We start from the raw sequence: 60,948 nt of genomic DNA, 5'->3' as shown, positions 1-60,948 counted from the left end.
GTGGTTTTGGATCTTTCATGTTTCATTTGTTTGGGATTCCTTGTGCCTCCTTGTTTTTTTCCCTGAAATTTTGAATTATGTATGTACAGACTTTTGAGGAGGTCCAAATTTTGAGTTGAGATGCTGCTTTGGTTGTCTTTCAGTGCTTATTTTTATTTTATATTCCATATTTGGTCATCCAACCAGCCCTGCATTGCATTGATGATTCTTAACTGTAGATGCATGAAGATCGACTTATAATAAAATGCATCACTGGCCAGTTAGATACTAGTCACGCGCCTGAGCCATGCAAGCCTGAACCCTTCGAGTGATCATTTAGTCCCATTAGGTGTGGGGTTTCGTTTACTCGTGGATTTTCTCTCTTATATTTTCTCGTGACACTAATAGTGGATCTTTGCGTGAAGCTCACGACGATGTAATACTAAGTTATTTCGCATAATATAGACATACCGTGTCCGGTAGGTTCATACATGAAGCAACACAACACATTATAAGCACATAACTATGTAAGCTTAGCCTATGTGTCTCTCATAGTTAAACAAGGAACTTAGTCAGGCCTATATAAACCTCTTCCTTCATCTGTGTGAGCAAGCAACCCACGTTTCATCGCTCATGGGCAACACAGTGGTACCTTCAGGATATTCCATATTTGACTTGCGTGGGTAAACGGAGACCTTGTTATACATACTCCTTCCAGCTGGTGGCTCAAGAGAAGAGTCCATAATGCAATTAGTGGAGCCGTTTAGGGACACAGGGCTAGCACCGTTGTTCATCTCCTGCGCACGGCCATGTACAACATAAGAGGAAGAGAATCCTTCCCCACCTGCCGTAGGGGTGAAAGGTCCAGAAGATACAGTGATAGAGTGTTGACTTTTTCCTTGTGCAGTTACTGTAATCAAAGAAGATAAGCCCGGTGATTTGAAAACTTCAGTTACCATGTAAGATTGTGATATTTATGGAGTTTATGAAGACAAAATCATACAAAAATATAAGAAATAGAGAGAAGGATGTTTGAATATCAACATCTCTTATGCGTCTTCATAGTTCATACCCTATTTAAATTCTGAGTTAATCCTGTGATGCCATGAATTTCTGTCATACTTGGGGTCTGGGTTTGTTTTCTTTACTTGTTTTCGTCTCCTTTGTATCAATCGGAGTTGTAAGCATGATTGTTTGTATTAATAAAATGAATTATTAGAAGTAGTTAACTACAAAGTCAACAGAGGGTATGTACTTCATCAGACATCTAAATTACAGATTGAGATGACGTTACGTTTCTTTACCCTATGTTTGGATGAGAAACTTAAGTTCCAAGGATGCATGCACTAAATTTATTAAGAATGCATGCACTACAAAGATTAGATAAAGAGGAATTTCAAAATTACTAGATGCATTAAATTTGAGAGAACTCTTAAATGACACTTCAATTTTGAAAGTCCTTTGTTAAATGTCTTTGTAGCACATTTGTAGTGCTTCCGTAGTAGCTTTCATGTACATGTTAATTAATGTATGCAGGAAAAACAAGTTATAAACTCAATACAGAATTTGCTTTTCTAATGAATTATACTCTAATAGCTTTCCAGTAGATGCTTATTTGCATCTGAACCTTTCAAGATGCAGCAATTGTGAAGTATTCACATATGCAAGACCATGAGTTCTCTCACAAATCTTGAATCTTGGCACAAGAGCTCAATTTTTTGGCATACTCTTTATAGCATATACCCACAATTATATTGACAAAAACATAAATGGTAAAACAACATTTCAAAAGAATTAGAGAGAGAGAGAGAGACTGGAAACGTCTTTGTTTCATTCCAGACATCATGGGGATTTTCTGAAAGCTACCCACTGAGTGACATCTAGAATTCTAAGAGAACCCTCCAAAATCTAACAATTGATTGAGTGAAGAAACATGAACAAATACCCCTTGAGGGAAGGGATCCCCATTTTTGCCAAAAAACGGGACTACACTCTCAGCCTTCTGATTTGTTTTAATGAAATCGTGCGGCTAGAAATATAACATGCCTTAATACCTCATCTGAATAGTAAAAGACACCAGAAAGTTCTCTGCCTCCTCCATTGACAAAACCTATTGGGTTCTGAATGGGTTGAAGGATCTGGTTCTGGGTCGCAATTTTATTTATTTTTAAGCTTAAGGTAACTATTAGTATTTTCACAATTAAAAAGAATTTGAGCTGTCCAACACAAATGCAATTTGTGGCAAATAGAGAATAGTTGCTGCTACTCTCCTTAAAACCAGAGCTCCTTTCAGAGAGCTGAGAGTTTAGTTAAAAAAACATCATAGCTGTTTAATCAGACCTTTATAGCTAACCAGCACAATCTAATTTGATGTACTTATTTTGTCCCAACAAAAAAAAAATGAAACATATGAAAGCAATGATAGTACAGCAGTAGGGTATAAAAATAGAAGAGAGTTTTCGGGAAAAACAATACCATTATTCTCCTTTTTCTTCTCTTTAGTATTGGTATTCGGAGACAAGATCGCAGGTGCATTACGCCTGACTTGTTGATGTTGATCAGAAGCTGGATTTGACTGGAAACTTGAAGATAAGATCTGTGAAGCTTCTTGCCCTTTCCGAGAGGACATGACCAAAGGTAGCTGACTTGATTTACCTGAAGAGGAAGGTTCAGAATGTTGTGAAGCATACAATAGATCTATTCGAAGTGTGAGGATGCGTAATCTTTTGCTTCTCCATCTCATCAGATATTATTTCTAATGGAAAAGTTCATGCAAAGCACATTCTTGTAGATATGAAACTGAATAAAGTCCATAAAAACTATATAAAAAAAAAACATATTTCATGGAATTTGATGTAAAAATGCATTGAAAAAAACAAACACAACTTGAATAAATAAAAGAATAGAAATAATATAACTGTTTTAAGCACTCAACTTCCATGGAGAAACATTGTAATAAATTACAAAGAATATAAATACCTAGCAGCTGACACTAATTTGAAGTTAAAAAGATACTCTTACGCTCTCTCAAGGTATGGTAAGCGACCTTTGCTGCACTCAACTCTGCCTGCTTTTTGCTTCTTGCTTCTTGACCTATAAAAGTTTCTCCTTCTATCTCCACAGACGAAACAAAAACTGGAATGTGAGGTTCACCAGACATCCTTGAGCTATAGATTGGTATAGAAAAACCTTCCTTCTGAATCAGTTCTTGTAAAAGGTTTTTGAACAAACCAGAATCATCCTACGGAAAGAAAAAGAGAAAAACACGCAACGAAAAAAGATATTTAGAGATGCTCTAAACTACCACATTTAACAAGAAGACAAAGAGCACATAATACATAATTTTCCACCTCTTGAACTCCATTTGGAAGAAGGGACATTAAAGCAGCTTTTGCAACTGCATGTTCAGCATCCTTGAGTGTGGGAAGAAACTCTTGACCCTCATATGTCTGTCCATCAATAGTTACCCTACACTTGAAACGACAGTTATGTGGTGGACCTTCCCGCTCACAAGAGTAGACAGGTAGAAGCAGATTTCTCTTTTGTGCATAAGTTTGCAGTTGATTCTTGTACAAATGTTGCATATCTATACCCCATATTAGAAGAGTATAAGTTGTAAATCGACTTAATGATAATCAAGACAAAGTTCAGACAATTCACAGACGCTAAAGAATTTAAGGCATTATATGCTCGTCCCATTTATGTTTTGCATATCCGTTTAAATTAGAGTTTAACATTCAACAGTCTCTAGCAAAGCTATCTTCAAATTTGAGATAAAAAAAAAAGTTATTTCTAGGCTCGGTTCCCTCCAATAATTAAATTCAAAGATCATTTTTTTTATTTGCGAAATAATCTTCAAAACGTTAAGTCTCAGTGAAAAGATTATAAAACATTAAGGCTCAGTGCCAATCACCAGAGAATATACCCATCTTGCCCGACAAGGCGGCATTCGCCTGAGAAGCAGCACCTGATACGTTACCACTAAACTGAAGTGGCACCTGAGGAATCTGATGCGTTTCTTGAGTCTTCGGCTCCACTATCTCTATCTCTCGTGCTTCATGTGTAGTATCGGAATCAGTGGCCGGTTCCACTATCTCTATCTCTCGTGCTTCATCTGTAGTATCGGAATCAGTGGCCGCAGTCCAAGGAACAGAACCCATATGTGAAAACGAATTTCGGCATTCAATTCAGGATATGCAATCAGGTTAGGAAAATAGAAAAAACCAAAATACATGTAAATAAAGATTTCCTTCCATAGGCAGAATTATCAAGTAAATAACGGCGTCGTTTTGGGATCGAGCGCATACCTGAGAACGAGGAAGCGGAGGAGGAAGAGGGAGGACATGGTTGAGGGAAAGAGGAGGGGCTGGGAATGGGATTCCTGGGTTTGGGTTGGGGATTATCAGAGAGGTGGTCGAAGGCGAGCTTAGCAGCGTCGTTTTGGGCTTCTTTGGAGGACCTGAAGATATCGACAGTGTGGAAGTCGAGGCCGTTGATTGTGACGGTGGCGGAGAAGCTAGGGTTATGGTCGAGGCCAACTTTGGTGGTGTTGTACTCCGGCAACCGCCATTTCCTCTGCTGGCAGAGCTCCTGCAGCCTGGATTTGTACATCCTCCTTTTTCCTTTTAGCAAATAGCAATGCAAGCTCTGTCGTTTCTTGCGATGGGAAATGGAATATATATGGGAAAAGCCTTGTTGATGCAGTTTAAAAAAGCCTTGTTGATGCAGTTTACTCGACTTGTCCTTTTCTATTTGTTTGGTTACGAATAATTGTGAATTTTAATTTCTGCGTTTGCTGCTTGCTACCCTTTGTTATTTTTTTTCGGCTTCTTGTTCAAGTTTACTAATTTGGGCTTGGGTTGTGTTCATTTGTCTTTATTGGGCCTTGTGATTGGTATTTCATTCACAAGATTGTTTTAGTTTTTTTATTGTTCGAACATTGTTAAATGTCATTTCTCCCTCTTCAGTAATACGATGTTGCCACTATTTAGTACTATAATTAAGTGATATTTTGTTATTGTTTGTAACTAAGAAATTCTTGAATCGAATTTGTGAATGATGAGTTCGATACCAATTTATTCCCTCCATCTGTATTGTAAATATACCCTTGTACCAAAAAAAAAAATTTCTGGTAAAATTAGTTTAACTCGCAAGCGTAGCATGGGCGTGAAGGACATATCTATGTCTTGTAAAATTAGTTTCTGGTAAAATTAGTTTCTGTCAACAATTAGTATTTTGTATTTGTTTGGCTTATAGTGGATTTGTTTCTGACTAGCAAAGTGCCCGAAAATTTTCTCCAGAGGAGGGGTTTAGTTTTAGGGAGTTTTAACGAAAAACTCACGGTACTGTTCACTTTAACAAAAAATCACATTTTTACACTAAAAAGTCAAACCTGGTACTATTCATTTTACCCTTTATTTTGCCCTTATCATTGAAACTCAACGTTTCAAGCCATTTTCATTAGTTTTCCTTTAGTTTTACATCGTGAAAATTATCGTACACTGTGCGTTGGTATTTTTTTAATGTTCAGCTATAGCGTCATGATTATAAGACTGGTTTAATCCTGCATTGATTCTCATTTGAACGAATTTGTATGTAGGGTTTCTTTGTAAGTCCTTTTAAAATGGTTAAAAAAAAATTTGATAAAAATGTTTTTGAAATCAATTATTAGCAAAAATGTCAAGTAAAGTCTAGAAAAATACTTAATGTGCTTTCTGTAAGAAGCACCAGCAATATAATAATGATATGTCAGCCGAGTCATCTAATGTGACATGTACGGCTGAACCTATAGCTCATCAAGTATACCTGCACACGAGTTGGACCACCTATTGTGGTCTATACAACAGGGCTGGGTGCAAATAAGTACGCTCAAGTGTTACTATGCGAATAATCGCAGGTCACCTACAAGTCGGAACCACCTAATGTGGTTTGTACGACAGGGCTATGCACCTAACTTGGATCCAAGGTGAGCGTACAGTGTGGGAGGTGAACATCACGTGAAGAACTGTGCCCTGGCCACAGGCAGGAGCACTAGCACCTAGGTGCAGGATAATGAGCTCTAAATGCATCTACGTATAACCACAAACAATGCATCCACTATCATCAATATATACTCACTTGAAGCTTACCTGGGCGTCCACAACATCAAGCAACAATATGCATATCTATACTAATGCATACTTTAAAGCATAATGAATTTGACATGGCATTTAAAGTCATAACTCCTTTTAAAACAAATTTCTGGGAAAACACAAAGCATATATACGTATATATAGAAAATCAAAAGCCCACTCACAGGTATGTAGCTAGATCGTAACCCCCGAGTCTCGCCTGGCTGCGCTCGTCTTCCGGAAACGTCTCACCTATATGTGAAACCATTATTTTAACGTTAATTTTAAGTATATAACCAAAACTGTGTAATAACTTCTCATACGTTGCTCAATTGGGGTGTTTGAAATACCATTGTGGCCTACTCAACACTACGAGCATCCCTATATTTTTAGAATAATTTTTCGATGTCCCACGTGCCCTCACGCGCCGGCCAAGGCACGGCCGCATGCGACGGCCACACACAGACACAGGCCTGGCACACTGACGGAATCTTTATCGCCGTTAACGGAATATTCCTCTTCCTTCTCTGGTGGTTCACCGGATTCCATTGCCGATTGCCGGTGCGTCGCAGAAAACTGGAAAAATTGTAAAACTTCAATATCTTCTATGTTTTTCAACCAAATTCCACAAATTTTACATGGATTTGAAGCCTTGAAAGTGTAGAACATGTTCTTACCTTTTAGAGGTCCTAAAACCGACGAGAAGTTGTCGGAAAATTCCTCAAAATTCCGGCTAAACCTGGAAACCCACAGTCGAGCTTATTTCGATATCCAAACTTAACCAAAATTAGTCTAAAACACTAAAGGAGTTGTATTAATACCTTTCTAAGTTTCAAAAACAAGTAAAACCTCGATGATCACGTCGGGGAAACAGGGTACTCCGCCAGAGCTTCTAAGTTCTTGGGTTCCCGTGAACTGTTCTTCATCCCAAAAGTGTCACTAGACTCATGGAGTCACAAGGAAGATGATGGTGACCTCCACTCACTCGATTCGTGGGTGTTTGATGGTGTTTGAAGGCTGGAAGAATCGGATCGTACGGACGGAAAGAATTTTTGAGAGAGAGATAGAAAGAAAGAAAGAACAAGGTTGCACGTGTGTGTGTGTGAGAGTAGCTTACGGGGTTGGCCACCTAAAACAACGTCAAGCCTTGATTGGGCCACCAAACCCAAGATCCATGCAATTGGATCAAACTAAAAGAACCAATCCATTTTCCCTTATTTCATCATAACATTTTCTCTACATACCCGACTCGGCCCTAACTTGCATCCACGATCTCGTTACGCCGAATACAACTTAATCACGTCAATGGAAAAATAATTAAAGACTATATACATACATCCACGTCACAAGACCCACGAGGGCAAAATAGTTATTTTCACGGACTCGAGGATAAAATATATTTTAATTCGAGACGGGTCGTCACAGTTTTTAAGAAATAATATACAACTTTAACACCTATTTATGTGCATGTAATGTAATAGGTTTAGGCTTCTGAAACCAAATCTAAAAGAGTAATGCTATTCTTACCACAATTTTATACCACATTTATTTATCATTTTAGGTGGCAGGTGAATTGGACAAGCCACATCATTTAATTTCAATTTCAATTTCAATTTTCTTATTAATTAAAATATTAAAATAAGGAAAATTGCAGACTTCAACTCTCCCACTAGCATTAATAACTTAATTGGGTATGAACCCTAATCCGATAAATAAATTTGATTTTGACTCCTAATTCTCATGAAATAATATGCGTTATTCAATAATAATCAAATGAAATCCTTCTTTTAAACCACAATTTTTTTTTTTTGAAAAGAAGACAAAAAAAATCATGAGATGAATAGCCATGGTGGACCAATGAAGATTGGAGACTGAAATACTTGAAGTGGAATGAGGTGGAGATAGAAATCAATATATGGTAATTGTGATATATGAGTGAATTCTATAAAACTTGATCATAATCATGGAAATCAACAGAAATTAATAAATAAACTGGCGTGAGAAAGAAATGGAAAGGAAGAAGAAGAATTGAAAGGGGAAGGAAAAATGAGACTTCTCGTATACTACAATCATTATTTAATTAACGAGAGATTTTTTCAGTGTGACTGTCCATGGGATAGTACATCACGTGTTGTTATATAAATGGTGAGATATGTGTGTGTTAAAAAGTTAGTAACTTAAAAATAAAATTTCCCACCATTTACATAAAACACGTGGTATACCACTCGTGTTCTCATCACAACTAAAAATTTCTCTTAATTAACCATGTTTTTATTAGTTCTTGATTAATTAAATAGTTTTTTAATGGAAATTAAATGTTAATTAATTTAAATGACGTGGTTATCCACATCAGATGTCACCTAAAATGATATAAAATTGTGGTAAAAAACATTGTAAGAATAGCATTATTGAATCCAAAAACATGTTGTGAGAAAACGGAGATGCTCCACTAAGCAAACACATAGCCAAGTTATTGCGTGCCAAGTGAATTGTGAAGCTGCCACATACCCTTTTTGCATGCCCAACCCTAATGCTATGCAGCCACGCATCTCTCTGCCCATCCCCCTTTCTCTGTCCTCGTCATCGATCATCCCTCTCTCTCTCTCACTAAGCTTCTCTCCCTCAACCACCTATATAATCCACCCTCTTGTTCCCCTCTCATCAACACCACCACCACTCTCTCTATAGCTAGTGAATCAATTTGGTTTATACACACGTTAATATTGTTATCATTGTTAATTAGTTAGGGTTTGCATCCATCATATCAATCAGAGATGAGTAGTGTTTGCGACGAGCAGCACAATTTCCACCCCTCCCACCAGCTCCAATCATTCAAGAAAACCCTCCTCAGGGACAGCAACACTGACATCCCACCGAGGAAGCTCCTCACCCGCCGCAGCCCCCAAGAATTTCCCTCTTCTGACATGTACGCCGCAGCTGACTGCGGATCCCCGCGCTTCTCCTCCGCTGACGAGGCCCTCGTCCGCAAATTCCTCCCCTGCAACACCGGCTCTGATGACGACGAGGTCGATCCCTACTCCTCCGACCACTTCCGCATGTTTGAGTTCAAGGTCCGCCGGTGCACCCGCAGCCGCAGCCACGACTGGACTGACTGCCCTTTCGCCCACCCCGGAGAGAAGGCTCGCCGGCGGGACCCGCGCCGCCATCACTACTCAGGCACCGTGTGCGCGGACTATCGGCGTGGATCATGCAGCCGCGGCGACAGCTGTGAATTTTCGCACGGAGTCTTTGAGTGCTGGCTGCACCCGGCGAGGTATAGAACTGAGGCTTGCAAAGACGGGAAGAACTGCAAGAGGAAGGTGTGCTTCTTTGCGCACACGCCACGTCAGCTTAGGGTTTTGCCGGCGGATCAGGTGCTTTCCCCCATGGCTGGTTCCAAGAAGTACCACCTGAACAACTCATCGGTGGGGTCGCCCCGTTCCTGTTCGAACAACAATAAACAGTACTGCTGTTTGTTCTGTCATTCAGCGGCGGCGACGTCGTCTCCAACTTCGACTCTGTTGGACGGTATGTCTCATCATTTGTCGCCGCCTGTGTCGCCAGCAGCTAAACACTGCTCGTCGGTGGACGAGTTTCATAATTCGCCAGTTATGTCTCCCTGTGGTGGGTTAGGGTTGGGGTGTTTGGATCAGGTGCATGCAAGCACAGGTGGGTTGATGAGCTACAACGAAGTGGTTGCTGAGCTCATGAGCTCCTTGGAGGCCATGAAATTCCATGAAGCTGCCGCTGCCGCTGCTGCTTCTCAGAAGAGGTGGGTCGACATTTCATTTGATGTGAATATGAATTATGCTGCTGCTGATGACGATCTGCAGCAGCAGCAACAACAGTTTATTCTTTCACCGTCCACTCCGAGCCCAAGCCAACCATTTGGAGGCGGAAAAGGACGCGGGATCAATTTTTTTGACGGGGATGAAAATTGGTCATCAAGAAATGGAAGCTTGTTGGGTTTTGATCGTGATACCAATATGCCCATAAAAAATAACGAGATCATTAACGGAGGAGGGTTTACCTCAGCCGCTGACTCGGACCCGGATCTTGGCTGGGTTAATGACCTCTTGATGTAAAGGACTTTGGTAACTCTCTGACTGCCATGATTTGGAAGCTAGATGATCATCATCGTGTGATGTGAAGGACGGACGGACGGACGAGATCCAACTTAATAAAAGATGGATGGATGGATGGCCATCGTATCTGTCCATCCCATTCCCAGGCCAACTGTATATATTGCATGCTTCACCAGCCGTACGTACGTACGTACGCGTATGCATACGGGATTGAGCCGTACATTATTAATTGTTGTCATTATTTTCTGTTTATTTTTTTCAATTATCAATTGTTGTTAATTTCTTTGTTGGAGATGTTTTTTCTTTTCTGAAGTCGGAGGCCGAGTGTATTTATAATTAGCTGATGAGTTGATGACGTTGTTAATTTCATGTATCTATTTGATATTGAAATGCTTTGGAGAAGAATTATCAATCAATATATTCATATACATCTATATATTATGCAGTTCTATTTCACAAGTTCTATTTAATTAAATTTGATTAATCTTCTGCCTACAATTGATATTTGCGTGTCAAAACCTAATCAGCCAAGACGATAGGGTTTGAAAATCATGTTTGTGATACTATTGTCTCGTGAGAACTTTCTGCCCATAGGTGGCATGGAAAATCTTGATTAGCTACGTGGCAGACATGCAGCAGTGTTCGTTTCTGGCTTGATTTTGGATTTTCATTCATCCAAATAATACAAACACGTTGATTTGTTAGTCACCTGATAAGATAACATTGATGGGAACAAGGGGTTGCAAGCACAGCACAAGGCATACACCCTTAATTTCCCTTTTGATCCAAAACTACGTACTACTCATACCAACCAACGACGACTTGCATATATATTCTCAAAGTCAAGAAGTTAATAAAATAGTGATTTATTTTATGGTATCCGAAGAAGTTGAAGTTCGATCATAAATAAATTGGAAATACAAGAAGCAATATGATTACTTATTATAAGCACATGCAAGGTCCTTTATTTTCTCAATGTACTCTCAAGTCTCTCAACATTCAAACTGAATTGAGATTTTTCAATGTGACCGGAACACAGAGCGGTACATTACGTGTTACTATACAAATGGGTGGGATATGTGTGTTAAATAGTTAATAACTTAAAAAATAAAATTTCTCACCACTTATATAAAAATACGTGATGTACCAAACTATGTTCTGGTCATAATGAAATTTTTTTCCAAACTGAACTTCTTTGTACCAAATTAACAATTTCATATCTATACCATCTCTTTCTTTTCTTGGAGAGTCCTTCAAATAAACTAATTCGAGGAACACTTCGTAGGGTTCTACGTAACTTCTTTTAATGATTCAAATTATCTATATTTTGCCATCATGCATAAGTCATCCTTAAAAAAATGGGACAAATTCTTTTTCATTAACACATCCAATTACTGGTAAAGAAAAAATAGCCGAACACGATAAGATAACCATTTAATGTAACCACTTAATGTAATTAAGGGGAAGGGGGATGAGCTTAGTCTCTCCATGGGTTAACAATAATGTGGTTCAAATTAGTTTTTAGCGAGATTTGAACCTAAGACCTCTCACTTACAAGTAAAGAGAAATACCACTAGATCATAGTATTAAGTAGCTACAAGTGTCATTTAAATAAGCTTACTTTGAAACAAATGTTGTCCTTCGATATTTGAATACATATGATCCCTTCTACTATTAACTTGTGTTCCACTTCCACGTTAATATTATTTATTTTACAAGTGTTTGACAAAGTTTGAATTATACCACCATTTACATACTAACTAGAAGAACAATTAACAAAGGAAAGTAAAACAAAATTAACTACAACTTTTTTGGGATAAGATTTATAGTTTCTATTGTGCATTTATTCAACGGATCACATATCACAACGAAACGGCCATGAATATTGTGAGTAGCATGGAAGTCAATTACTAAATCGTCACATAAAACATATAAAGCTTTATCGCTGTGGCAGAAAGTAATCATGCTTATGCACTATGGTGCGAGTTCAATCTTCATAGATTCTCCTCCTCCCTAACAATTAACTATTTAATTCAGTAACGCCATTGTGTGTAAAAAAAAAATGATCACTTAGAGCATGAGAATCTTAATAACGTTATTCATCAAAAGTAGATCGAGGGAACGATGGATGTACTAGCACACTCTATTCTATATGCTCCCTAGGAGGGATACTTATCTGAAAGACAGCTGGGATATATGGTAATGGTAGGGAAATCCCCTATGAGTCTCTGTAGTCTGTACCTAAAAGAAAACGAAATGCAAAGGAAAACAAATGCAACGCCCTTTTCTTGGCTGCGTACTGACTAGGTGCGATGCAAATTATGCAATGCGTGATTTAGGTGATGATTTGTCAGATACGACTTAAAAATAATACAAATGGTGTGGGGCGGGTGGGGGAGCAGCCCATGCTGCAATCAAATGACGATATCTGCATTACATAAAACGAATTCATCGTTGTTGTAGCACTTTGGTCTAGTCTCATATGCAATGTTATGTGTAAAACTTTTTTAGCATAGCGTTGTATTATTGAGTTGAAAGTCAACATTACGTGATAGAGTAATGTCGTTTTATCTAAGTTTTTTACATGTGTTGATGCCCCAATCTCAATTTTCATTTGATCTATCTATTTATATAGATGAAGCCAGAAGGCAAGAAGGTGAATTATTCATATAATTCTAAAAATACTCATTTCTAATTAGGATTTTAAAATAAAGCTATTCTATTTAAAAAAAAAAAACTATCAAAGCAAAACTATAATTTTTCTTCTTTATTTCTTTTAAATAAAAAAAATTCTTTCAGAACAAAAAAAAAAAAGAATAAAAATTGCAAGTGAAGGAGCAAATTGTCATACAAATGGAAAGAGGATAGTTTTTTTTTTTTTTTTTTTTTTTTGTTAAATTTAGGTTTGGGGACAAAAGCCCGTGCCATGCCCATCAGGCATGAGGAATGCTCGTGACAGAATTTATTAGGTAATACGTATGGCTGACACCTGTAAATGGGTACATTTTTGTATAGGCCCCTTGTGGTGTTTATCGATTAATTTGTCTACAGAGGCAGAAACTTTTATGGTGAATCTTCTGACGTTCATGCAGATGATATGGACAGATTAAAATTTAAAATATCGATGATATCGGAAATATCGGTAATTTAAAAATACAAAAATTTTGATGAAAATATCAGGATATTATCGATATCAATAAAAATTGAATAAAAACCAAGGAAATTGTAAGAAAAACTTAGAAATTTTTATTAAAACTTTGTAGGATGTTTATTTAGTTAATTATCTATTAGTTTATCACAAAAAAATTGGAAGGAATGCATTGCATGATGGATTTAACTGATTTAAGTTGATTATATAGCGAGCTGTCAAACATTGTAAGTGTAGAAAATATGTAGTAATTAATGAAATAAGTTTAAACACACCATAATCATTTATATATAATGAATTAGTACAATATTTTACACTTTATACATTGCATGGAAAGATATATGAGTGACTTAGTACCACATAGAGTTCCTATTAAAGTCTAAAATATCGATGATATCAGAAATATCGGCAGTCTAAAAACACGGAAATTAAGATGAAAATATTGGGATAATATCGATATTTTAGACCTTGGGATAGATCAAACTTTGTGAACTCATGCATTGCATTTTGCAAGTAAATAAGGATGTCTTTTTCTTTTCTTTTTTTTCTTTTCTTTTTTTTCTTTTTTTTTCTTCTTTTTTTTTTGTTTTTTTCCTTCTTTCAAACTGAGGAAACATTAGAAAAGAGATCAGTCGTAGTTTCTAAAATAAGATAACATCTGGAAAATTATTAAAACAAATACGTGAATGATTGTAGATCTTCTTTCACCTTGTATTTTTTGAGTGGTGCTAAACTCACCCCATTATATTATCGCTCCATCCACTTTAAAATATAAATGTAATTGGCAATTGTGTTTTCTCTGATTTCTGGTCAAATGATAAATTTTTATGAATTTTCTTTGTTTCTCTTGAAATTCATAAAATTGTTGCAGTTACAACCAGAGATGAAGTTAGAGATGTGTATGGATGGAGGCATCCTCAAACAACAAAGTCACGAATTAAAAAGCTCAAGAATGTACTAAAAAACAAACTTAATCCATAAGGTTTTTCATACAACATATTACAATATTTATTGATGCGTTTTTATGTTTCAAGCATTAAACGACAACCTTATTACCAATACCATCAAATATTGCTCTCTATAACAGTAACCATATTATCATTCATCCATTGATCTTCCTTACATTTTCATAATCTATCTTTATAAATTTCTTGGCCGAAAATGCTCTTTCAACAATGGAAGTAGCATATGGAAGAGTTAATGCTACTATCACAAACAACTGAAAGAGTACATTTTTCACAAACACAACCACAACCAAAACTTAAAACAAAAACAAAAGAGTGGGGGCATCCGCCCTATGAGCCCAAGGTGGCTTTGTCCATTGTAACATTGTTAATTTCGGAATAAGATCCCGTGATCTCATCCATTTATTGTATATCGTGTGGTCAGTTTTCGTTAAATACTATTCATATTTAATTTTAAATTTTAAAATAATTTTTGACTGTATGATATATGCTGAAATGGTGAGATCACAGAAACACTAGGAAAAGGATCTGACAATGATCATTTTCTGTTAATATCCTTCCAATTGCATGTGGTTCAATATCCTAATAGATAAGATATTGAGCTTCTATTCATACATTCTTGATTTGAAATTCCCCGATTTCCCTAAATTAATGTGATAGTTTCAAACTCTCTCCTCCCCTTAATAATAGTTAATTTGTTTTTTAAATTAATATTTTTCAAATACAAGGAAATGCGTTTGCCTTGCCGACAAAGTTAAAACAAAACAATCCTAGCTCAAAGTACCAAACACTTCTAGCATCTGCAATTATATTTATTCACATGGAATTTTTGGCACTCATGATTTGCAGTAATTGAATTATCATTTTCTTTACCATTAAAAAGGAAAACGCATACGATGATTGAATTTAAGCCATGTATACCGACAGCCTATACCTGCTACATACAATGACAGTTCAACCACGGCACCGTCGGCACGTACAATGGGTTCAGTTGGTTAAATGCTGCTAGAGAATTGTACGACTCAGTTGTCCTTACAATTTCTTGCGTAATTCGATGTAGACAACCTCGACTGGGACTGAAAGAAATCGAAAGGTGCGCCTGAACCGAAAGACCTTCTAGTTGAATTTGGTGTATCTGATAGTAGAGGCTCAAAAATTGGATTTCTGTTCTTGGGTTGAGTTATTGATAATGGAGAAACATCTTTTTCAATGGTTCTGGGTTGTGGCTCAATGCTCCCAATAGACAGGATAGGACCACCCAATCGTTCCGCCTGCTGAAGCGTATTGATTTTGCTTGGCCTGTACGTATACCTGAAGTACTTCAGAGCAAGAATCGGACCCATCCCGGCTCCAACTATGAGCTGCAATGCACAAAAAGTTCCCATCAGTATCACCAAGTGTACATATCGTCTCGTTCCTCTCCAGTGCCATATTCTGGCCCTCCATTCTTGATTTAGAAAAGAACATGAACGGAAAAATTAAATCATCCGTTGGATAATACAAGATTACTGAGCGACGAATGTTTCATCTCTCAGTAGACCATTTGGTGATTCTGTATAACCCAAAAGAAACCACTAAACTAATACAACATCATGTACTGTTCTGCGAACCATTTGGTGGTTCGTAGCGGTGCGTAACACCTATTCAACATGATTTCCCTACCGAGAAATCAATGATGATGATATTTAGAAGGAAGCCACACTGAAAAAATAACTGCAAAGAATGGAGAACGGAAATTTACCAATATTGTCATCCAATAAGATGGCTGTCTACACAAGCGAAACATTATTGTATACATTCCCGATGATGGAATGGCACTGAAGATCCAGTTGATGATATAGAAGGCAGCTAAATTTCCCCATATAGCAAGATGTTGCAATAGTGTAAAGGAACTGCACAAAGCAAACAAAAACAGGTAGTCAGAAAAAAATCAAAAACATTTTTTCTCTCGAGTTTTATTTAATTCTATTAAACAAGGGATGAGAACACTTATATAATAATTACCAAGCAAGTCACACCGTGATTGCAAAGGAAGTGTATATTTTTCTCTAGTAATTACTTGGAAACAGTAAAAGCTATACGAAAGCCAAGTATGATAACACTTACTTTGTCTCTAATGCCATAACAAAAGCTTGCAACCAAATACATCCGGAGAGAGCAACCATTGAAATCTCCTCCATTTCACTTTTTTCATAGGCATAGGCATGTATGCTAATCACAAACACAATAATTGCCTGGAAACCAAACCTGGTATTAGAATTGATGGAGAGAAGTAACAGGGAGAAAATCTAGACCAGAGCAGAACTAAAGTTGTTTTGAGAAATAAAAAGCCCTTTCATTCATGCGCCCCCGTAATCTATGAGATAACTTGAATAACCAATTAGAAAATGCATCTTAACCAGTGCATCCCCACCATCACTTACCACATGCACGCAGTCATCAAGATGGAAAATCTAAAAAGTGTTTGCCAACAAAACTATTCAGACCAAAAGGGACCACGACCAGTTCTATAGAAGAATCTCTTGAGATTCACTTCTCAGACGATAAATTGGCTTTGGAGTCTAACTGGTACATCTAACATTTTTGGTCGCACTTGGTGCGATGGCAAGTGCCTTCGCCCATGAGCGGTAGGTCTCGGGTTCGAGACTTGGGAGCAGCCTCTCCATAAATGGGGGTAAGGCTAGCCGACATTCACCTCTCCCAGACCCTGCGTAAAGCGGGAGCCTTGTGCACTGGGTACGACCTTTTTTTTTATTAAACAAGGAAAGTCTGATGGTTTTCCATGAACTTTAACAAGTAACAGCGAGCTTCATCTATCTATTACTAACACCCACATTTAGGGCCTGTTTGTGACTCCTCCATGAAGGGCTTAAAGTGTATTTTGAGAACCAAAAGCGCTTTTGACCATGTTTGGCATAAAAACTTAAAAGTGCTTTTGGGTCATCAAAGAAATTTCCAGGTGCTTTTGCAGGAAGCACTTTGATTTTCAATAAAACTCAACGTGTTTCTAATAAAAGGCACTTCTAGCTGAACCGATTATGAGAAGTGCTTTCTAGAGAAGCAGACCCAAATGGGTGCTTAGTTGAGATTACTAAAGAGATTGAAAGGATGAGCACTCACATGAAAAAGGGATCGTCCAAACCATCCTGCAAATGTGCTAGGATTCAGAAGCCTGTTTCAAGAACATCAAAAAGTTCATTTTAAATGACCAATAGAAAGTATAACTTAGCTCAGACAGCAGATGCCCGCTGCAGTTTAAAGTGAAAAAAGTCTTGCACATATGGACTGTAAAACAGAACAAGGATAATGCAGCTTAAAATCAAACCTCCCCGCTTGGCAGTAAAACAAAATTTGTGGATGCTGCATCACAGTATCCTCACTGAGATCTTTATCAAGAACACTGACTAAAACAGGGACACTAGTGTAGAAAACATTATAAGCCATCAAGCTAACCGAATTGAAAAGACTGGTTCCAGAGACCCCTGAAACAAAAGAGAAACTGGCAGCGTTCCAATGTCAGAATAACAGAAAATAGTGATGATGCTGATGGTGAAGAAAAGGTATCAAGAAAAGATCAAACAACAAATGTTACCAGAAATAACTGAAACTAAGAATCAGCTATAAAATGAGAAACGTTGCCCATGGAATTGGAAACTCACAAAATTTGGATGAAACATATCACCAGGGATTTATAAAAGGAGTACTGGGACAAAAATGCTGTACGATTGTATGAGTAACGCCCATGCACAAGTATTAGTCTTTTCAGAAACCTAAACTCTGCAAGCCAGGAGAAGCAGTCATAGAGTCAGGGAGTTGAAAATACATACATACAATTACAACATTGATAAATGCATTAAAAAAGGACAAGAATATGATCTCCTTTGTAGGTTATGCTCATCCTAGAACTTACCAGGCATGCATGTACCTTAGCATTTCTTTTGTAAGAAACAAGAAATTTATTGAAGATGAAAAGAGAAGTATATAACGAAATGGCCAAAAGAGTCCATCAGAATCATACACCTAAAGATAACCCAAAGACTCACGCGAAATTAAATGCAAACTAAACCACTTAGTAACAGCAGAACAATCCAAATGAACCAAACTAAAAGGAACATCCTTAAAGTGCTTTGTCAAGGAAGCTAAAAGAGAAGCCAGAAATCTCTTCCTGTCCCACAGAGATACCCTTGAAGATTTTTCCGCTTTCATCCCATACAAACCAAATTAACAAGACAGCAAAGAAACTGCACTTTGGTGGGCACCCTCACTTTCCAAATTTACTTCTAAAGACCAGAAAAAGAGGCTTGAATTTTCAACCAGGGAAACAAAAAAAAGATTTGCAAGAAAATACCTTTGAACAACCCAACATCTCCTATGATCAGAAAACAAGAGTGGACCACAAATACAGGACAACAGGGTTACAAGAAGTTATTTCTAGGTGCATAAATATTTAACGTCATGGAAAAGTTGGCCAAATAAAATAAGATAACTCATATTCTAGCAATATAAGCATAACAAAATACATCTGATAATTTTTAGACTGCAGAGACATGCACACTGCAACCGACAACCACACACACAGAGCTATCATTAACTTACTCCCAATACTATAATCAGCTGCCCTCGCTGCTTGCAGTCCTTCTCTACCACTGATGCCAACCCCAATGTCAGCTTGTTGTATCATCCTCACATCATTTCCACCATCCCCAATAGCCAATGTTCTATAGTCACATGATTTTAGAATCTCTACAAGCTGCAATATATAGCATCACATAAATCAAATTGTCTTCCAATATTTCCTACCATGGCACAGAACCGCCCAGATATATATGATATGCCAGACAGTCACAACATATGATTAAAGAACATGAATTACTCAAGTGACACATATTGCTCCATATTAAATACACAACCTCTACAAATGTGGAAAAACAATGATAAAGGTCGTACCCAGTGCACAAGGCTCCCGCTTTACGCAGGGTCTGGGAGAGGTGAATGTCGGCTAGCCTTACCCCCATTTATGGAGAGGCTGCTCCCAAGTCTCGAACCCGAAAAACAATGATAATTTCAAAAAAAATTATTCATTCAGTTAGCATCTCTACCAAGTAGGAATGTATGAAACCAGCACTATAGATGCCCCGTAAGACCATTTAAAGAAATGGATGCATACTGCCGATGCTATATCAAGAAAATCAAAGTATGATGGCAAATAAATCATAGAATTCATCATAAAAACTGGTCATTGCAATGTATGTAACAGTTAATTTGCAGCAACTTACTTTAGACATAAGTTAGAAGGAAGCATACGGTATCACCTACAGTTTTTTTTTTTTTTAACAAAGAGAAGTTTACTAGCTCACTATAATGAAAATTGGATAATCCAGGGCTTATTGCATATTTTTCTTGCATGGGAGCCTTCCCTGTCATAACTGAGGAAAAAGCACGTAGCTAACTAAGCAAAGCATAACTAATGAACACTCTTAAAATTCTGCATTTAGATTGGAGGGATCAAGCTTGAAGGAAAAATTGGTACAAGAAAAACTGAAATTAATATAATTAAATAAATCTAAAGAACACCTGTGCTTTTTGTGATGGTGTCACACGACAACATATAGCAGTCCTTGACAATATTGCTAATTCAGTAAAAGCTTTCCGATAATGCTTAAGTGCAATTTCAAGGGACCAGCCATCGATGGCAAATGCCACGTCCTGTTGAAGGAAAATGTAAAGAATTACAAGTGAGAGAGCAGAAGAGCAGAATAATCACCACAAATCTATTATGGTTTGAGAATACATAACAATGTATTTGAAAAAACAGGATCACACAATATTCATATAATTATTAGAGGCAAATCCCATTCAAGTTTTTTTTTTTTTTTTCTTGGAGAAAATGTTTTATTAAGAAACCACAAAAGGAACTACAAGAAACATGACAGGCAGTCTATCAGACCCTAAAACAACAGAGAATAACTCTGTACTCAATTATAATAGTTTAATACGACCACAAACCTTTCTCAATACTTTGATATAAAGTTGCATTAGAAATTCACAAAGAAGCAGGGGAACCCATCAATAAATTGAATTTGTGATAAGTGTACAAGCTGTACCTTAGGTTCTGAAGTTGTTATCCTCATTGTAAGTAAAACTCTCTCTAGACTTCTACGAACTTCATCTTCAGTTTTGCCATCAATTAACAAAAGCTGACCTTTCGGCTCTGTCAATTGAGAGAGAGAGAGGGAGAGAGATATTAATGGTGGAAAGAATATGGAGAAACAGAAAACCACATTTATTAAGAAGCAATATAATGAAGGTCCATTAAATTATATATTTATATACATATATTTTCTCAATTATTTATTCATACAAATTAAGAACTCATACATATGGTATTTTCTTGTCAGTGACAACCTGAGTCTCAACATTTAAGTACAATCAGTCTTTATAGACAAGCAAAAAGAGAATATTACTGAGGGTGCACAAATTTTCTTGACCATGTGACAAAGTAGATGCGAAATAATCGAAATATTAAATATGAGTCGCAGGCAAAGCAGTAAAACAAGATAGTTATACACCTCTCTTACTGCTCTAACTCAGCTAAAAATAGCCTTGCTCATACAGGGACAGGTTTGTCACATGTATGTAACTAAGCTGGACAAAGTGCACAAAACATATACAAAAACTGATACAAGAGATGTAATTGTAACTACCAGGGGAAATTAAATTGCATGAAAGAGCAATCTGTATGGCAGTGTTCTGCTTGTCCCCAGTCAGCATCCAAAAATTTATGCCAGCTTTTCTCAATGCCTCAATCGTCTCTGGTACACCATCCTGAAATTTACATACCAACGACAACATTACAAGTTAAGTATCGAGAAACTACCCAGAATTCAACACTCCAGAACATTAGACATTAAGTAGAAATTAACAAAACCTACATCTAAGAAATAACTTTCAAGGGTCTACGGAGAGATTCACCTGCAGGCGATCCTCTATTGCAGTAACTCCAAGAACTTCAAAGTCATGCTCTAATCTTTGGCAGACCTCAGCAATTCTCCACTGCAAAAATAGTTAAATTAAATAAGCAAATGTATAGTATAGATGCACATAATTTCCATGTCTACGTATCAGTGTATGTACGTACCGATTACCAATGTAATGGACGTATGTATATCTGAGCAATCAATAAAAAGGTCGTACCCAGTGCACAAGGCTCCTGCTTTACGCAGGGTCTGGGAGAGGTGAATGTCGGCTAGCCTTACCCCCATTTATGGAGAGGCTGCTCCCAAGTCTCGAACCCGAGACCTACCGCTCATGGGAGAAGGCACTTGCCATCGCACCAAGTGCGACCTCTTTATGTCTGAGCAATCAATGTTAGGAAAAAATTTCAGACATTTTCTTTACCTCCCTATCAACTAATGTGCTGCTAGCCTCTTTGAACATCAAAGACCATTCTTGATATTCCTCTTCTTTTAGTTCACGCCAAGCCAGACACAGAGTACGTAGTCCCAATTGAGCATATTGGTCAACCGCTTCAACAAATGTCCTTGTTTGCTGTCCTGAGGTATATAATTGGATTATTGAATGACAATGTAACTGGTATATGACAAACGCTAACAGAAAATTTCAAGTAGATGCAATGTGACTATTCTCTTTCGTTTATTGAGAGGAGACAAACTTTAGTAAAGCAAAAGCAACGTTCATAATCATGGATCATGAGAGTCATGCGACAACTGCGGACCACTTTCAATACAACAAAATAACACCGTAAAATTCGAAACTGACAGCAGATTACACATTATCAAAGAAACAACTAAACCACAATAAACAAATTACAAGAAATATCACGTCACCGCAGCTTGCAAACCCAGCGTAATAGATGAATAAGGAATCCCCCAAAATCAATGACCACAATGCTGATGAAAATCAGACATGATCCCAAACATCTCCCACACCTGCCCTATTGTAATCCTCAAAACTATCATATTCCCTCCATCAAATTTATCCAGAGATTGCATACACCAAACAACCCCACTTCCTTTCTTTCCTCAAAGCCTTTAACAGAATGCTCAACTATTTGAACACCAATTTGGAATGACCTAGAACTCATAAATTCCCTTAAACAGCTTCAATAAAAACTAAAAATGAATAATGAGCCAGTCAACAAACACTTGATCCGCACTCTCCTCGCCCTTTTTACAAAAGATGTACCCGTGACGATAAAGAAATGTAGGGCCTTCGCTTCTGGACATGATACAGCAGGTGCTCACATTCCCACAAAGCCAGAGTTTCAAGGGAACATTTTGATTTCCAAAGCTGACTATAAGGTGGAAAGGAGATGAAACATAATAAACTAATGTGCGATTTTAAGGCAAACTGATGTAGGACAAAAGAGATAACATGTAAAAATTATTGATGTTTCTTAAAATAATAATAATTATTATTATTTTTATGGCTATAAGCTTGTGGAGAGGTTGTGAAGTAGGAGAGTGTTAACTAAATAAATCTAGAATTGATTTGAAGTGAGTGTTGCCAAGTAGAAAAGTGTGGGCTAAATACATCTAGAGTTGATATTGATCCAGAGATTTAGTAGGTGATGGGATTATGAATCAATTAGCCTTCTGATTAATTATTTTAACACTTATTTCTGAAAATAGGAGTAAATTTGGGTGTTATGTTTTATTCCCTATGTTATCTCCTAAGTCAGCTTTACATTTCTTGTATATATTTATTATTCTTACAAGATGGAGAAGAATAATAACAAAGAAAAATGGATTTTCTTCTATTTTCCAACATTGAGGAAGACCAATCGGGAAATTTTATGGAATGATGAAATAAAAACCAAATAGCCCATCGGCACCACTTTTAGTTCAACGGTAACCCTGTCTAACTTTTGCATTCCTTTTCGTTGAAGTGTTCTTGTAGCTGGACACGGATTGAGTGTAATGGGTGCAGATTCTTGTGTACTTGTAAAGCAGCAATCGTGATGCAGATACTATATAATGTGCTTTCTTTGTGGCTTAGTTATAGTAATTGTATAGTTCATAACCGTATCGTATCAAAGTTGCATAACTTGTGGTTGTGGTTGGGGACAAGGGGGTAAAATAGTAATTCAATTAATGGTCCGAAAAAGTTGTTAGAGAAGTTTTTTACTTTTTAGCCAAAAGGATAAGACTACAAACATCACACCAGTAGGGTTCTGAATCACACCTAAGGCTAGGATGTAGCACACAAACCCAGAGAGAAGCAAAGCTTCTCCACCCCCCAACTTTTTATTTTGGTACAACAATATTCTACTCTAAAAGGAGGGGACTAAGCCACACAACGGGCCGCCCATAATTATTACGTATCAAACTCACATGGATGTGAGTCGAACTTGAGACCTTCCACTTACGAGTGGAGAAAAATACCACTAGCCCGCAGTGCTAATGGCCGAAATTACCCCCAACTTATATATAATTAATGGTGTGTTTGGATGAGGGACTTTAAAGTTCCGAGGAACATAGGCCAAATTTGTTACAAACGCACTGCAAAAAAGGACTAGATGCAATACATTTGAGGACTTTCTAATGACACCTTCAAACGTGTCATTTGAAAGTCCTTTGTTTAGAGTCTTTGTAGTACATTTGTAGTGTTTGAGTACTAGCTTTCTAGTGCTTGACTAATTCATTTAAAGTGCTCTTCCAGTGTAATTTTAAATATTGAGAAAAGAGTCCAACAGAAAACATAACAAAAGAGTCCCACAGAAACCCTAGATAGCAAAAGTACGTAGTACCATAACATAGGTCCAGCATCATCCAACATGTGCCAAATTACGGCACGAGACCTAGAACCACCTTTAGTTTGTGGCGGATAGCCTTTTAAGGCATGCTGTCGCTTATATTATCAGGAACCTCGCTCACCCATCTAACTTCCAACTCCAAAAATTTGCCCTTGAAGGAAACGAAGGAAAGGAGCCCCTTCCAACCTCCAAATCACTGACATTCCTCCTAAAGCTGAAATTCCAATTGTAAGGAAAACAAATAGTATCTAAACTGACACACTCTCATGGTGTTTTAAAGATAGCAACTGCATAGAAAGTTCTTCCAGCAAACAACTCTGAAACTTTTACCCTTTCACCATTACCCATTACAAACTAGCAGCAACTTAAAATTGATGCGTAGACTTCAGACATATCCTTCCCCTTTACTAACCACAATAGCAGACTATTCTAAGCACTATTCCTAACAAAAGACATTTAAACACCACCATGAAAACCCTGACACTAGGAAAACATATAATCCACATATAGTCTGGAAGAGGGCAAGTCCAATTATAAGAATCAACACCTAATGTGAAGGACGTATCAGTTTTCAAATCTGAAACCTGAGTCTTGGATGGCATCCTATACATTTTTATCTATTGCACCCTTTTTGGAAAAGCAATCAGCAGCAGCAGTAAGCAGGGTTTTCTTATATATACATACTATTAAAAAGATAACTATTACCAGCACATGCATAAGGGAGAATTGCTTCATCTGCCCCTTTTGACAAAAGGATAATCCTTCCATTTTGGCAATCCTTCACCACTACTGACATTCTTTTCCTATCAGAAGTGAACTCCAGAATTTCCAAAGCTTCATATTGAATTGTAGAAGCATTAAATTTGATCTCTGCAATTTATTAGAGGAAAATATATCATCTTTTCTGCAATTAGGACCAATCTATTCTATAATAGCCAAAGCAATTTACCAAGAATATTTGAATTTTTATTGACAAAAACCATATGTAGCTGAGCAGCAGCATGAACAAGAGCATCTTCATCTTGAGATTGTGCCTTGTACAAGATACTTCCACTTTTGCTACAAACAACAGAAAAAACAGACTAAAGATTTTCAGGCTCTCGCAGGGTGCACACTTAAGTGCATTTTTTATAATTATCTGATGCTTTTGCTTCAGGCATAAAGATCTCCTTATGGGAAGGTTACCTTTGAATAGGTATCACTGTATTACATATTGCCATAACTGTAAGGAAACGAATAACATCAGAAGAGCCACCGGCAACAGCATTTATGAGCTCCTCATCTGCATTTCAAAGGATTGAATACATCAGAAAATGAAGTTCATTAAATGTCTGCAAATCCCAAAGAGATAGTAAAAGTCTGTCACAAAAACAAGTCCATCTCTACCAATAAGCTCACGCCTAACATAACCATAAATCAGCAATAAAATCTCCCATATTTGTAACAGAATATGCTTCATTGCACTTAATATTTGTTTAGAAAGGTTGATACTGGCCTAACAAAGCAACAATTTCAAAATCCAGCTACAAGAACACTTCAACCAAAAGGAAAGAAAATAGTGGAAATAATCTTAGTGGCCTAATGATTTATATATACGATAATTTTAGGGGAAGCAGTATTAGTCTTAGTTATTTTTTGTCAATCTCATGAGCAGTGTAGAGGGTTAATATACAAAAAACTGGGCATAAAAGAATATACAGCAAAAGTTGCATAAGTAGAAAGAACCAAACCTTTTAAGGCATTCCCATTTTCATTGCCATAGAAAATTCCATTGATACAGCATCTTCTAAATATCATTCTATTTTCGGTTAAGGTACCAGTTTTGTCAGTCAAAATGTACTCTACTTGTCCCAGGTCTTCACTTATTGCTGTGCTGCCACATACAGCATAGACATCTTATATACAATAATCAATATTACACGATTCTTTCAGGAAAAAAATGGATGTCTTTCCTTCTTTTAATACCACTTCAACTTACTTTGTTGCATGGGCTGGAGTACTCGTTTCTCTGTCAATCATTTCATTATCCCAATCAATAAACTTCGCATACAAGCTCTTCACAAGGTCCAGAGATACCTTTGAGAAAGAAAAAATGGCATTTCATTATTTTAAACATTAGAATGCAGTCCTCAAAACTGACAAGCAAAAATACATGACTAATTTGGAGTTCTTATATAAGGAACAAAGATTTAAATGCTGCTAGTGCCACAATAGTATCATGACCACCTTAATGGTTAATGCATCCTGACTAAGACATAACAGGCGGCCTGCCTCTTCTTCAAACTTAATGCAGGAATTCAATTAACTTTGTTTTTGCCATAATAAATTCAAACTAACAGCTCTCTAGAGTTGATATATTTTTCAGTTCTGATATGCTCCGATTGTTTAAAAAATTAAGTTGCATTTGATCAATATAAACTCTTAAAAGATTGGATCTCCATATATTTAAAATGACAAACAAAAAAAAATTCACATAAATATTTGTTGGATAAGAAATTGATCTTGGGTGTCATAGCAGCCATTCTTATAAGCAGTGCAGTATGGGCATTTCCTATGTAATATGTGGGATTTGAATTTCGCAAATTTCATAAAGACAGGGATGTCCACAGGAATTGTAATTCTGACCAGTTTGTCCATAAAAAAACAATATACAAAAAACAAAAAAAAAAAACAAAAATCATTAATCGTTAAAAATTAACAGTACTTCCTGGATAAAAGTGCAGAGAAAGCGTATCTTTATAAAATCATTTACTTCCTTCATTTTGTGTGTTAAAAGTTGGAGTTGACAAAATTCTTCTAAAAACAGTTCCTCTTCGCTAATATCATGTGTGAAATTGATGGTACTTTATCTACTCTTTTGAAGACTTTATTTCCAAACATGAGAGAAGAGACCATTTTTAATATATCATAACATGATGATTCTAAAGATAGTTTACTTGTAAGGTTGAGGAAAAAAAACAGGGAGACTCACAGAGAGGATCTGTGTCCAAGTTAAAAAACATTTTTAGCAATAAGAGAGCAGAGCTATGGTAACGGAACTCTTTCCTAAGAAATAATTACAATCCAGAGTCCTTTTAGAACAGATTTCAAGTGGTAGACCTTGATTTGTTTAGAGCAGATCTCTAGTGGTACTTATTATGAAATTCTTAAGATCTTTTTTAATGATGAAAGAAAATCTCAAGATCTTAAAAAACATTCTCTTCCAAAATAGGCCTTGGCTGAATATCAAAAAACAAAAAATGAGAATTGTGCAAAACCATGGGACGACAATGTAGTCAACAAAAACTATCAGCATAATATTCACAAGCATACCTTAATTGATATGGGTATCATGATGGAACAAAGTAGTTCAAATCGAAGAGGAATTACTAATAGTTCGTACCACGGACCTTCCTCTGGATATAGAACATACCATTGCTGCAAAAAGAACAATAAAATAAAATAAATTGGGATGCTTGATAGTAAGGTTCAATAATTAAAAAGGCAAACAAAACTTTTTAAAAACAAATTCACATTTACATTACAAGTATGAGAAGATCAATGTGCTTTAAAGAAAAATAATAAAATCCGAGTAGAGTCAAACTGTCAAATAGATGGAAAAGAAAACTATCAAACTGTCAAATAGATGGAAAAAAAAAACTATGGAAAAGATAGACATCAGCTTAAGAAACCAATGCACACAGATAAGTCATATGTTCACTGTTTAATTGCCACCATGACTTATGGATAACTATCTCACAAGTTTGAAGTAATTTTTCATATTGAAAATATGCAAATACTAGTTTTTTTATTAGAAACAACTATTTATTTGAAAGCTACTGACAAGAGTACAGAAAAATGCGGACAAGATGTCAACTGATGAAATACATACAACATCCATAACCTGGCAAGGGGATTGTAGCTCAAGTGGTTACGAGCATTTACCCCTGCAACCAAGGTCCTATGTTCAATTCCCCCCCCCCCTCTTCCCCCTTCCCCCTTCCCCCACCATCGCTTGTATTAAAAAAGAAAACACTGATAATGCGACAGCTTCCAAGAGCATCAAAACCAGTTAATCTGAAAACTAAAACCAAACAGCTAAAACGACTATTAATCTTAAGATACCAAAGCCCTCCAATCCGTGTGAACAAAATGACCCGACAATGATGCCCCGAAACAAACTTCCCATTATCCTCCACTTTCATAATCCCTATGGTTAAGTTGCTTTCAGTGGCCTTAAAGTCCTCGCTATCATTATAGTCTTTATTAGCATGATATTATGCACCTCAGGAAAACTGTAAACTCAATACCAATGTCAAAAACAATTTGAATAGATGAACAGTTGAAGAAAAATGCAAGCTTTCACGCTTTGACATACCTTCCTTGCTTCTGTATCCTTCCACACATTACCAGCAACGCCTAGAACTATCACCACCACTATTTGGAAAACAAATATAGCTCCAGTCAACTTGTCAATCATGGCATCAACAGCTGTAAGCTTTGGCTCAGGTATGCCCCTGCTCATACCTAGCTTGGTTTCATTGCCTAAAAAGTAAAAAAGGAATTATAGAAGAGACAAAAATGAACAATTACTTTTTACTGATGGCGATATCATCACAGGCACAAACTATATATAACTGTGGTGTACCTACAGTTTACCTACATCAAGAATATAGATCCAAACTTCTCCCAAGAGAGAAAAAGAGAGTGCACCCAAATAAATTAGCACTTGGTTTTCAGGAAAGAAATTCTTGAACTATTAAATTATGGTATTTTGGCTGAAAATGTTACAAAACGAGTTTTATAACATTTCTTCTCTTTTCTCAAAAATCCAATCAAATATTCATCATATATTGTGGAAAAACTAGGTCCTGTGGTTAAACCCTATTGCATACTGCTCACAACTTTCCCACTAAATTGTTAAATAACTTCAAATCCAACAGGATCAACATGCAACCTAAATCCCATTCTTTATTTCACAGTGCCAACCAACAAAACATTAGACAACTTGTAACCACGGAAACTTATATCACCTCAAAAAGGTCAAGAATAGAAAAATTGGCCCGATAACAGAAAAATCAACACCAAGAATGAATATTCCCACAACCAAGAAATGAAATACTTAAATGTCAAGAATGAATGAAACGCTTGTCAATGGCTTCACCAACTTCAATTTTTGAGTAAATTTTACAAGAAGAAAAAAACAATATAAAGGACACAAATAAAACAAACTAGTGTATCATTAACTACAACTTGACATTTTGTCTACTTACCAGTGTACACTGCTACTCCACAGGCCCACTCTGTATTCCGCAAGTAACAAGACTGAAGTAGTGTGTTTTTTATCGTTAATGGGCACATGTCATTATCAATAAATGGGGGAAACAACCGCAGATTTGCATCAAATCTTCTGATGTCCTTATCGGGATTGGGACACTCAATTAAACCCTGCAGAGCAAAAGTTTTAATAAATAAATAATCACAAAAATGATAATATGATATGATATACGAACAGAAAAATTTTCTTTTAATCTTGCCAAGAAATGTTGAACTTTTGATCCTGTTTAGCAATGAAAATTCTTGCCTTAATTTTGTGCAACAATTCAAGATCTATCCCCATGCAAGTTGGGGGTATAACCCTTGTCTTCAGATCAGTTTCGCCATCTAGTGCTGAAGTCTGCAAAAACGTGTCACCTTATTAGGTCCTTCAAATTCTTAAGGGCATCATATCCGTAACATAGAAAAAGAAAATGAAAACAAGTTAATAACTGAAACTGTAGAATTGCTACCACACTTGAGACTTAAATCGTAATGCAGCAAAAGTCTAAACAAATAGACTGCAACATCAGGTCTTTTAAAATTTCTTCCAATCATATTTTTCATGCATTGAATGTTTGGTATCTTTATGAAATAGTGTCCTCTTGGCTTTTTACTATAGTGTTTAACATAATTTCATCTATATATATAGGAACATGTTCTAAATGTGGACCAATCAGGTTGCATTTTGCCAAATTGTGAGATCCAGGATTCCAGATTCAGTCTGAAAACATGTGCACAAAAATCTGCCCAGAAAAACATTACTCTCTCTATCTCTCTGTGTCCACACACACATATAATTATATATAAGAGATTCTCTGCGCAGAAAAACCTGTCATTTCTAAAGACAACTCGAGATGAGAAAACCTCACTTCTACTCAATTTTCTTCAACTTTGATCCCAATTATTGACAAAGTTGATCATTTAGGGTATCAAAGGATCCTGTAAGGCTACAATTACATACATAAATACATAATATATATATATATAGAGAGAGAGAGAGAGTCGCCAATTCAGAATCAAAATCAAAGAAGAGATTGAAATATTACCTCTACATAACACAAGCCTTGTGCTTCAGAGGTACCAATCAAAACAAGATCACATGGCACCTCATCATTCTCTCGGAGCCAGACTATGTTACCAACATGAATATCTTGTGCTTTTATCTAAGAGTGGGGAAACCAATGCACAAAAAGATTAAGATGTTAGTCCAGTAAAGCCTGAGGAAAGGAAGATGACAAATATCTATCCAAGAAGACGTTGAATCAGACAAGCCTGAAAACCAAAGAACTAACATAACAACACAAATGTAATTATCGTATCTAAATCCTTTTTCTTATAAGTTGTAAATAAATCCTATTTAGTTTTTTTATATAGCAAAATTGGGTTTTCCTAATGAAAGAGACACTCCCCCCCCCCCCCCCGGCCCCCAACCACCACAAAAAAAAAAAAAATATATATATATATATATATATATATATATATATTCATCCCAATTGTAAAATCAGACATCAGAAGGTAATATAAAAAATATAGATAAAAGCACTTTCTTTTTCATTCATTTATTCTTGTTTTGGAAAATTGTACCAATACCAACTGGAGTAGAACCCCTGCTGCAAATTGCTACCTCAAAACAAAAAAATGAAGAACATTTCCACATCAATTTGTTGCAATGTCTCACCTACTACTAACTCCCTCCATTTTTATCTCCAACAAGTTTCACTCGCTTTGCATGTGACCCTTTAAAGAAGTGTGCAATGTCAAAATAGGTTGTGCAATTTTTGGACGAAAAAGTTGAGGCAGGTGGCAAAGCGATTCAATCATTCGGTGTCAATTTGCAACAATGCCTATTGTTATAGTGGCATTAGTATAACCTTCCCCTTTTCCTTTTATTGTCCATAAGAGTTATTGTTGGTTGTTCCCACTTTAACACCTAAAAGAGATACACACTACATAACAATTCATCAATCAATTAAGTTCATGAACCAGTTTAAGGGCTGGTTTGGTATTGCTGTGCTTTGAAAAAAAGCTGTTGTGAGAATAAGCGGCTGTGCTGTGAGAATAAGCGGCTGTGAAATAAATCAGCAGAGTGTTTGGTAAACTTTTTTGTAAAAGTGCTTTTGAAAAAAAAAAACAATCTGATAGTGAGTCTTTTCATTAAAGGAGCATTGTAGCTCCGTGTGCTTTGAAAAAAAGCCAGTTTTCCAAAGCTACAAATAGCAGCTTCAGCTTTTTCCTTTGATTTCAGCTTATTCTCACAGCAGCTTCCAAAATAAGCCCTTTTTTTCAGTTTACCAAAAACCTAAAACCCTCACAGCTTTTTTTCATGGGTGCTTTTTTTTTAAGCACCTCACTCCCAAACCACCCCTAAATGGTCTCATACGTCATAAGACTCCCAATATAGCATGTGCACAAGTTTTAGTGCATGTAGATGCACATATTCAACCAAAGAAAAAAAAAACAAGATACACATACAATAAGACAATCATATAAACAGGAAGTCCATGCACACATGAAAGAAGACAATTGTTTAGATATAATCAGACATGATTCTTTCTATCATCCTTTAGGTCAGAATCATCCATCAAGTTAACTATAACAAAATGTTCGTTCAAAAATCTCATAAACCAGCCAACCAACATTAGCTAATGCATGAAGCAGAGTAAAGAATGCTGGTTGATGCCAAGCTAGTTAACCCACTTTATTGATTGACAACAACTGTAAATTAACTTTGTTATTCTATTTAACTTCAAAAGGTAAACAAAATCAACCACAGAAAAAGAAAAGAGGATCAAGAAGAAGGTCTAATACATGTTTCTTGATGCCCTGCCTAACAACCCAAACTTCTTTCCCATTTGCCTTCTTGTCTGAGAGGTATCGGTTGTAATCATCCCATGCCTCTTTTGTCGCAGAGACTGCAAAAATGAAGATAAGTGGACCCCATGTACTAGCAGGATTCACTGGAGTAATAAGTGACCACAGCTGAAGGCATGCAATCAGCAGAAAGTACTGATTCATGAAGCGGCTGAAAATAGAGATAATATTTGTTAGAGAAAAGGATGGGTGGGGGACAAAAAAGGAGTGTTCAAAACATAAGACAAAACAAAACAAATTAGCTGAAGAAATTGTAGGCAAAACAGCTTTTTGTTGAACCACAACAATTTAAATCAAGATGATTAATTAGACAGATTTATGCGGTCTCTATAACACGAGACTAATTAATGCACCACAAAAGTACAAATTATCAGTGGCAAAATAGAAAACACCACATTTTTTTTTAAATAAAAGAAACATCACATTATCCCAATAATCTTCATGAATGTTATGATGGATTCAAGAAAAACTTAAATATGGTAGATTCTAACAAATTGAGAGAGAGCATGTATGTTAATAGAATGGAGGTTTTATCTGTCTGAATCTCAACACAATGGAAATGAAGTGACTGAAGTCCACCGAACATCATATTCCAATTAAAATGTTTAAACATATACCCAACCAGCAGCTTATTGAATGAATATAAAAACAAAATTATCAATTCCTGAATCACCTGAATTGTTCCCATAAATTCTTTGGGAGAAAGTTCAACAGAGTATACTTTCTATTTGATATGCGATTGTCACAGTAAAGATACTGGGATGACTCATTGTCATTGATGTAGATGTAGCGCTTCATTGTTGAACTACAAGCATATGACGAGGTTCAAATGTTATTTCCAAGTTACCCACAGTGATCAGCATGTAGAACCTTCATACAAGACACAAGAGGCTGAAAAAAAAAAAATTAATGAATCAGACGGTGAACTAGAACAAGAAATACATTATATAAGGAACAAATACCATGGCTGAATCTAAGTAGGACACAAAACAAAGTAACCCAACATGACATGATTTAGGCAACCTAATGCAGTAATATTTCCAAGAACACCGAAATTCACACAATGCCGATGTTTCATCTTACAAACTTCAAAGTTGCTAATCTCAAGTAAACACTAACAAATAGCTGAACCATGCTGTTCAAAAACTTAAATACAAACAAGGATTCGAAAGTATTGGACATTAAAGCAAGCGACCTCGAAAGGGGAATGAAACCGGACTTTCACCCCGAATCACCAAAATTTCAGGAAATCGGCTAATTATCACCGTACAAATGACCCTATCAAAACAATGAAACGAACAAAGAGATGGAAATTTCCGAAATTTTGAAGGAAATTCATAAATTTCACTTTAAATTCACGAAATTGAATACGAAAAAAGGGAGACGGAAGACATCTCGAAAACCCAACCCCAATTAGAGTTGTAAATTCCAAATGAAGCAAAATCTAAATAACAAAAATTAAGATGGCAATCCAATCCACTAACCCAGCAAATGAACACTAAGAAATCAATATCATGTAGAAAAGGGAAGGCAGAGTTGAGTCACCTCTGGCGAGTTATACAGGTACTCTGAGCCCATCAAGCATCTCTACCCAACTACCATTCAACACAGATCGGCATGAAAGACCAGAAAACCCTAGCGAATTCAGAATTCAGAAAGCTAGGGCACCTAAATCCGACGCGGACTTGTTCGTCTTCAGATCACATTTTGACTGTATTGGCAGAAAGCACTAAACGAAAAATGTAACTTTTTTCTGCTGTCAGGAATCGAACCTGGGTTAAGTTGCTAACCCACTGGGGGCCCGTTGGAACCATCAGGTCCTGGGCTGGGTGGGTATGGGCAGTTGGGCACACTCATACGCGAACCGCGTAAATGAGTGTTGATTAAAATTAGCGTCGCGTGCTCAATGTCCGCGCCCTCATAATTCATTGTACCACTCATGCTTTCTTAAACACTAGCCTTCATTTCATGTGAGCATGATATTTTTTTGAATGTGATATGCGTAACTTACATGTTTAAAATATATTTATATGCGTAAATTAATAAAAGAAAAATCAAATATTTGAAATAAATGAATAATCTTAGATCATGCTAAAAGAAACCCCTTATAAACTAATTAAAGCAGGTGAATCCACATAATAAAATCGGTCTCTATTGAATTTATATTAAAAATAGAGAAAATAATATCTAATAAACAACTAATTGAATCACACTATTATTAGCTCATTATGAGGCTAAGCCCACCCCTCCCCCTTAGTGTATATAATATCATTTGTTCAAAAAAAAAATTCATTTGACAACTAATTTAATCACATTATTATCCACGTGCGAAAGACTTTTTTTATAACCGGCATTACAAGCCTCTTAAGATGTTTTGAACGTGTTTAAAAATAGAGAAAATAATATTTAATGAACAACTGATTGAATTACATTATTGGTAGCTTATTGTGAGGTACTAATTATTATAAAAAAAATTAATTATTAAAAAACATTGTTAAAATGATGAAATTACCCCTATCACATTTGATGCATTATTTTGGGTTCCTTTTGAAGTTTTTTGTTTGAGAGGCATATTTGTCCTTTTATTTATTTTATTTTTTTGATGAAGCTTGTGACACCAAAAAGTACTATTCATTGGGCCTTGGCTCACACATGATTATCTTCTTCCCCTAAACAATCTTCTTGTCACAAAAATCTATGCTAAACTTTATATTTGACAATTTGTCAAAAGTGCATGTTCAGTGCGCTTTCATCATACTCGTTAAGTATTTTTCTCTAGTAATTTATTGAAATTGTGTTTTAATATGTATTTTTGGTCAACATGGCTTAGTTGATTAATTTATTTAGGAGTAAATTACAAAAAATTAAATCAACTAGAGGTTGAACCATAATCTCATATTTCATGTTCTAAAAATTACAATGTCATACTTCATCCCACGAATTTGTTGCAATGTCAAACATCCATCAGTTTTTCTGTTAATTTCTCTTTTAAGTGTTGATGTAGCTTGAGGCAAGGCCCACTCTTTAGCCCAACTGAATTAAAAAATTAATTAAATATTAAAAATAAAAATAAAATCATTTAAATATTATTATTTTTTAAATATGGCCTCCACCCCTGCAAACCCATCACCCCTTTTCACCATATACCCGTGTGCCCCCAAACCAAAACCAGAAACCCACCGTCGCCCTCTCCTCCTCCACCTCCATCTCCTCCACCACATTTCGTTCTAATCTCTACCGTTACACCCTCACCGTCCTCTCCAAATGCGTCAAAGACTCAAAATCCATAACAAAAAACTCTGAATTTAGAAAAACCCAATTGCCAACACTAGCAAGTAATTAATGACACAAAGCTCAAATCTGGAAAAAAAAAAAAAAAGTAGCAAAAAATGGTAGACTTGGAAGAGAGAGGTGAACTTGGCTGCCATGGATTACGTCACCCTGCCCATACACTCTCTTTTTCTCTACGTTGGCCACTCACTCACACACGGGAAGTGAGTCCATATTGACATCCCGACCCGTTTTTTGGGCGAGCTTCCCATGTGAGTTTACGGCGAACTTCGGCGACAAGCACCGTCGCCGCCACCACCTTTGTTCCACTGCTCTTGGTGCCACGAACAGGAACCACTCTTAGTTTTTTTGTTTGGCCGTTGTTCATGGCAGATCGAACTATGATTTACAAGATTTTGACGCGGGCAACGAGGGTGCAGCATTAGGGATTAGAGTGGAATGTGGTGGAGGAGGAGGGGAGGAGCGCCATGAGAGGGAGATGGAGATAGAGAATGAGAGGATGGTGGTGGGGTTCTAGTTTTGGAGTGAAGGAAGGTAGGTTGGGGGACACGGGTGGATGGGGAAAAAAGATGATGAATTTTTTGGGGTGCATGGGTCCCACATTTAAAAAAATATATTTAACTAAATATATTTTTGTTTTTAAATATTTAATTATTGTTGAATCCAATTGAGCTAGGGAGTAGGCTCTGGTTCAAATCATGTTAACATTTAATAGAGAAATTAATAGAAAACTGACGGATGTCTAACATTGCAACAAATTCGTAAGATGAGGTATGACTTTATAATTTTAAAAACATAAGGTATGAGATTATGATAGTTGAGGTAATTTTGTGTAATTTACCCTTTATTTAGCTTTGATGTAGATATTGTGGATCTTTATGTGCATGAACATAAGTGTGGTGCAAAGAAATTAAAAGATGAAGAAATTGTTTTGTGAGGTCTCAGCAAAGAGAAGAAAGAATTGGGTTTTTTGTTCAATCCTAATTCCATGATTTTGGCTGCACGTGGGAAGGCTTGATAGAGAACAACTTTATCATTACCCTTTCCCTTACAAACCAACTAAGATATTCAAAAACCAACCAAACCCAAAGCTAAGTTGACCAAATAAGAATCAAATCACATGTCGCATGCCCCTTTGTAGCAAACGAAAGTATATTTCCCTTACAAGCTTACGAAGGAAAACAAGGAGGAGTGATGCTAAAAACAAACAGAGTCTGTGGAAATTGGCACTGGAAGATGATGCTCTAGGCAGTGTGCTCAACCCATGCTTTACGAGGCTAGTAACACCCTTCAATGTTATACCAAAAAGGAACCTATAGCTGCAACTAAGAAAGGGAAAGGGAAAATTTAGCAGATTTGGAGAAGGAGAAGAAACTAAGGGATTCCCCTATTTGGAAATTTAGGGGATCCATGCATTTATAAATTAATGTTAGCACGATGAAAAGAAGAGGACAACAATGGGAAGGAAAAACAAGGGCAAAAACGCACCAAGTGGAGCAAGCTTTCTCTAAGTGCAGGAAACCATAGTTCTTGAAGGATAAGCTTTCCTTTCATTCTGAGTTTTCCTAGAAGTTTCCCTAGTATCTGCAAAACTACCAAACTATTAGAAATTTTAAATTAGCCACTTCAAAACCATACAACTTAGAACAACCCCCATCTCTCTCTCTCTCTCTCTCTCTCTCTCTCTCTCTCTCTCTCTCTCTCTCTCTCTCTCTCTCTCTCTCTCTCTCTCTCTCTCTCTCTCTCTCTCTCTCTCTCTCGCCAAACTAGTAGGTTGTTAGCTTCTACACCATGTATCATTAAGGCAAGTTATGATTTATTATAATTTTGCTTCTTCTTCTTTCTTTTGATTTTAATTTTTTTTCAAAGTTGTTTTCTCTATTCATTTGGGAAATAGCTTATGTTTTAGGAGAACTTTGTTCTAGATTTTAATTGTTATTCTCTATTCAGTTTACGATTTTCTTTTTTTGTAGTTTTCTCTATTCATTTGACAAATAGCTCATCATTAATATTGACTTACTTTGTTTTACGAAATTGAACATTTTTTTTGTTGACAATTGATTTTCTCCTTGCCTTAGTTCAAATGTGACATTTGTAATGCTGATCCACTGTCTTCGTTCAAATATGCTAAGAATGTCATTGGAATTTACAAGAAATTGGTCTATTCGACATGCTTGAAATGGTTTAAGAAAAAGAAATGACTTGAAGAATGATTATGATAGGTTGAACAATGTCAATGTGGATAATGTGGCAAGGAGAAATGTCTAAATCCCATGAAGACTAATGGCCAACATGAATGTCTAAAAGATGTAAGTTGAACCTAGTGGACAACAGTCTCACTCCATCATCCACCATTGGTATGGATACTCCTATTAGTATGGATACTCCTAGAGGTTTAACATTGAGGGAGCTTAACGTGATCAACCATAAAGAAGAACACAAGCATAATGATATTCCTACGAAGTGACATACACATGACTAAGGAATCTTGTAAGTAATTCTCTGTCATCTTTCTTTGTTGCTTTATTGATTACAATCAATGAGTTATATAATGAATAACATATTGTATGTTATTTATTAATTTTCAGATTGTATTTAATTATTCAAATCAAACTTATCCCTATAATATGCTCGAAACCTAACACTCAAACCATGCTTAGGAGAGTTGGGTTGGGCAGGTTTCACAAGTTGGGCTTGTTTGGTTTGTTTTCTTATTCCTATTATGAGTACTAGCAACAGGCACACACGCTATGTGTGTGCAATCAAATTTACTTTTGATTTCTACTTTTTTATTGTTTTGGCATAATTGAAACATCGAAAAGTTAGAGTATATGATGTGGCAGTTGTGTATATGCTGCTCAATCTAACCATAAAAAACCAATGAAATTACAATTCTAGATAACTTCCAGATTGTAGATAAACATACAATAGACATAATACATAAACACTCCAAATTTGAAGAAATTAGAAGTTACTAAGTACACATGAATTGGACTACAACACATTTTGAAATAATTTCCAATGATGATTTGACATGGGACTTTACTAATTTCAAAATTTTGGTATCACTTCCAACTTCCAAGCAATGGTTGAATTTTGAACATTACTAAAGATGAGAGCAAGGCCTGCAACGAAGAGAAGACAAAACCTTATATATATATATATATATATATATATATATATATATATATAATGAATAACTGAGCTCCCCAGTATTACATAATAGTTTCCAGATTGCATTTTCAAAGATTAGCATATCCTAGATAACAGCCCCTATGCATTCAAAATTAAAGAAAAGAATTAGGGGCCTCAACTATTGTATCAATCTTTAGAAATAGACTAAGTAGTTCTTTCATTCACAAATAGATTAAAAAGAACCAAATTTAATACTCAAGTCTAAATGAAAAATAGCAATTTGTAATATTTGTTTCATTTTGGCAAAAAAATGAAGAAAATAATGTTAAAGGGAGAAGTAAGTAAACCTTACATTTTATTCATTGTTCTAAAAAATCCCCGCCTAGCGCCGCTTAGGCGCTAGGCCCCAGCCTGCCGCCTAGACCTGCGGAGACCGCCTAGGTACCCGCCTAGACCGCCTAGGCACCCTCCTAGACCCGCCTAGGTTGCAACTCACTTAGACAAAAAAATAGATAACTTTCATTTTGCATTTTGTTTTTTTTTTCCAATAAATTGTAAGAGACTTGTTGCATACTTAAATGAATACACATTGTATCCTTATTTCACATGTTTTCATTATGTTTCGATACTTCATGATATATATGCATTCTATTTTGTAATTTATGATGAAATTATATATATTTCAAGTATAAGCAGACACTTATTTACACGAAATATGATAGATTTACTTAAATCCGCCTAGTCCGCCTAGGCGCCCGCCTAGCTGCCTAGGCACTAGGTCCCAGCCTGCCGCCCGACTAGCGCCTAGCAACTTTTAGAACCTTGGTTTTATTCATCTTGTTGCATATGGCATGATGTTAGAACATCTTTATATACAACATTCCTTGTATAAACTCCAGATTGTCCTGCAATGACACCATTTCTTATAAGGACCTTGGTTGTCTGTGTGGAAACTCCTCTTGGCAAAGCTACATAAAGCTGGCCATGGCTGAACACATGATTAGGGAGATAAACACCCACATATGGAATTGTTTGGCCTTGAGATTTTTTTATGGTCAGCGCAAAACTTAATCTTACAGGAAATTATCGACGTATAAAAGAGAACGGAAGCTTTACATTTTCCGAAGGCTTCAAAGGAATGCGTGGCAGGCAAGGTATAAAATATCGATGATATCTGAAATATCGGTAGTCCAAAAACACGGAAATTTCAATGGAAATATCGGGATATTATCGATATCGATAAAAATTGAATAAAAACCACGGAAATTGTAAGAAAAACTTGGAAATTTTTATTAAAACTTTGCAGGATGTTTATTTAGTCAATTATCTATTAGTTTATCATAAAAAATTGGAAGGAAATGTATTGCATGATAGATATAACTGATTTAAGTTGATTATATATCGAGCTGGCAAACATTGTGAGTGTAGAAAATATGTAGTAATTAATGAAAGAAGTTTAAACACACCATAATCATTTATATATAATGAATTAGTACTGTTTATACCATATTTAGGGCATCGTATTTAGACCTCGTATAAATACTCGGGGGACTTAAATGTAATTATGTAATAAAGGAAATGACAAATATGTAATAAGTGAGGAGTCCTTATTCTATAAAAGGACCCCTCACCCTCACAATTAGGGGAGGCCAAATTCTTAGGCCCTCTCACCCTCTCTCAACGCTCTCACTCTCAGAGCTCTCTCTCCTTCAAATAAATACAATCAGTGTGGACGTAGCCCAAACCTTGGGGTGAACCACGATACATCTTGTGTTATTTACAGTACTTGCAGATTCACGGTCGGATTTACGTTGTTCCAAGACCTCCGGTTTTGTGCATCAACATTTGGCGCCGTCTGTAGGAATCGACACGAAAAGTTATGTCGGTTCTTTCATTTTTTTTCATCTCCACCTTAAATCTGCAAAAACCCAACAACCCAAAGCTTTCAGAAAAACCACGGAGCCACATCTTCTCTCAGTCAGTCGCACACAAACCAAAACAAAAAGAAAAAAAAACCAGAGGTGCTCTTGTTGTTCTTTGTCCTTTCTCATCTCTTTCCCCTCACGTTGTTCTTCCTCAAACAGAACCATAGATACCACCACCCACAAAACCGCTGGCCCTAAAGCCCACAACCCCCTATCTCTCATCCTTTTATTGGTCAGAAAACTAAAAAAAACTCAGAAAGCTGAACGGACGAGGGCATGGTGGAAGCAGGTGCTGATGAGGACCCATGGCAGATCGGAAGGCACGACGGCGGCGCCGGAGAGTTCTAACGGCGCCGAAGTGAAGACAATATAGACGTGAAGATCGAAGTTGATACAGTACGCACGGAAACTCAGCCGCGAATCAAAGGCAGGTTCGGGAAATGCATAGACGTGGAGATCGAAGCCTAACGGATGTGCCGCTACGGCGTCGTTCCGCCGTTTTCACATCTGACAGCAACGTCACTCTCAACGACCTCCTAACCTTCATCGATCTGGAGGAAACAGAGTCATTTTCAAGCATGTCGAATGATTGGGTTAGTGGAAGGGCAAGTGGATCAACAACTGGGATACCCTCGCAAGTTGTAAACAAAATGATAACTCATTCTGTGACACAAGATGTATTTAGGCAGGCAACATCAGGACCAACAGCTTCCCTACCACTTAAGCCATAGTTCCACCACCATCAGCCACAACAGCAGCCACACTAGCATGAGTCGACTGCCGCGGTTTTGGCAGGAGGCTTTTGAGGCGGCGTTCGAGCATTTGAGCAGCGACGTTGCTGCCGTACGTGGCGCCGCTATTTCAAAGATTACCAAGATGTCCATCTGCTCCATCGTTCTTGATCCCATCTCACTTCAATCAACGGATTTCGCACTGGCACAACTTGTTGTAATCGACGGCGGTGAATAGGCCGGAGCGATGACCCCGCACTATGGCCTCTACCTCCAAAACACTCCAGACATGATGGTCGGGGAAGTATGAGAGTGGAGATAGATTTAGTCCTCAGCATCAGAAGACTTTTTTCAAGGGTTGCTTCCGTTTCATTAAGATCAGTTCTGGGATCCACCCATACCACCAACAATGGCCTCCCGCAGCCACAACTCTTCATCCGCCGCCTCTACTGTAGTCACTATACTCCCAACCCAACCAGTCCGAACCCATCAAGCCGCACTCCCCACTTTCCTTTCTCAAAAGAAAAAAAATCTCTCTCCCTCTCTCTCTGTGTCAAGAATTTTTCGGTCCACGAACGAAAGCGATTGCTGCAGTTTGATGTCCCACTTATGTGTTAACTTTCTCAGCGGCTGTGATTCAAAAATGGAGACTTTGCAGTGGAAGCACGTTCAGAGTAACGTTCCCATTCTTTGAGAAAGCCAGAGAAAACAAGTGGGTTGTGTCAAAGCTGTTAAGTAGCTGTCACGTTTTACAGGAGAACATGCAGGAAATACAAAAGAGATCAGGAAAAGCAGAAAAGCAGTCGGGAACAAAGCAGAAAAGAGAAAGCAAAAAAAACAAAAGAGAAAGTAAAAGGGAGGAATAAACACCCCACCAAAATGATGTGATTTATTTTTCTTATTTATGAAGGATGTAAATTATTTTTCTTATCTTTCGGAGACATCTATATAAACCCCATCAGAGGGTAATAAAAAAAAAACGGCAAAGCCCAAAATAAATGGGCTGGAATGTTGTGTGGAGGGCGAAGGCCGATAAGCCTCTATTATCACCAACCAGGTAACCAAAAGTACGCCCAGTACTTCATAATTATTTGGCAACCCGCCGCTATTACCACCAACCAGGTGATGAAATGTACAACCCGTAGTCTAATATCATTTGGCAACTAGCCATTCATACCACCAACCAGGTGATGAAATGTACAACCCGTACTCTAATATCATTTGGCAACTAGCCATTTATGCCACCAACCAGGTGATGAAATGTACAACCCGTACTCTCATTCATGTCACCAACCAGGTGATCAAAAGTACGCCCAGTACTTCATATTATACATGAGCATTACTCATGTCAATCATACATAAACATTCATGAGCATCACTCATATCAATCATATATAAACATTCATGAGCATCACTCATGTCAATCAAACATTCATAAGCATCACTTATGTTAAACAGCTTCAAAAGCTTCATTTACAGAGCTCTAGCTTCAAAGCTTCACTTGCAAAGCTTCACCTACAAAGCTTCAGTGCAGGGTATACAAATACATGAGCATTACTCATGTCAATCATACATAAACATTCATGAGCATCACTCATATCAATCATATATAAACATTCATGAGCATCACTCATGTCAACATTCATGAGCATTACTCATGTCAACATTCATGAGCATCACTCATGTCAATCAAACATTCATAAGCATCACTCATGTCAAACAGCTTCAAAAGCTTCATTTACAGAGCTCTAGCTTCAAAGCTTCACTTGCAAAGCTTCACCTACAAAGCTTCAGTGCATGGTATACAAATACCGCCTCCGAACAACCGTCACTTTGGCCCATACATGGATTCAATTTGAAGTCTCCAGCCAACAAACTCTATTGACCGAAGACTTGGGGGACTACATTATGTACCATATATTGGGCCTCAACTGGGCCTTATAAAAAATACTCGAGGGACTTAGCTCATTACTTATGTATTGAGGAGCGAGCCCTTATTCTATAAAAGGGAATCCCTTACTTTCATTACAGAGCACCCATTATTCATGTACTGAGGAGCAAACCCTTATTTTATAAAAGGGACTCCCTCACCATCATTAGAGAGCAACGCCGCCAGCTGAGCAACCGCCTTACCGCGAGCATCACTTCTAACCCATCACTTATGTATTGAGGAGTAAACCCTTATTCTATAAAAAAGACTCCCTCACCACCATTAGAGAGCATCGCCGCCTACTGAGCAACCGCCTCACCGCGAGCATCAACTCTAGCCCATCATTTATGTATTAAGGAACGAGCCCTTATTCTATAAAAGGGACTCCCTCACCATCATTAGAGAGCATCAACTCTAGCTCATCATTCATGTATTGAGGAGCGAGCCCTTATTCTATAAAAGAGACTCCCTCACCTTCAAACGCCGCAAGCCGAGCCAACCAAGGCAACATTAGCCACAAGCCGAGTTGCCTCGCAACATGTGCTACTTCTAGTTGAGCATCATTTCAGATTGAGCATCGCCTCATACCGAGCATCAGTTCAAGACAGCATCTAGTTACTTCGGCTCACACATGGACTGCTGAATTTCAAGTCTCCAGCCAAAAGACTCTCTTGATTGAAGACTTAGGGGACTACTGTTTATACCATATTTAGGGCCTCATATTTAGACCTCGTATAAATACTCGGGGGACTTAAATGTAATTATGTAATAAAGGAAAGGGCAAATATGTAATAAGTGAGGAGTCCTTATTCTATAAAAGGACCCCTCACCCTCACAATTAGGGGAGGCCAAATTCTTAGGTCCTCTCACCCTCTCTCAACGCTCTCACTCTCAGAGCTCTCTCTCCTTCAAATAAATACAATCAGTGTGGACGTAGCCCAAACCTTGGGGTGAACCACGATACATCTTGTGTTATTTACAGTACTTGCAGATTCATGGTCGGATTTACGTTGTTCCAAGACCTCCGGTTTTGTGCATCAACAAGTACAATATTTTACATTTTATACATTGCATGGTAAGATACATGAGTGACTTAGCAAGGTCTAAAATATCGATGATATCAGAAATATCGATAGTCCAAAAAAATATCGGTAGTCCAAAAACACGGAAATTTTGATGGAAATATCGGGATATTATGGATATTTTAGACCATGGTGGCAGGAAGACTCTTGTGCCCTGAAAATGCCCAATTAATATTTCAGCATCAATGCAATTTGGAAAGAATCGCCGACATATCAACCTTGTTCCATTGCATAACCCAATTTTTGGATCAATATTTCTAAGGAGCATGATTGGTGCACCTAACTTCAATGTCAACTTATGAATAGGTAAGCCACTTGGAGTTATAGAATTCAAAAACTCTTGTTGATATAAGTTTTAAGGGTTGTTGATGCACAAAACTGGAGGGGTCTTGGAACAACGTAAATCCGATCGTGAATCCGTAAGAAACTAAAGAACACAAGATGTATCGTACGTCAACACTGATGTTGATTGTATTCCTTTGTAGCTGTATGTATGGATTACAAAGTGTTGTTGTGTTTGTGAGGATATTACCATATGTTGGGTTCATTGAGGAAGAGAGTTGAGAGAGGGATGCTCTGAATATGAGAGCCTTTGTTTAGGGATGTGAGGTTTCAGGATTATGAGGGTGAGGAGTCCCTTTTATAGACTAAGGGCTCCTCCCCTTTTACATAGATCATGGGCTCAATGTCTGGAAGCCCAAGTAACAAGGCCCAATGTAATATGGTACTAACAGTAGTCCCCCAAGTCTTCAGTCAAGAGAGTATTTTGGCTGGAGACTTGAAATTCAGTCTATGTGTGGGCCGAAGTAATTACATGTCGTCTAGAACTGAATACTCGATATGAGGCGGTGCTCAATGTGAAATGATGCTCAACTAGAAGTAACACATGTTGCGAGGCTGCTTGGCTTGTGGCTTATGTTGCCTTGGTTGGCTCGGCTTGTGGCGTTAAAGGTGAGGGAGTCCCTTTTATAGAATAAGGGCTCGTTCCTCAATACATAAGTGATGGGTTATGAGTGATGTTCACGGCAAGGTAGTTGCTCAGCTGGCGGCGATACTCTCTAATGATGGTGAGGGAGTCCCTTTTATAAAATAAGGGCTCGCTCCTCAATACATAAGTGATGGGTTATGAGTGATGTTCGCGGCGAGGCGGTTGCTCAGCTGGCGGCGATACTCTCTAATGATGGTGAGGGAGTCCCTTTTATAGAATAAGGGCTCGCTCTTCAATACATAAGTGATGGGCTAAGAGTCTATCTCTAATAAAGGTGAGGGAGTCCTTTTTATAGAATAAGGGCTCGCTCCTCAATACATAAGTGATGGGCTAAGAGTCTCTCTCTAATAAAGGTGAAGGAGTCTCTTTTATAGAATAAGGGTTCGCTCCTCAGTACATAAATAATGGGCTAAGTCCCCCAAGTATTTTTCATGAGGCCCAGTTGCGGAAGCCCAATATATGGTACATAGTGTAGTCCCCCAAGTCTTCAGTCAATAGGGTATGTTAGCTGGAGACTTCAAATTGAATCCATGTATGGGCCGAAGTGGCAGTTGTTCAGATGCGGTATTTGTATACCCTGCACTGAAGCTTTGTAGGTGAAGCTTTGAAAGTGAAGCTTTGAAGCTGGAGCTTTTGTAAATGAAGCTTTTGAAACTGGAGCTCTCGAAGCTAGAGCTCTGTAAATGAAGGTTTCGAAGCTGATTGTCATGAGTGATGCTCATGAATCATTATGTTGATTGACATGAGTGATGCTCATGGATATTGGCATGAGTGATGCTCATGAATGTTTATGTATGATTGACATGAGTGATGCTCATGTATAATTTTGGAGTACTAGACGTACTTTTGATCACTTGGTTGGTGATAATAGTGGCAGGCTGCCGAATAATTTTAGAGTACTCGACGTACTTTTGATCACCTGGTTGGTGATAATAGATGGTGAACCTTAAGTAGAGGGGTGGAGGTTGGAGTTTGAAGCCATAAGGTCTGGCTCTTTTGGGCATATGGGCCTTCGCCCTCCACATAACATTCCAGCCCACTATTTTTGGCTTGTGGGCTTGCCGACATTTTGGCCCTGTTTTTTTTTTTTTTTTTTTTGACATGCTGCCTTCTTTCTTTGTTTATGATTACCTTCTGTTGGGGTTATACAGATGTCACCAAAAGATAAGAAAAGTAAATCACATCATTCAAAACAAAGGTTTCGACGCAAAAGCTTCGACAGTTGCAGATCGTTGGTGCGTACTGGGTTGTTGCAGATCTTTTTCCATGTGCGTACTACGCCTACTGAATGTTTTACCTTTTCCTTTCTCTTTATTTTTCTTTCTTTTGGAAGACGACAGACAAGGGAATAATTCCTTCCTTTTTTTTTTACTTTTGCTTTTCTCTTTTACACTGCACCTCTCTCTTTCTGTCTCTGTCTCTGAGCTGCTATCATGCATGTGCACCCAATTAATCATTAATCTCTTCTTTACAGTTTGTCGCTTACCCACTTGCAGTCGCTGCTTTTGCTGTTGGCTGCTGAGAGTTATGGCATTGCTGTTGAAGATGCCTTGCTGGGCCATTTTCAGAACAGCTATTCCATCTCCATTTCAAGAATAATGGGTCCATTTTTCAGAGCATGCTCCTTTGTAGATTTGCATGCTTGCTTTACAGCAAACACATCTATAGCTTTTCCATGTGGGTGGTCGACAAAAGCCATCCATGTGGGTGGTCGATTAAACCCTTCAGGCCCACCATTTCCGATGGCATCACCGCCCAATTTCACATCTGCTGTTATGCACACTATTTTCACATTAAAGCCTCAGTGCGAGCTTCATGCGACAAAATGTCAGAGAGGGACATGTCGCTTGGACTTCACAGATCTCAGATTTACGCTGGGACTTCGCAGATTTCGCTCGACGGTTCAATTTTTTTCGACAACCTGAGCGAGTGGGATAGGCAGTAGACCTTCTGGAAACCTGCCAAATATTGCTTCACCTTCTCAGTAGACCTCATGGAAACCAATTCCTCCTTCGCCCGAGAGCCCAAACCAGGACTTGAATTCCCCTGACAGCACAAATCTTCACTCCCATCTTCTTCTTCCTCTTCCAAATGCGACGCCTTCTTCTTTTTGGCCCTTATCTTCTTCTTCTTAGCTCCCTTATGCCCCTCCGACCTGACTTTCTCCCTGTCCAAACCTGACCCGACGTTATCCAAGCCGCCACCCTCACTGTTCACGAACAAGCTCGCCCATTTAGAAGAAACAGAGGGCAGAATCTCCACAAGGGTTTTGTGGGGTGGATTATCGAAATGGGTCGGGTTATTTTCACGGGCCGTCAGGCACATGCAGGTGACTTGGACGGAGCTCCGTGAATTGGGAAGGAGATCTACGGCGAGGAAGTGAGAGGCGCAGGGGCAGAATGAGCAATCTAAGAGGCTGGTGAAGAAGAAGGTGGCGACGACCAAGAGGAGGACTCCGATGTGGTGCGTGCGGGTCTAGAGAGGCTGCTGGTGGTGCTGCGCGCTGAATGGTTAGGGTTTGTTGTTTACGCTTCCCATTTTCAAAGAGAAATGAATAGTTCCCATTTTCAACGTTGATGTCTTCAGCGGGAGGTGTTGGGAGAAAAGGATTTATGTCTTAGGATTTCTGATTTCTCTACAGATTCACGGTGGAGGCCGTGAAGTTTTCAACGTGGTGAGATGAAAAAATGAAAGAGAACCGACATAGTTTTTCGTGTCGTTTCCCACAAATGGCGCCAAATGTTGATGCATAAAACCGGAAGGGTCTTGGAACAACGTAAATCCGACCGTGAATCCGCAAGATAGTAAAGAACACAAGATGTATCGTGGTTCACCCCAATGTTTGGGTTACGTCCACACTGATGTTGATTGTATTCCTCTGTAACTGTATGTATGGATTACAAAGTGTTGTTATGTTTGTGAGGATATTGCCTTCTGTTGGGTTCACAGAGGAATAGAGTTGAGAGAGGGATGCTCTGAATATGAGAGCCTCTGTTTGGGGATGTGAGGCTTTTGGATTGTGAGGGTGAGGAGTCCCTTTTATAGACTAAGGGCTCCTCCTCTTTTACATAAATCATGGGCCCAATTTCTGGAAGCCCAAGTAACGAGGTCCAATATAATATAGTACTAACAAGGGTAATTGTCAACTTTATCAAAAGAGTAATAAATGTGTTGTTCCCCAGGAAATGAGTTTAACACCACTTCATTTAACTTGTCAATGTCCTCATTCCTTGGGGTGATGATAGCCCTATCAACCATATAAGAAATGTTGAAAGCATTCTCTTCTAATCTTGGAAATACAAAACCAATAAGCTCACCAATTGATTCATCACCATGCCAAGGAATAATCAATGAATCTGGGATTCTAATCATATCATCTTCTACAAATGACTCATTTCCATCACCAACACGGAGTAGGAATTCTGCAAAATCAGGGTCTTGCTGAGCTCTCATATTATGTTTCAATCGGATAACTATAATCTCGTTCCATAATGAGGACTTTACAATGCATGCATCTATCGTTTGCGCTTTGGTTCCATGAGGCATAATTGGAAGAACTTGACGAAAATCTTCTCCAAGAATCCTCACTTTGCCACCAAATTGTGTTTCCATGCTTGTTATATCTTGTAAGGTTCTATCTAAAACCTCAAATGCTTTCTTATAAGTCATAGTGGCTTCATCCCATATAAAGAACAACCGCACGTCTTAGAAGTTTCGCCAAATCTGATTGCTTGCTTATAGAGCAAGTGTTGGTGGACAATAAGTCAATAGGAATCTTAAATCATGAATGTGATGTTCTTCATCCGGGTAAAATAGTACCTGCAATACCAGATGTGGCTGTTGTAATAGCTATGAGGCCATCACTTCTTAGTGAAGCAATAATTGCACGATAAAGGTAAGTTTTTCCAGTACCGCCAGTGCCATCTACAAAGAAAGATGTTGATTGATTACATGTAACAGCTCTGATGATTGTGTCGAATGCAGTGCGTTGATCACTGTTTAATGTCTGAATTGATTGCAGGTCTTCTGGGGGAACATGAACTGCGAGCTCATCTTGTATATTTGTTAGAGTTGCTGAGCTATTAATGGACATCAATTTGTGGAAGATCATAATAACGAATTCTTTTACCAAGTTGTTGTAACAATGTATTCAGATCTCGCAACAAAAGATTGATGATAACCCTATTATTTGAGTTGCTGGATGTTGGGTAGTCTTGCCCCATAAATGAATAAAATTCCTCCCATAAATTACGCACTCCAATAGGTTCACAATACAATAATATTGTGACAAATAACCTACGCAAAGTTGGTGGCATGTGAGTTGTTGCAACTTATAAGAGGCATTGGTGAATGTTATTGTCATCCTCAAGCAAACCCTTCCTTTCAGCCGCTTGCTTGAAAGTTGGAAATGCAACTCCATTAACTATTAGAAGATGATCGAATGACATGGGACCTCTGACATGATTTAATAGAGTATGTAAGTAAAATCGTTCACCTTTAGATGGACATACTGTATAAATTTGTCTGATAACCTTTTGTTGTGAAACCCTCATTTGCCATTTTTTTCCAGTGGCAACCTATCTATAATGTTCAGGGAATTCTCTATATAACCATTGTCTTGCAAACGGATCAGTGCAGTTGATATGGAAAAATTCGATGAGCATCGTCTTTGAGTTGCTTGTGTGAGATAGAATTTCCATAATTGAGATGTGATTGCAATATCTGACTTGATGCCTATTTAGAAGATGAACTTGCATCCGCTATACTGAAGGATATATATGATTTATAGGAAATGAAATTTTTTTCCATAAAGCTTCTGGAGCACAAATCCATCTTGCGTCTAAGTACTTTGATATTTCGTCATAAGATGGTCCCAAACGCACCTTAAGGGAAACATTATCAGGTCCCTTGTATACATATTTATATAGATACTTGACACACTTTATGCTGCTACAGACCTCAACATTTATATGACAATCATACTTCAATAATAGCCATGAGTTATATAGAACAACCCACCTATTATCTATTTCGACTTCAATGTTTCGATCTAAATCAACATATCTACCATCATTACGCCTCATGTACACTAGGTAACCATCATTTCTTGCACTGTGACTTTAGAAAATTGTTTAGGAAAGGCTTTTTTACAGCTTCCATTTTTCATACATGGAGAGTTTGGATTAAAAGTCCTACACGGTCCATGGATCATATGTTTCAGGACAATATTGTATAACTCAGGTTCTTCTCCTCTGTATGGAATTTCAGCTCTCATAATGTGATCATAGTCATCAGATGTGTTTAACTTGTCTGACTTTTCAAGAATAACAAGCATGTGACAATGTGGCAGACCTTTTTTTTTTTAAATTCAATTACATAAACATGAGCGATTGTCTTACCAAGAACTCCAGTGTTGTAAATATCTTTCTTCAAATGTTCGTATTTGGATCTGAAAATTCTAGTTAGCAAGTCTGGCCGATCTTGTGGTGTTTGGCAAGGAAATAATTCACTTGTTATCTCCTCCCATGATGGATTACATGTCATAATTAGAAATATGTCTGGCTTCCCATACTTTTGAACCAATGCCATGGCATCTTGATAACGTTGATGCATATCACGGGGGCTTCTGCCAAAAGATAAGGGAAGTATTGTTGTTCGTCCCACATTTCCTATTTGTTGTTAAAGATGACATTTTAAATACATTTAAAAAAAAATCTTTAGGAATGTAAACTAATAGAAATTAACTTGGAAAGTGTGGATTTGGTACATACCAGCATGAAATTCACCCGATGCAAGTGAGTCTTGCAATCCTTGATATAACTCTGCTCTAATAGTTTGTTGATTGCTTTGCAACCACCTAAGTCTATGTGCCTCAATCTTGACATAATTGTCAACTATATATTGTTGTAATAATCGATCACCATGTAATATCAATGAGGAACCTGTTTAGCGAATCTATATTTATCACATAATGTATGGTTATTTGTTACTATATCTTACAAATATTTTAAACTGTATAAAAAATCTAAAAATAGAAAAGCTATATAAAAAAAAAAGGATATTGAAGTGGAATTAGAATTATCTGTAACATGTATGCATAAAAAACATGTATGCATAAAAGTCTCTACATGTACATGCAATTCCATTTTCATTGCGACTATTTATGTCCCACCCATAACTCCCATGAGGAAGTAATAAAGGATACTAAAGTGGGTCATAATACCCAGCACCATCTTGAACATTGATAAGTTGTCCGTTAGTAGGTTGAACAACAATATCTCTTCCATTAATTGCATCATTGTTGGCACAATCTATTAAAACAGCCGCAACTTGTAATATAGGTGGAAGACTATATTGGCGATGAGTTGACGGTTGCTCCCTGATTATAAGCTTGCAAGTATTCAAATCTTGATGATGTGAAATGTGGCGAAACATATGCATAAATGGATTATACTGATCTAAGACATGCTTTATTTTCTCTACAACTTGTTTGTTCAGGCCATTGTTTTCCAGCATGCGATTGTCATTTTCATGCTCAGTATCATATTTATAAATCTGTAAAAACCTTGGTCTAGTTCCTGCAGTAGGTAAAAGGCTTCCAATTTGGTGGTAGATTGAACCTTGTGCTCTAAATGTGTACACTCCACTTCTAGCATTTGCAAATTGTTCATCAACATTTACGCCCATTGAAGTAAAAGAGAAGATGTGATTGTAGGCTTGAATATATTGTCTGAAATGCCTGCCTTGTGATGTTTCATCTGAGAATAACTGAAAAAGTTTAATAAGTGCTGGTATGAGAGGCAAGTTAGTCTTTCCATTCAAGCAACATAACTTCTTAGACTTAAGATGAAAGAGTTTTGCTGCACAGTGCCGACATGTTGATGGTGGCGGTAACCAAAGCTTCTGAAACCCATGAGATTCACTAAAATTCTATGCACAATTATATTGTGCATTTGTGGCATTTCTTTGTTGGACATGGCTATTATGAGATCGAGCTGATTGTCCATGTTCATATACAGGTTGTCTCATCTCAAGTGATTCTCCATTTTCATATACATATTGGCTCATTTGAGGTCCTCGGCTTGATTCTCCATGTTCATAAACAAACTGCCTTACATTATGAGATGCTGTAGCAATTTGTGTCGACATTGTGGCTGATTCAGTTGTCATATTTCGGAGGTGAGGCTTGCTAGATGTTGCTGTTGTTGCTCTGTACTCATTGCTTGCATTCTAATTCGATAATTGTTGCGTCGCCTTGCACTTATTTCACCAAGGTCTGTAAACGTTGGACTCATTGCACTGACTTGCAATTATAATGCTATATCCATGAAAGTGATTGAAAAATAAGTTATTAAAATTGAAAATACAGTAAACAAAAGTAAGAAAATACAACTAAGATTGACAAACACAATAATAAAAATAACCATGTACTTTTTTTTTCCCAATGAGTTTGTCACTTGCCCTATCTTTAGTTACAAAGAAAACCCCAATTGGTTTTTGTATTCAATGTGAAACAACACATCACAAAACCAGGAATGAAGAAACATACTACGTGCATGATGACCTACCTTCTCTAAAGCTAATTGAATGACTACAAAATTCTTTACTTTGTAATTCTCTACATTTCATCATATCCACCATAATGTAGCACAATTTATAAAGTAAGAAAAAATATGTTTTTTTTAGGATAGGCAATTGTTGTGTGTGCCAATTTCCAATTGATGCCGAACATAGCCACCAAACCAGCAACTTGATTCATTTTCATATATTCATATAGATACTTGAAGGTAAAAATACCACATGTTACATATACTTTAAAAATCAAAAGACAAAAAACTTCCATATTTGGAATGAAAAACCTTACAACAAAGACAAAAAGCTAAACCATATTTTTCAGTCTTAGTACTCCGTCGGTGAGCTTCCTCCTACACTTCTCTGCAATTGTTGCAAATATGTAATTGGTAAGTTAAACAAATGAAAGGATGCTTTCTCTGAATGAAACTAATAATTTTACATCATTTTAAATATTAAGATATTGGCTGCCTACTAATCTAACATAAAACTGAAGTCCACATTAGGCTTACTTTCTTATTGGAACCTAAAAACTGAATAAAGAAGCAGTAATAGTAATATGAGTTGTAGACATGGTTGTCATTCATTAGCTATGAAAATCCAATTCCAAAATTAAAATTAAACCTGGGCTCGGCAATTTGGAAGGAAGCCATTGAGATTGGGTGCTGATGATGATTACTCTGAACAACCTTGGTACTGCCACAGGAAGGAGAGGCCCCCACAGCCGACGAAAGTGGCTAACTTATGGCGATCAACAACAACAGAAGCAGGGGCGGGAACGGTAATGAATTCTTTTGAATCAAAACGAATTAGGCATCTAAAATTCTATAAGTATGAACCAAATTTTGGAGTTTCTGCAACGCATGGGAGTTTGAGGTAAGTGAAATCATGATGTTTTTTTGGGTAGTTTGAATGAACTGAAGTGGTTGCGATTGAGGAGAACGTGGGAGGAGGTGGACGGTTGAGAGGTTTTAGCGAGAGAGCCACATAGAGAAGTCCAAGAGAGTTGATGAGAGAGAAACATGCACGAAGAGAAATTTTAATAGTACAGTATCTCTATTATCACTCTAACAGATTTCCACAATCACACGTGCCAACACAATAGCTTTTAGTTTTTATGCTATTTTAACACACAATTAAAGAACTACAACAAATACAAAAAACATCCAAAATAACAGTCATAACTAGGTTGACTTTGTTCTTACCTTATAGTTCATCCTTTTCAGTTTTTTCTGTTCGTTTTTACCTTTTGTTCTTACCTTTTAGTTTATTCTTTCATTTAGTTTGTCACATAATCATATGGTAACAGTAGCACAACACCAACCTTGAAACCCAAGACCATGACGTTTCGTTGGGTTGGCCCTCGTATTTTTTCTTTTTATATTTATTTAATACAGGCTCCATACTCATTGCCCAGAGCCTATACTTGAGCATTTCTTATACACCTTATTTTGCTTAATACAAAGTATCTATTATTTGTCAACGTACAATACGAAGTACAATGCTAACAAATGGCATCACGAATACCTAATTGGACAAAATGCTTCCTAAAAGAAGCAAAACACAGGCGAGGAAAAAAGCACCGTGCACCAAATCAAAACATATTTAGCATTTAAATCACTACAAGCATTCAACAAAAATGACATTAACCAAGGGGTGCCCAAATACAGAATCTCAATTGAAACTTTGTGCTATAAAATCCATGAACCGTGTCTGAAATATCTTGAACCAAACTGCCATAAGCCCGTTTATAGAAAAACCTTTGAACTTAATTAGTAGAACTTTGGGCATCGAGTTCAACCCACACTAATGCTGAAATTCCTTCTTCTTGAGCCGACATCAAACCTTCTTTTGACATAAGCCCAAATATTTGTTAATGCGTAATTCCAATCCAACAAAAAATTAATAACATAAATCCAATTTCATATTAAATCTGAATTTTCCCATGACTAAAAAAGATTTTGTTGGTCCCACTCAAAAATCTAAAAAGATTTAATTTGTCGATATATGAAATATCAACTTCAACTAATCAATCAGGTCTTCTTTATTTATGTTTTTTAAATTCAACTGCCAGGTCTTATTCATACTTTATAAGGTTAAAAATTATCTGGCCACTTGTAGGTCTTTGTAGTTTTCTTATTGACTGTGTATTGATTTTATAATAATCCCTGTGTTCGAGAAAACCCTCGTTTATACTTCTTTAATTAATTATTTATTTTTTAATTTGTAGCATTTTTTTTCGATTGAATTGATTAATATTATCATGACGCGGTGTGGTCATATTTTAAATTTTCTTTGTCCATGATTTTCAAAGCTTCCAAAATTTGATGTTTTGAATTGTGAGAAGACTATTCAAAATTTTAACTCTAGTGATATTTATTTATGGTAGACGTACTGCCAGATGGATAAAGAACTTAAAAACAGCCTGCACGCTTGACTATTTGTTTGATAAGGTTGGGATTAATTTTTGTTATTTTTTTCAGGTTTAAATCTAGAATGCTGTCAGCTGATCACACTAAAATTGTCAAAATTTGATTTGGATTTATATTGTAGTCTGATAGCTAGCGAATATGCAAACATAACGTGCATTTGATTTAGTCCCCCAGTCAATTACATAAAGCTAGTATAGAATATCTTATTGTTTGTGAACAAAAAAGTTAGAACAGGTAGTTAGAATATTCGGAAATAACTTTTCCACACATATCTTTTTCTTTCTATGCACTAATATACACTTATATTTTTTTATAATTCTAAATTTCGATTTGATTATTTATTCAATTTAAATACAATAAATAAATAAATATATGAAAAAAAGAAGAAAAAATGTGTTCGCGGAAATAACTTCCCTTTATTTAAACGGATTCACACTTCGTTCTTAAATCCAACTACACGCTAATTAACTAGGTTAACTAGTGTTGACTGAGTTTACAATTCCCAAATATTCACTGATTTTTTTCTTCCCTTTTCCAAATGTATAACAGGATTCCCTTTTGCACGTGTTGTTGTACTAATTTACAAAAATTTTATCCGAGCAATATGTCTCCTTATGCAAGTAGCCATTTATCACAATGGTGTAAAGGAATTGAGCTATTGCATCGAACTCAGTCGGTGGTTACTATAACATCTAATCTAATAGAATTTATTGTTTGACAAAAAAAAAAACAATATATCTCCTGCTTATTACCTAAGTTGAAGGTTGCGTCATTACATGAAAATGTGAACAATTATCCTTGATAAAAAATTGAGAAATTTTTCCAGAACTAATTGAGTGGGTTACTGTGACTGTCAATTAGTTTTAGGATTGAAATCTCAATTTTATTACGGTATCACTTTTGACTTCATGGCACCACCGTGAACATTATAGCACGAAAATGTAACATACATATATATGCATTTCAAAATAGAAACTGATATTAGTATTCTAAAATCTCATTCTACACTTCTCATAAGTGTATTTTCCTTTCTAATTATAAAAAGTTTGAAGTGTCAAATGAGATTTTTAGAGTGCTAATAACAATTCCCTTCAAAATATACAACTAATAACAACATTAGGTACTTATCTATATTAAATTGTAAGAAGGTAACACCAAGAAAAATAAAAGATTTTTAAGTTGGAAGTTTAGAACTGGTTTGAAGAAAAGAAGAACGCGAAGAATTAATGACCGTCTAGAGCTTTTGGTTGAAATATAAGATAAACGAGCAAATCTTGGAGAGAGAATTTTCAAACTCATAGATAAGTATATAATTTTTTTCATTTGACAATCCATGAAGCTCAAGATCATATTTCAAATCAAACCATATAAGAACAGTTTTATATAGCTATATAAAATAATTTAATCTGGATGGGTGCAATTCAATAAGTGTTGGATTAGCAAGTGGCCACATATGATAGTCCTTCTCTAAGAAATAATAAACAAGGAATGGGCACTGGTGATTTCCTTCTTCAATTCTTTATGCATCAATGAATTAAGCTTTGGTTGGTCTCCATTGAGTATGGGTGGACGAAACATGAAAATGAGGAGTAAGGCGGTGACAAATATAGAGCGGCAGAAAAATGGTTGAAGAGGTAAAAATGGCTGCAAATAGTTGGGGATGAAAGGTTGGAGGAAAGAATCACAAAAAATAAGTCACCCAAAAAAGTTGATCTTCTGATGTAAAATCTTAGGGTTCTGATAGTAACCTTATTTTCCCATCTTGCTATAAAAATCCATCACAATCATAAATCAAGTCAATAGAAATCCTAAAAATCAATATGGAATTGCAGGAGTTTTCAAATCCTATCAAATGATTATTTATTTATTTATTTTGAAATCAAGTACGATATTCATTTTATGGCCGAACGACGTACAAGCAAATGGAAAGGGTGCTAATAATGGGTCTCGATAAAAACCTTCACGGGACATAAAATTCTAATGAAGGGAAAAAGAGCCTATCGTACTCTTTTAATTAAAATCCTTCTAAATCATAAGTTGACTACACGCCTTTGGATTTTGAGACAACTAATTTTAACATTGACCATGATATCCAATAGAAATGCACCACACACATTTAGTGGCCAAACTGGGAAGGTGCGTAGGGGACATGATAATCTGATAATTAATTGTAACTCAGTGCATGGAACAAAAAAATTGGCAACTATATGCATGTAGCAGATTCCGCGACGGTTAGAAATACCAAATGAGATTTAAGTGCAATTCACTATTATCTTAAACAATTGCAAGAGATTCCAGGAAATACATATATTCCAAACAATCACATAGTTATATGTTCTAATATGTAACGAACAAAATTCATGTCCTTAGAATAATATCAGGAAATTTAAAATAATAATAATAGAGGGAAGCCGTATCTTGATTAGTATCCCTCACGGTTTGCAAAGTCAAAGCGTTTCACCATTTCATATATTATTCAAATTAATTACTTTTACTTAATTTCTACTGCACGTGTAAGATTATTTTTATTTCTTTTCATCAAAAGAAACCAATGCAAAATAGAGCGGAAAAGCATGAAAACACATAATTACATTCTGTATGCACAACTTACCCAATGTGATTCTTCCAAAAATAAAATTCATTAATAACTTAGCTGACATACAAAATCTGCCCCAGTCAAACAAACAGTTCATGCCAAGCATCGTAACCTTAACGCTCAGGCTTCACAAAATTGAAATTCAATGCCAGGCAAAGGGGTAACCAACGAACTAAGAATATAATAATTATTTTTGCAGTAAACAAAACAAAACCACCGCTTCATATGCAAGATTAGATACTAGACTATTCTCCCACAAAATTAATCAGGAAGAAAATTCATGCCCATATGACCAAGTATTATATCACGTATAATTTAATTCACAAACAAACATAGCAATCAAACCAAAAACTTGTCTTAAGATTGTTTCAAAAATCAGGTTTAATTGCTATATTAAATCACATAGAAAATTAAGAAATAATTCATGCAACGTATATCAAAAGTAATGCATGCACATGAGTAGCCAATGTTAAATGAACATGATATAATGGATTAAAAAAAATCTGAAAAATACGGTCGATGCAGGTGTTGGACATGTTGTCCTTAAAACAAATTTACGCCATACTACGGTGCTCATGGTTGATCGGCGCTTGTCTCCCAAAATACAACGACCATGTCCTTGTAATAGTAGCACTCCAAATCACAAGACACCATAAACCACGATTGTGTTGAAAACTCACTCATATGAATCAATGAGACACTCTAATATTTAATGCACTATATGTGTATGATCAAAAGTTGTTTTATGATTATAAGGGGCTTCCCTATTTATAGAAGTTGATCAAAAGTTGTTTTATGATTTAGGGGTTTCCCTATTTATAGAAGTTGAGATACCTCTTTTAAAACCATGTGATTATTCATGAAGAGTGAGAAGTTATACATCTTCATTAGGATAGACACATATTTTCCACCAAAAGACATCACTTATATTTTCCATTCAATTAATAAATTTAAGATGATGAACCATGCGATTATTCATGAAGAGTGAGAAGTTATACATCTTCATTAGGATAGACACATATTTTCCACCAAAAGACATCACTTATATTTTCCATTCAATTAATAAATTTAAGATGATGGACCATGTGATTATTCATGAAGAGTGAGAAGTTATACATCTTCATTAGGATAGACACATATTTTCCACCAAAAGACATCATTTATATTTTCCATTCAATTAATAAATTTAAGATGATGATAATAATAATAATAATAAATAAATTTTCCAACATGCGAGCCATCATCATTTGGTCTCAATTAGAGATGGGTTCTATCCTATGTACTTTTTTTAAGTACATCGATATTTTTACATTAAGGGAATGATGAGTTTGGCTAAGCAACACAATAGGCAGCCTAATTTGGTATCGAATTCGCCATCCACGAGATTCAAACCTAAAACGTCTCACATTCAAGTGAAGAGAAATACTACAAAATTGTAGTACTGAGTAACTATTCTAATAAGAACTTACTAATCAATATTACAGTTTGACAAAACATATTATATTGTATTATAACATAAAAGAGCATTTTCTGTACATGTACACATGTATTAACCCAACTTAATTATACATTTTGACAAGAAAAAAAAAACTTAATTATACATTCGTTTGCCCAATACTTCAGCTTTCATTAATAATACTCGATTAATTGACCATTGAATGTATGGCAAAGATGTCTTCACCTTCACTACTATGCTTAACATTTAGCGCGACGAACACAAATTGGTCGCGCAAAGCTTATCCCCGTCGTACAAACGTCAAAGCAACGAAAACTTCGTTGCACAAAATCCGTCACGCAAAGATCGTGAATAAAGACTTTCCGCGACGAATAAATACATTGGTTGCGGAGAAGAAGGCACGATGGTTCCGCCTTCGTCGCACCAAATTTTTAGGAATGACGATCTTCGTCGCAAAAAATGCTAGGATACTAGTAGCAATCGTCAGGATACATACATGGGACGACTAATCTTCGTCTCTAAGAACTTTGGGCGATGAAATGTTATTCTTGCGTGACGAAATCTATTAGTCGCAAAAAATTATGCAAGACGAAAGTATTCGTCGCGCAAAAAATAAAGGATTAATCTTAGTTTATTACCTTAAAGTTTCTTGGTTTTCAACATTTGGTACATGAAGTTTTTTTTATCTCAAAGTGGTACATAAAGTTATAATTTTGGAACATTTTCATACATCCGTTAAGGTTACTGTTAAACTTGCCGTTAATTGATGACGTGGCATCTACGTGGATAATGACTGGGCGCCACATGGATATTAAAAAAAAAAAAAAAAAAAACAAATTAAAAAAATAAAATAAAAACTTTGTCTTCCTCCTCCTTCTCCCGCACCCTCCTACTCCCACTCCAGTTCCCAAAACCCCACTTCCCTCTGTAAAATCCCCAAAACCATGTCTAGACCTAAACCCACCTCCATATTTGTCCTATGCACCCTCCCCTCCTACTCGTACTCCATTTCCCAACCTTCGTTTCCGAGAACCACCTCAAAGTTCTCGAATTTCGCTGACCCACAACTTTTTACAGCCTGTTACCTCAAAAAATTATGTGGTTTGTCCTTAGATTCTGCTATTTCTGCTTCCATCAAGCTCCTGTTCGAACCCACAGCCACCCACAACGCTGACTCGATACTGAGTCTGTTCAGAGTAATCGATCAGAGGTCCAGATCGAACACCTAGACCCCCCATCGTTGGATCTGAAAAATTACGTTCTAAGGCGTTTATCGGAGGTCTAGATTGAACACGCAGACCCACCAATGACACCGTATCCTCCCGTTCACTCTCTTCCATTCTTTGCCACTGCTCTTCCTAATGTCGGAGCCAAAATCGCTTCTTACGGTGCTGCTTTTCCGTATTCGGTTTAGCCTGCGGCGGGGTTTTGAGGTTATGAGGATTTGATAAGGTTGGGAAATGGAGTAGGAGGTTAAGGGTGAAGTAGACGAATGTGGATGTGGGTTTTGGTTTGGACATGGTTTTGGAGGATTTTACAGAGGGAAGTGGGGCTTTGGGAAATGAAGTAGGAGTAGAAG

At 36.9% G+C, this 60,948-nt stretch overlaps 4 protein-coding genes across 8 annotated transcripts; 1 reads left to right on the top strand and 3 right to left on the bottom strand.

Moving 5' to 3' along the window:
* Positions 1-416: 416 nt before the first annotated feature.
* Positions 417-4,741, bottom strand: LOC103444440 (double-stranded RNA-binding protein 1-like). Of its 4 annotated transcripts, XM_070805574.1 has the most exons (7): positions 4,287-4,740; positions 3,893-4,093; positions 3,330-3,565; positions 3,001-3,220; positions 2,455-2,634; positions 865-889; positions 417-834 (listed from the first exon to the last, which is right to left on the bottom strand). In XM_070805574.1, the coding sequence occupies exons 1-7, from the start codon at positions 4,588-4,590 to the stop codon at positions 576-578; spliced, it is 1,425 nt and encodes a 474-aa protein (XP_070661675.1). In that variant the 5' UTR covers positions 4,591-4,740; the 3' UTR covers positions 417-575. The 4 variants fall into 4 exon arrangements, with proteins under 4 accessions (XP_070661675.1, XP_008381590.3, XP_028964338.2 ...); XM_008383368.4 differs by having other exon boundaries at positions 417-889; positions 4,287-4,741; XM_029108505.2 differs by having other exon boundaries at positions 417-889; positions 3,905-4,093.
* Positions 4,742-8,779: 4,038 nt separating this feature from the next.
* On the top strand, positions 8,780-10,619 carry LOC103444439 (zinc finger CCCH domain-containing protein 2). Its single transcript, NM_001328990.1, is given in 1 exon segment — positions 8,780-10,619. A coding segment is annotated over 1 exon segment (1,311 nt). The 5' UTR covers positions 8,780-8,863; the 3' UTR covers positions 10,175-10,619.
* A 4,510-nt stretch (positions 10,620-15,129) lies between these two features.
* Positions 15,130-34,153, bottom strand: LOC103444465 (phospholipid-transporting ATPase 2-like). 2 transcript variants are annotated; one of them, XM_029108503.2, is made up of 25 exons: positions 33,777-34,153; positions 32,905-33,122; positions 32,169-32,382; positions 30,407-30,523; positions 29,626-29,718; positions 29,315-29,489; positions 28,420-28,586; positions 27,375-27,479; positions 26,041-26,138; positions 25,793-25,935; positions 25,248-25,344; positions 25,012-25,121; positions 24,768-24,932; positions 21,686-21,840; positions 21,260-21,340; positions 20,992-21,112; positions 20,392-20,498; positions 19,862-19,993; positions 18,884-19,037; positions 17,947-18,064; positions 17,613-17,786; positions 17,408-17,459; positions 16,394-16,521; positions 16,029-16,179; positions 15,130-15,648 (listed from the first exon to the last, which is right to left on the bottom strand). In XM_029108503.2, the coding sequence occupies exons 2-25, from the start codon at positions 33,027-33,029 to the stop codon at positions 15,310-15,312; spliced, it is 3,321 nt and encodes a 1,106-aa protein (XP_028964336.2). In that variant the 5' UTR covers positions 33,030-33,122; positions 33,777-34,153; the 3' UTR covers positions 15,130-15,309. The 2 variants fall into 2 exon arrangements, with proteins under 2 accessions (XP_028964336.2, XP_070661674.1); XM_070805573.1 differs by having other exon boundaries at positions 25,012-25,118.
* A 14,286-nt stretch (positions 34,154-48,439) lies between these two features.
* LOC139187895 (uncharacterized) lies at positions 48,440-49,406 on the bottom strand. Its single transcript, XM_070804512.1, has 2 exons — positions 49,133-49,406; positions 48,440-48,987 (listed from the first exon to the last, which is right to left on the bottom strand). The coding sequence occupies exons 1-2, from the start codon at positions 49,404-49,406 to the stop codon at positions 48,440-48,442; spliced, it is 822 nt and encodes a 273-aa protein (XP_070660613.1).
* Between the last annotated feature and the right edge of the window lie 11,542 nt (positions 49,407-60,948).

This window comes from Malus domestica, chromosome 09, assembly GCF_042453785.1.
Source record: "Malus domestica chromosome 09, GDT2T_hap1".
NCBI lineage: Eukaryota > Viridiplantae > Streptophyta > Magnoliopsida > Rosales > Rosaceae > Malus > Malus domestica.
The sequence above is the reverse complement of the archived record's forward strand: the minus strand, read 5'-3'. Positions and strand labels throughout refer to the sequence as shown.

Excerpts from the sequence above, each read along its gene's own strand:
- LOC103444440 (XM_008383368.4), bottom strand. The coding sequence starts at position 4,590 with ATGTACAAATCCAGGCTGCAGGAGCTCTGCCAGCAGAGGAAATGGCGG. Across the intron at positions 4,094-4,286 it reads CTCCGCTTCCTCGTTCTCAG|ATGAAGCACGAGAGATAGAG; the intron begins GTATGCGCTCGA and ends CCGATACTACAG. Across the intron at positions 2,635-3,000 it reads TTACCATACCTTGAGAGAGC|GTAAATCAAGTCAGCTACCT; the intron begins GTAAGAGTATCT and ends CTTCCTCTTCAG.
- LOC103444465 (XM_029108503.2), bottom strand. The coding sequence starts at position 33,029 with ATGAAGCGCTACATCTACATCAATGACAATGAGTCATCCCAGTATCTT. Across the intron at positions 25,345-25,792 it reads AAATGGGAATGCCTTAAAAG|ATGAGGAGCTCATAAATGCT; the intron begins GTTTGGTTCTTT and ends TTTGAAATGCAG. Across the intron at positions 18,065-18,883 it reads AGCTGATTATAGTATTGGGA|AGTTTAGGTTTCTGAAAAGA; the intron begins GTAAGTTAATGA and ends CCTGGCTTGCAG.
- LOC139187895 (XM_070804512.1), bottom strand. The coding sequence starts at position 49,406 with ATGTCCATTAATAGCTCAGCAACTCTAACAAATATACAAGATGAGCTC. Across the intron at positions 48,988-49,132 it reads AGCCACATCTGGTATTGCAG|CCACTATGACTTATAAGAAA; the intron begins GTACTATTTTAC and ends TATGGGATGAAG.